Source organism: Muscardinus avellanarius (assembly GCF_963383645.1).
Source record: "Muscardinus avellanarius genome assembly, chromosome: 10".
NCBI classification, from domain to species: Eukaryota; Metazoa; Chordata; class Mammalia; order Rodentia; family Gliridae; genus Muscardinus; species Muscardinus avellanarius.
This window is the reverse complement of record NC_137796.1, coordinates 112717628-112785950: the sequence shown is the minus strand read 5'-3', so window position 1 is coordinate 112785950 and position 68323 is coordinate 112717628. Positions and strand designations below refer to the sequence as shown.

Below are 68323 nucleotides of genomic sequence, written 5' to 3'. Positions count from 1 at the left end.
AGAAATTGGCTAGGCAGAGCCTCCCCTTTCTGGTGTTTTTTATTAAAGATCATAAGAATTTAAGAAAATAAATTGTACATTTAATATTTTAAAATGTAAAATATAAAAGTAAAATGTTTTGTGCCCCTTAAAGATCTTTTAAAATCTTTGTGTTTCTTTTAAGGGAAAAGCCCCTTGTTTTCTGTGCTTTCGGTTTGGCTTTAGGTTTGAATGTGCTTTGCAGAGCTCCATTGTTAGTTAGGTTAATAATTAGAATAAAATTGATGTTTGTGGCTAGGTAACCAGAATGATTTGTATGACGTTAATCTGGATAATTTTGGGTATTGGGATATGAGCTCATTGAGGCAGGTTGAATTGTTTCAAATAAAGCGCAAAATGTACTAAAAAAGTGTACTAAAAACATGTATTGCTAAAAGTTGTTTATATCCAGGTGTATTAAGGACATGTTTTGCCAAAAGTTGTTAATACCAAATATTTCTGTGTAAAAGCATACAAAAAACAAAAAACAGGAAAAACAAATGGCTTTGAGGTATGCCTGCTTACGTGGAATTCAGGTTAATGAAAAACTAAATGAAAAACAACGTATGTGTAATGTGGTTTTAAAAAACTAAATGAAAAGCAAAATACGTATGATGTGGCTTGCTGCAATTTGTCAGATTCATGTATAAAGTGTATTCTAGGGCACAGGCAGAGATGCCTTCCCCCTGCTACTAAGCAGGGCGCCCTCATCCTTCAATTTCACCGACCCTACGCCTCCTTCAAGACCCCTGGACTGGCCGAGGCTGGACCCCGGCACTTTCTGGCTTCAAAGATTATAGCCGCCCCATACCGCCCCCCCACCCCGTGGGATCTTATTTCTGCACTTAGTTTTTGGGGGTTCTTTTTTTTTTTTTGATGGTACTGGGGGTGGAACCCAGAGGCTTTCTACCTCCGGGCTATACTCCCAGCCCTATTTTCTATTTTATTTGGAAACAGGGTCTCACTAAGTTGCCGAGGGCCTCACCAGGTAGCTGAGGCTGGCTTTGAACCTGCGCGATCCTCCTGTCTCTGCCTCCCAAGCGCGGGGATTACAAGCGTGCGCCACCATGCCCGGCTTTTCTGCACTTAGTTTTGATTCCACTGTAACTGGTTTTCCTACGCTTCGACATGCTTATTTTTCCTTCCTTTCTTTTTGGTAGTACTGGGGATTGAACCCAGGGGCGTTCTACCTCTTAGCTACACTCCCAGCCCTATTTTATTTTTTACTTTGACACAGAGTCTCACTAAGTTTCTCCACACTGGCCTAAAACCTGTGAGCCTCCTGTCTCACCCTCCCAAGTACTGAGTCCTGTTTCTTTCATTTGACATGGTAGCCATTCAAATTCTGGGGCTTGCAGTCCAGCCGCTCTCTTTTATGGTGGATTACTTCCTGGTGAGTCTGGCTCCAGCAGGAGAATCCGGTGGCCTGGGTTAGAAGGCTGTCCCTCTGAGAAGCTGCGATGCTGTATCTGCCATGGCCCTGGGGTTTCTCTGGCCTGGGACCAATTCCTCTTTGGATTTCTCAGCTGGAGGGTTTCCAGCCCTGCTGGTATGAGTCCAAATTCATGGGTGGCCCGGCCAAGTTTCCCAGGAACCCCCTCTCTCCCACCTAGATGGTGGGGGCAGCTAGTGCCCAAGAGTGGACCTCTTCCAGGCTGCCCTTCCTCTGAGGACCCAGCTCATGGGGACCCCGTTCCAGTCCTTGACCCATGTCCCAGCCCAAGGCCGCCAGGGTGCAGAGGCTGCGTCAGCTGCCCAGAGTCATGCTCCTGCGTGTACACCAGGGAGGGTTTCCTTTCCACTGACAAATGCAGCTAAGCACCTGCAGTGATTTTTGCCACGATTCCATGGGCATTTCTGGCATTTCTTGGTGGCACTGGGGGTGCATTTCTAGGTTAAATTTTCTGTGGCTGCTGCAGCTGTGAGCACTCCTGGGTGCACCCTAGTACATCTCTGCAAAGCCCTGGTTCCTACTGAAGACCTGCGAGAGCGGGAGCCCTCGTCTGCAGACACGGCCCTTGCGGCCAAGCGCGTCCCCGGGGACTCGGCGAGCTCTGTGCCTGGCCGGAGGAGGTGTTAAACGCGGCGAGGCCACTGTCCAGGGCAGAGTGAGAAAGGAGACACCAGTCCTGGCGGCACGAGGAGGTCATCTGCCAGGTGGCTGCCGTGGCTGCTGGACAGGAAGGAAGTGGCGACAGAGGAGATCCATATATCGCGCGAAGGCCTTCCCCAGGGATGCCTGTGCAGCGCCAGGCCCGGGGCGGCGGCCACAGACGAGGCTCTGTGGAATTAGAGCTGCTTCCCGGTCGTGGGAAGGTTGAACGGCCCCCGTCCTGGAGCCAAGTGGGTGACATACCCACATCCTCACCCCAACCTGTGAGTGTCACCTCGTTGGCTACCAGGTCTTCGTGGATGTCATTAAGATCTTCAGCTGGGTCATCCTGGGTCATCTGGGTGGGTCCACGTCCAGTGGCCGTGCCTTTCCAGGGGAGAAGTGGAGTAGGAAGGTTGTGTGAAGGCCGGGACAGAAACCAGGTGTCGTGACGCACGCCTAGAATCCCAGTACCTTGGAGGCTGAGACAAGAGGACCGCAGGTTCGAGGGCAGTCTCAGCAAGTAGCAAGACTCAGCAACCTGGGGAGACCTGATTACAAAATTTAAAAAATAAAATGGGGGGAACAGAGGATGGAGATCTTCGAACACAAGCCAAAGAACAAGCAAGGACTGCAGGCCACACCAGAAGCCGAGAGCAGGAGGGGCCCTTCTCCAGAACCGCTGTGTGATTGTAAGTCCCCCAGCTGCTGGCACCTCAGGGACTGCAGGACACTCACGCCAGGAGCCTCTAAGGGCTGGGGCTAATGAGTTTGCATCCTCACCATGGGTCCTGGTTCACACATGACATTCTTTTTATTTTTATTTTTTTGCAGGTCTGGGAATGGAACCCAGGGGCATTCGACCTCCGAACTACACCTCCTGGCCTATTTTTTATTCTTTATCTGGAAACAGGGTCTCACTGAGTTGCGGAGGGTCTCACTAAGTAGCTGAAATCCAATGATTAGTGTCTTATAAGAAGGCCAGATGTGTGTGTGTGTATGTGTGTGTGTGTGTGTGTATCCTTCTGTCTCAGCTTCCCGAATGCTGGGATGACAAGTGTGCGCCACCACGCCCGGCTGCACATGAGATTCTTGCAAGGTTCAGGCAACCGGGAGGAGTGGCAGCCACTGTTGTCCTGTTCTGTGGAAGAGAAAGCTGAGGCTCAGGGCTCAGCACCTTGTTCCAGGTCGCTGGGACCACATCGGGTCTTGAACTTGGGCCTCTGGACTCAGTCATCTAATTCTGAAGTGGAGGCCCACCCAGCTGCCCAAGGCAAGGTCAGCCTGCAGATACGGATCATGGGTCTGCCGGCCAGGAAGGGGGTCAGTGGGAGCCTCCCTGCCTGCCCCAGGCCCTCCCTGGCAGGGGAGGTGGAGCCCCACTGGCCTCAGCACAGGGGCCAGCGCCAGGGTGCTCCCCTCGCTAAACCTCCCTGTCCTCCACTGCTGCAGCTGCAAGCTACACCGGAGTTCTGGTTTCCGGATGAGCTCCGACCTCTGCTGGGCCTCGGTGCCCCCATGGAGTAGGGGCGAGCTTAGCAGCCAGGGGCTGAGCAGGCTGGGGTGCGGGAGGGAGGGGGAGGCTTGCAGACCAGTGGGCTCAGCCGGGCTCCACAGCCCCCGCCATGATGCAGAGGTCTGGGATTGTATATGACTCTTGCCCAGGCCCTCCTGCCTCACTGCCTCGCTGAGCTTCCCCTCCCCGCCCGCAGAAGCCAGCCGGCAACCCGCACAGGCAGGGTGGCCGTGCCCCACACGCCTCTCTCTCTGGTGTCTGTCACATGCAAGCTTTTCTCTTTAAGACTCTCTTCAGTACTTAGGACAATTTCACACGCAGTGATATACGATTCATTGGATAGGGGATTTTTTTTTTTTTTTTTTTTTTTTTTTTGGTGGTACTGGGGGTGGAACCCAGAGGCTTTCTACCTCCGGGCTACACTCCCAGACCTTTTTTAAAAATATTTCATTTGGAAATAAGGTCTCACTAAGTTGCTGAGAGCCTCACTATGTAGCTGAGGCTGGCTTCGAACCTGCGCGATCCTCCTGTCTCAGCCTCCCAAGCGTGGGGATTACAAGCATGCCCACCACGCCCGGCGAGGGGATATTATTTGTGTGTGGTATTGGAGCATGTCACCTCTGAACTATACCCCTATTTTATATTTATTTTATTTATTTATCTTTTGGCACTGGGGATGGAACCCAGGGGCATTCTATCTCTGGCCTATACACCTAGCCCTAATTTTTTTTCTTTATTTTGAAAAAGGGTCTCACTAAGTTGCTGAGAACCTGTGATCCTCCTATCTCAGCCTCCCAAGTACTGGGATTACAAGCATGTGCCACCATGCCCAGCCTATCTTTCTCTTTCTTTCTTTCTTTCTTTCTTTCTTTCTTTCTTTCTTTCTTTCTTTCTTTCTCTTTTACTGCGGGTGGAAGCCAGGGTCCTTCTACCTCTGGACTACACTTCTAGACCTATTTTATATTTTAATTAGGAAACAGTCTCACTGAGGTGCTAAGAGCCTCACTAAGTAGCTGAGGCTGGCTTCGAACCTACATGATCCTCCTGTCTCAGCCTCCCAAGTGCTTGTTTTTTGACACAGCGTCTCTCACTAAGTTGTAGAGAGATCCTCCTGTCTCAGCCTCCCAGGTACTGGGAATAGAGGCGTGTGGCGCCCTGCCCGGCCCTCACCAGCCTCTGAAATGTGTACCGCTCAAACAGTAGCGAAGCCGGGCCTCACTGGTTGGCTGTTTTTGTCTGTGTCTTTTGGTTTGCTTGTGGTCCCCAGCATTGAACCCAGAAGCATCCTTTCTCTCAGCTACAACCCCAATCTTATTTTACTTTGAAACAGGAATTTGCTAAGCTACAGAGGATTTCTCTAGTTGCTTGATTCTGTAATCCTTCTAAGCCTCTCCCAAGCTGGGGTTACAGGCGTGCACCACCATGCCTGCCTGAAATTTCATGGGTTTGTTTGTTTGTTTAGTATGGTCAATGAACCCTGGGGCATTCTAACTCTGAACTACACCTCTATTACCATTTTATTTCTTATTTGGAAACAGTGCTTAACTAAATTGCAGAGGGCCTGGCTAAGTTGCTGAGGCTGGCTGCAACCTTGCGGTCCTCCTGTCTCAGCCTCCCAAGTACAGGGATTACAACCGCGCACCGCCATGCCTGGCTCCTTACTTTATTTATTTATTTTTTCCGGTACTGGAGATTAAACCCAGGGTCATTCTACCTCTGAGCAACACCCCCAACCTTCTTTTTTTTTTTTTTTTTTTTTTTTTTGCGGGTTTGGGGATGGAACCCAGGGGCATTTGACCTCCGAGCTATACCCCCTGCCCTATGTTTTATTCTTTATTTTGAAACTAGGTCTCACTGAGTTGCAGAGGGCCTCACTAAGTAGCTGAGGCTGTCCGTGAACCGCGATCCTCCTGTCTCAGCCTCCCAAATGCTGGGATGACAAGCATGTGCCACCACGCCCGGCTCCCAACCTTATTTTTTATTCTTTATTTTGAAACAGGGTCTCACTCAGTTGCAAAGGGCCTCGCTAAGTAGCTGAGGCTGGCCACGCACCACAATCCTCCTGTCTCGGCCTCCCGAACGCTAGGATGCCAAGCGTGCGCCCCACGCGCGGCTCCTCTTCGGGTTTGATGTGACTTCCCTAATGACCAGGACGGTGACGGTTCTCATTTGCTTGCTCACCGTCTGTGGCGTCTGTGGTGACACCTCGGCTCCAATCTCCTGACCGTTTCTAAAGGTCTGTTTGTCCCTTTGATGCTGCTCAAGGTCTTCACCCATCCCTGGGTGTCCTCGGAGCCAGACCGCTCTCCGGGCTGCGGAGGCGAGCCCTCCAGCGGGCAGTTCCAGGCTCAGGGTTGGAGCGGCTGCAGTTTCAAGCTCCTGCTATGCTGAGCTCCCTCTCCAGGGAGGAAGGGGCCCCTGGCAGAGAGGCCACCACTGAAGCCGAGACAGCCAGCACGTCGGTCCGGGGCATCGGGCCGGCCACGGCGCTCTGGGCTGGCCGTCTCTGCCCCTTGGGCGTGGCCCCCCCTCCTGAAGGCCAGCCACCGTCCGCAGAGCGGCTCGCGGCCGTGGAGCAGGCCAGTATTAAGTGGAAGTAACAGAGCATTAAACAAGCACAAATGATTTACAGTAAATTATGTCAGTGCTGCGGAGCCTCAAGCGAGGCCAAGGAGCGGCCTCGGTGGTGGCCCCACGGCACCCACATCTGCCACTGCGCTCTGCTGACGCTGCAGCTGGGGCCTCTGCGGCTGGGAGGGGGCGTCCCCCGGAGGCACTGTTCAAATATTTGGCAGTTGACGACTTAACCCAGTTCACCGTAAAGATAAAGCCATCCCCAGGGGTGGAATCGTGGAAGGGACGTGAGTCAGAAAGGCCTCAGCTCCCAGGGGCAGCCCTAGGCTCCCTGACCATGCCTATGACCTGGGCCCCAGCCCTGCGCCTACCACCAGGAGCTCTGGTCCCACCTTCTGCTCAGGCTCCGCGGCGAAAAGCATAGTGCAGGGGCCACCCCAGCCCCCGACGCTGCCCCACACCTGCCCGAACAGGTCCCCGGGTGACACCAGGCAGCCACGACCCCTCCCAGGTGCCACCTGGTGGTCTGAGGGTCTCTGCCCGGCTGGGTACCTGGTGCGGAGGAGATGCAGGAGCGGAGGCTGCACATGGACCCGATTTCAGGGGTGCCCCGGGAGAGTGGGCGCCTCTGAGCCCTGTGGGCTGGCAGGGTCTGGGAGACAGAGATGTGTTGTCTCGGGGTGGCCAGTGGAGGAGACCGTGGTCTGGCCTTGACCAGGGGACCTCTCCCTGAGAAAGGGGCCCCGAGGCCTGCAGGGCTCTGGCCTGGGTCCGCCGGGCCTTCCTGTCCACAGAGGGGCCGCCAGGGCTGTGGGGCGGGAGAGGAGGGCCTGCCGTCTGCTGAGCCTCCCACAGCCCTGAGCCGGAGTCCCATGTGCCCACCCCACGCCTGGCTGGCCAGCTGCTGCTGCAGGGGTACCCCTCCCCCCGGGCCTCAGAGACCCCGAGGACCCCAGGAGACAGGCTGAGGCTCTGCTCCTTCTGGAGCCCGAGGAAGCAGCCCCCAGGCTGACAGGCTCCTGCCCAGGCTTGGCCCGCTGGCTGAACCCCAGAGGGCCTGGGGGCCTGCTACCCACTCACCCATGAGAACTCGAGCCCCAGCCCCAGGCCTCGCCACTGCCTTCGGGGCCTCGTCAAGGCAGGCTCATCTGGAGGCTGTCTGTGGTGTATTCAGATATGGCCATCCCCCACAGTCAGCTCTCACCGCCCCAGAGAGCCCCCCGCGTCCATCGGCAGCCCCTCCCCTCCCTCGCAGCCACCTCTGCGCTCTGTCTCCTGAGATTGACCTCCTCTGGAACTTTCACATAAACAGTCACACAGTATTTGTCCTTCTGCGTCTGGCTTCTTTCACATGGTAGAACGTCTTCAAAGTCCATCCACACACGCAGGTTCTGCGTTCCTTTTTATGCCTCAATAATATTCCACTGGATGGACAGACCACAGTTTATCTGTTTGTCTGTTGGGTATTTAAGCTGTTCCACTTTCTGGCTACTGCAGATACTGTGCTATGGATGTCTGCAGGCAGGTTTCTGTGTGGACACACACTGTGAATTACCTTAGGCTGGGTCCTATGGTAATTCCATGTTTAATTGAACTAAACATGGGACTGTCCAGTCATCATTTTTCATTTAAGGGAAGCAGGGTGTTCCTGATGCACAGTGGGGCGGCCTGGGGACCCCGTCAGTACGGGCACAGGCTTGTTTTTGTACTGGGGGTTGAATCCAGGGGCGTTCCCCCTCTGAGCCACACCTCAGCTCACAGCCGCAGATCGGGGTGCCCCTGGGCACAGTGTTCTGCTTGCAGGTGGCAGCAAGGACCCCAGAGCCAGCTGGGAGAGACCCAGCCTGGGGCCACCAGAGCCGCCAAGTCCTGGGTCTGCCACGATGAGGGTCGTGTGACCCTTGTGCCCCTCACAGCAGGTCAGCCACTGGGCCAGTGCGCTCAGACAGCAGGGACATGGGGCCAGCTCGGGGTCATGGGATAAGCTGCCCCCTCGATGGCATGCTGGACCACAGTCCTGGGCACCCTCCTTCCTGAGAGGCGTGGGGCAGCCGCGATCCCCAGGCCACCCAGGAAGAGCCCACCTGGAGCCTGTGCTCCCAGCGGGGGGCACCGCCTGCAGCTGCGTGTCTGCTGGGGGCCCCTTCACCTGGCTGAGCCCGGGCCACTCCTCCGATGAGAATGTCCTGCCCACCCACCTGGGGCTGGCGCCTACCTGGGCTCATGAACACCACACGGCTTGTGACGAGGTGGCCGCTCCCAGGAAGTCCCCTGGGGCCTGCAGACAGGGCCGGCTGGACAGCAAGGCCAGAAGCAGGGGTGGAAGACTGGTAGGAGGCAGCCTGGGAGTGGGTTCCCACCAGCCCTGGAGGCTGAGTCCACCCACAGGGCTTCAAGGACCACCGGGTGAGCCTGCTGGCATGTGGTGTCTGGAGGCGACGGCCGCGGGAGAGGGCAGGAGGCCACGGAAGCCAGAGGTGGGGGCCGCGCCCAGGAGGCCAAGCGATGTGGGTGGGTGGGTGGGTGGGTGGCGGTGGTGCTGAAAGTGCCCCTCTGGGGTGGAGGGGCCCCGAGGACCTGCGTGCCTCGGCTGACCGCTGCCCACCAGGTGGAGGGCTGCTGACGGCGGCCCATGGCCTCGTGCCCGAGCACCTGGGTTCCCCTTCCTGCTGGCCACGGTCCAGGGCCGCGGTCCCTTTCCCCCCTTGGCTCTCGTCAAGGGAAAGCTCTGCCCTGCACAGAGCAAAAGGAAGAAAACAGCAAAAAGCAGAACCAAATTTTCCAGAGGCCTGGAGGATTTAAAACACACATCTGAACACTCTGTACAGTTTAATTAAACAATCTGAATGCCAATTTCCAAGCTGTCCTGCGCTCATCACTGACACGGTGCCGGCGTGCGACGGCGTGCGAGCCCGCGCTCTGAAGCTCTCATCTCATACCCGCTTCCTTCCCAGTGGCCAGTCCATGCCACGTGGAGGTGGCTGCCCTGCTGCCACGGCGGCAGGAACTCGGGTCTGGGGGGGGGGTGTCTCGGGGCATCGCCCTGGGGCTCAGGTGGGGCTCGGGTGCGCCTGGCAGCCATGTGTGTGGCCTGCGCTGCGGCTGGCTGCCGAGGGGTCGCTAGCACAGAGTGAGCACCTCCCTAGGGGCGCGGGGGGGGGGGCACTCCGAAGGTCCTCAGAGGCCCGTGGTGCGAGGGGAGGGGAGGGAGGAGGTCTCCCACCAAGACCCCAGGTGGAAAACGTCCTTCCTCCAGCCTGTACGAGAGCCGAGGGATGCCTGCCAGCTCTAGGCTACAGAGGCCTTAAAAACGTGTCCAAAGTCTGGGGCCCATTCTCTGCAGATATGTGGAGGGCAAAGCATGGCCGAGCAGGACGGGGTGGTCACACTAAGAACACCAGGCAGCTGCCCCCAGGAGCCACGGGCCCTGTAGGCACCTGGCCGTGCTCCTCCCCGCCCGTGTCCCACCCCCAGCACCCTCCTGGGAGCCATAGAGCCTGTGTAGAGCCTCACTGCTAGGGGGAGCCCTGCTCCTCTCCAGCCGCCCTCCTGTCCTCAAGCAGGCCCAGCAGGGCCTGTGAGGCACCCAGCCAGGTCGGGAAAGACTTCTCCCTCCACACCTGTGCTTGTCTGCGGCCGCTTGCTGCCTGGAGCCAGGCTCCTGGGGACAAGGACAGGCTCGCAGTTCAGCACAGCTGCACCTCCAGCTCTACCTGGAGCCTGGCTGCTGCCAGCTCCCGACCGGCAGCAAAGTGCCAACAGCGCCAGCAAGGAGCTGGGCTTCACCTTTTTTTTTTGTACTGGGGATGGAACCAGGGGCGTTCGACCTCCAAGCTACACCCCCAGCCCTATTTTTTAGTCTTTTTTATTTTTGAAACAGGATCTCACACTGAGTTGCGAAGGGCCTCACTAAGTAGCTGAGGCTGTCCATGAACCGCCATCCTCCAGTCTCTGCCTCCTGAATGCTGGGAGTCAGTGTGCGCCACCACACCCGGCTTCAACTTAACTTTTAATGAGGTGTTGGGGCAAGAGTTGGGGCTTGCAAGTGGCCCCAGCCCGGGTCCTCCTCAGCTTTCCTGCAGGCCACCTGGAGCTTCCCTCTGTGTGTCCCAACGCCCTGGGCCCGCCCGGGTCCTCCTCAGTAGCCGGGGCCTTGATTGCTCTTTGAGGACCTTTAATTACCATCTACTGCTAAGTAGTGGCATTAAAATAGAGTAAATGTTTTCTTTTTCTTGAAAAGTTCACATATACAAGAGCGGGTGCTGCTAAGCTGCAGGCAGCCACACGCCTGGACCTATACCCTGGTAGCCATGGCTCCTGCTCCAGGACCTTCTCCACCAGCAAAGCTGTGTGCTTCCTGGTGACCACACCATCCTCCCTGTGCCACAGCCGCCAGGGCCTCTCCAGGCCTGGGCACCCCAGGTGGGCCCTGGGGTGCACCCTCCCAGCCTCTGGGCCAGCATGGAAGCCAGCTCGTGTGTGTGTGTGTGTGTGTGTGTGTGTGTGTGTGTGTGTGTGTGTGGCGGTTCTGTCAGGGTCTGGGGAAGGGCTGTGGGAAGGGGAAGGAAGCCCTGTTGGCTGGGATGCCGGCACACACCTCAGGCAGGGCTGGGGTCCGGGAGGCGGGCAGGAGTTAGGAGCTCTGGCAACAGCCCCCTCCGCTGCCACCCCTCAAGCCCCCCACGGGCCCACTACCCCTGGAGTCTGAAAGAACCACCCTTCCCGACTGAGAGTCGTGCTCCCAGGGATGGGGTGGGCTGGGTGGGCCTCGCCAGCCTGGCCCGGAATGAGGTGTCCTGGGAGACTCTGCTCTGCCAGCACTTCTCCTGCGAGACCCTTTGCGGGTCTCGGTCCCCACGCGGGAGGGGGATGGACGCGGAGCAAGTTTGCGGGAACTGTCGGTCCGTGGGGGGGGGCTGCGGACAGAGCGCCCGAGGCGCCGCCGTAGACACCGGCGGGTGCGTCGCGCCCCCAGCCGCCTCCGTGCGCCCGCACACACGCGATCGGGCACACCCAGGACACACGCGGGGGAGGGGCGCGCCGCGCACTCCCGGCCCGCCGCCGTGCCCCGCCCCTCGGCCGACCCTCGGGGCAGGGGAAGGGCGGCGCGCGGGGCGTGGGGGCCGGCCTGGAGCCCCTGCCGTGGGGGCGGGGAGGGACGTTGGCGCCGCTCCCCGCGAGCGCCCTCTGGTGCTTCCCGAGCCCGAGCTGGAGGCGGAGGAGCGCCGGGGGCGCGGGCGGGGTCCACCAGCTCCCGGACCCCGGAGGCGGGCGCCGCCGCGGGGCTGGGGTCCGTCAGGGCGCCAGCGTCCGGGATGGAGCAGCGCCGGCGTCGGGCGCCCGGGCCGGCTCCCCGCGGGGCGCCCCGGCCGGCCCAGCTCCGCGCCGCCCGGCCCCGCCCCGGCCCCGCCCCCGGCCCCGCCCCCGGCCCCGCCCCGCGGCCGGACACGCCCCTCCCGGCCCCGCCCCCGCCGCCGCTCACTCCGAAGTTTCCTGCGCTGCGCGCGGACGGGCTCGGGGCTCGTCGTGCCTCCCGCCGGCCGCGCCCCCGGCCCGCGCCCACCCGCGTGCGCCCAGCGGCCCCGCGCCCGGCCGGAGCCGCTGCCGGGCCGGGCGGGCGGGAGCCGGAGCCGCGGCGGAGCCGGCGCGGGGGGCGGGGGGCGCGGGCGGCGGCGGGGCCGGGGCGGCGGTGACCGGGCCGCCCGGGCGATGCCCCCGGGGACGCCGCCGGCCGCCGGAGCGAGGTGAGCCCGCGGGACGCGCCCCCCGCGCCGCCGGGACCCGCTCAACTTGCGCCGCCCGGTGGGGGTGGGGCCGCCGGCTCGCGGCGGGCGGGGGGCGGGCGGGGGGCGCGCTCGCCTCGGAGACGGAAAGACAAAGGCTCCCCGGCGGCGGCGGCGGTTCCCGCAGCTCCGCGCCCCCAGGCGGGCGGGGGCGTCCTCGGCCCGGCCACCGCCTGCCCTTCCTCCTCAGGTGCGGCGCCCCGCCACCATGACCGAGGGCGCGCTGGCCGCCGCCGCCGTCCGGCTGCCCCTGGGCGCGCCGCCCCCCGGCCCCGCCGCGGCGGCAGGGGCGTCCCCGGCGAGCCCCGGGGCCCCGGGGTGCGAGGCGGGGCGAGCGGCGGCCGACGCGTCGCCCCCCGGTAGCCCGGCAGCCGAGCGCGGCGCGGACCTGGGCGCCGACGAGGAGCAGCCCGTCCCGTACCCGGCGCTGGCGGCCACCGTCTTCTTCTGCCTCGGGCAGACCACGCGGCCGCGCAGCTGGTGCCTGCGCCTGGTCTGTAACCCATATCCTTTCCGGGCGCGGGGCGCGGGGCGCGGGGCCGGGCCGGGACCCCTCGCCGACGTCCTGGTGCTCGACCGGGGTCGCAGGGCAGGGACGCGAGGGCAGCGCCCTTCCCCAGAGAGGCAGCTGGGGGTGGGGGTGGGGGTAGTGGGCACCTCTTTGGACGCGCAGGGAGTGTCCCGTCCAGAGCCGGCTCGGGGCAGGAGCTGTGGCTTGCCGCCAGGTTGGAGGGGAGCTGGTAACTCCTGGGCCCTCCTCCCCCCTCTGGTGGAAGCCGGGATGGGGAGTCTCCCGCTTTCTGAACCTCTGTTCCGAGGTGGGACCCTCGCCCCTAGGGGGAGGTTGGGAGGGACTGGAGTGGCGGCAAAGTTTTCCACCTGAGCCTTCCTGCTTCTGGGGGCCCCGGAGACCCGTGGGGGCTGTGCGCCAGTGCAGGCTGGCGGTGGTGACGTTGGTTGAGAACTCGATTTTCCAGGCTGAACTCTGTGGCGGGGCTGATTTAAGTCATGCGCAGCTGGGGTGGGGGCTGGGAGGCAGCTGGAGACGCGCTGGGGAGGGGAGCCCCTGCTATGGACCCTTGTTCTCCAAGAGGAGGGTCTGTTTCTGGCCACAAGGGCACAGTTTCAGAGAAGGTTCCAGAACAGAGTTGGGTCCGGCCAGGGGCATTTCTGGGGTGCCATTGGAGGTGTGGTGCCCCAGCAGGTAGCCTTTGGGGACTGGCTCAGGCTCTGAGGGGGCCTGGCCCCTGCCTGACGTAGCTTGGTCGCAGGAGCTGGACTGTGGGTGCACCCTCCTCCCTGGCCCGCTGGGGTGCCTGCCTCAGGAGAGGGCCTGTGGGGTACTGGAAACTTAGCTTGTTATAGTTGAGACAAGTAAAATGAGAGTGTATGTATGTGTTTCCCTACCCTGTGTGTCTAACTGTATAAACATGAAATACAAAAGAGGAGTCTGTACCAAAGAAAGTAATAAAGCCAGTGTTTCTCTTCCTGAATCCAAACACTGGGCGAGTCGGATCGTCTCTGCGTGCATAGCAGGCCGCGGTGGTCCTGGTCCACAGCGGAGGCCTACAGCTCCAGAGAGGTGGGTGTCCTCGTGTCGGGAATCGTCCTCTGCGCAGGAGCAGGGCTGAGCTTGCGGGGCGGCTGTGGTTCTGTCTGCTCTAGAGTGAGGCTGAAGGTGATGGGGCTTGGTGGGGACGTGGCGTAGCGGTGGGCGCCCAGGCCTTGCTGGCAGGCCTGGGGTGGACTGGCGACGGCGCTGTGCCAGCGTGTCTTCCACCATTTCCAGGCATGTGAGACCAGATAGGGAAGCGCCTCTGTCCCTGGCAGCTGAGGAGTCTTTGGGCCCCGCGCTGGTGTTCGAGTGGTGGTGTCCCCAGGGCTTCCTCCCAGGTTGTTTGTTACCGTGTGCAGGTCGGGTGCGCACGCAGGTGGGTGGGCCCTCGGGGCCTGAGGGCGCCGGGGCTGGCGGTGCCACGGTGCCACGGGGCTGGAGCCCATCCCTGAGCTCCTGGAAAGAAAGATGCCCTCGGCCCCATGAGGGACTCGGGTGCTAAGGTCTCGTAGAGACGTGGAAAGGTGCCGGCCGCTCTCAGCCGGGAAGACAGTCAGCCTTGCCTGCTGGTGGGGTGCTGTTGGGATCTTCTGTGCTCTGGCCCCCACCCTCCCTGCTATGGGTGCCTTGGGGCCCAGTTTGACTCTCTTGCCCTAGAAAGCTGTGATTTGAAGGTGTCATAAAGGGAGCTCAGCTCCCAGGACTACTTAACCGGTCGGTCCCATTGGAAGCCTTGCATCTGTCTGGCGCATCAGGGGCCCCCGCCACATGGGGGCAGGCCTGACCCCAGCAGGTGCCAGGCCCCTGCGTAGAAGCATGTATCCAGGCCTGGGGAGATCCTAAAATAAGCTGGCAGGCCTGGACAGGTGGGGGTATTAGCTTACTTGGGGAAGCCCATGTGGGCCGGCAGTCAGAGGCTCTTCAGATTCCTGGGCGTCAGGAGGGGGTGGCTTTGTATAAGGCAGGGGAGCCGTGGGCAGATGGTATAGTCAGAGTTTCGCCAGGAATTGTGGAACGTCCTGCAGCAAAAAGGTGCTTCCCAAGGCCGTGGACCCCCTGCAGGTGGACCTGGTCTTGGCAGAACCTTTCTTACAGAGAGTAAACTTCGAGAAGGTGACCTGCTTTGCTGAGTGAACCTGCACTCCAGGAAGCAGCCTGCGGCCCCTGGGCCAGGGCACCCAGCAGATGCTGGCCAGCCCAAGCTGGGCTTCCGTTGGCTCTTGACATACAGGGTGGGACATTTTGCAGTCCCAGGCCATTCCAGAAGTCCCAGATAGATGGACCCGGTACAGACACACACGCACGTTTTCATTCTCGCCTTGAGGGGGCTCCCATCCGTGGCAGAGAGGAGCCTCCAAGGACGGCCCTTGTGCTTATTGATTTATTTTGCTCTTTAAAAATACAATCGTGCTGGAACTTTTGGGCTGAGCGCTGTCTCTCCTACACAGGCTTTTTATAGAGGGAGGTGGGTGGGACCCGGGTGTTGTAGCTCAGCTGGGTTACGTTCTGCCCCGGCTCCCCGGCTCCTGACTTCCAGCCTGCCTCTCTGTCACTGCAGCTGCCAGGGGGCCCAGCGCCTGGGCTTGCAAGGAGGCTGGGGAGGGTCCCGTCCCTAGCCTGTGGGCCCTGGAATGGGCTGCAGGCACCGTAGGGCTGAAGGTGGCCGAGGGGGTCTGCGCGTTGGCTGGATCCTGTGGGAGGGTCCCCTTTAGGAGGGACCAAGTGCCCCACATCACTGGGCTCTGAGAGGGTGAAGGACACGCCAAGGTCACCAGCCGCTGAAGGGCAGAGCTGGACCAAGCCCAGCCTGGAAGTCCCCACATTTGGCACACGCCGGGCTGGACAAGCCCGGGTAGATCCTCATGTTGTCTTTGTAAAATCAATGCCTGGAGCCGCTGGGCTGTCCCGCGCTGGCTGCCAGCAGCCAGGCTCATGGGGGGACTCGAGGGCGCTGGTCGGGAGAAGGCTGCTCATGGCCCCGGCCTGCTGCCCATGCTCTGAGACCGGCCCCGCTTGGCAGTGTCGGGACATCTAGGGCAGCTCTCGGGGCTGCCTCGGTTGCTGAAGGTCACAGGACCTGGAGCTGTCTGAGACTCCCGGCCCTAGGCAGGAGCAGCACAGGAAGGTGCGCCAGTGGTGGCCCGTGTCTGGAGCCTTGCCAGTCCCTCCCCGGTCTCCTTCGTGGGTTCTGGGACTCCGCAATGCCTCCTCACCCCAGGCATCTCGCCGGGGTGTCGTGTCTGTTTCTCTCTGGACTCGGGAGCTGGCCCTGCAGGGCAACCTCATAGCAGGCCAGGAGGCTGCTCTCATCTGACAGCAGAGGGGTCTGGTTTCCAGGCACCTGGATCACCTGGCTGCACTGGGACCCTGGGCCTCCACACGGGCCAGGTCTCTGCATCCCCACATCTTTGAAGCCACTGAGCCACATCTTGGCATTCAGAGGGCTGCTTGCTGGGTGGGCCCTGGGTTCACACTGGGCATGACTGTGTGCCCGGAGCAGTGTGCTCCTGCCTCTGGGACTCAGCTTGGGGTGGGGGGTAGAGACCCCAGCCACCATAGGAGACAGGAGAGAGAAGGACGGACACATGATTGGGCTGGGACAGGAGCGTGGGGACCTAGAGGAGGAGGTGTTCCCACTGAGAGCTGTCAGGGCAGCTCACCCCTCCTGGAACTGCTGGGAAGAGGCCCAGGGGGTGTCCCTGGGGCAGGGGCCCCCTGGACTTCTGTGGAAGTCCATATGCCCTCTTCAGGGAGGCTGCGGGGCCACATGCCGGTGTGGTGTCTCCTCAAAGTGGGCAGAGTGCCACCCAGGACAGGCATGCCTGCAGAGGGGCCTTAGGGTCCTGAGGGTGAGGAGGGAGAGCTAGAGGCAGCTGCCTCAGACCTGCCCTGGGCTCCTGAGTGCGGCCTTATTGTGCCAGGGAAGGCTTATCGAGCTGCTGTGCCTTGGGGGGCCGGCCGGCCACTTAGCCCCTGGCCTTGGCCCGTGCCACGGAGCACTGTGTGTGTGCAGAGTGGTCCAGGTTTGGTCCTGAGGCCTGTGGCCGCTAACACAGTCTGTTCCTGATTACCCCCGGCGCCGATGAGTGTCTGGGTGGGTAGAGCTCCTGAGCTTGCCGTCAGCCATGTTGGGCTCTGGTAGGCGCCCCTCCCAGCACCCTTAGCCTCCCCTGTACCTCCACACCAGACCCCGGGAAGTCTGTGGCAGAGATTCAGGCAGTGGTGTGAGAGGAGGGGACTCTTCCAACACTTGATCTTGGCTTCAGCAAAGTTCCCTGCCCGATCCCTTCGGGGTCCCCCTGATGTCACCATTCATAACTTGGCAGGCCTTGTACTTGTGTCCAGCAGAGCCCCTTGGGGAGAGAGAGGTGAGTGCACAGGAGCCTGCTGGGCCAGCAAGACCCTGCTCACTGGCCAAGCACTAGGGCTTGTGTGGGAAGAGCCTGGCAGGGCAGCAATATGCAGGCTGCAGGAAGGGCCATGCCAAGGTCCTGAGGCAGGCAGGTAGCTGGTTCTTGGTGAAGCAGGGCAGGTGGCTGTGGGCAGTAGAGGTCCGTGTCTGCGGGAGGTGGGGCCTGGCCAGCCAGACAGCCCTGGACCTACCGCCTGCTCCAGGAGCATGTGGGGCTGGCCAGTAGGAGATTTTCAGAGTGTTTTAGGGGGTTGTGGGCCAGCCTTGAGGGCTGTTCCTTAGGGACAGGGTGATTAGACCCAGGCACGGTGGGTTGAGACGGAAGGGCAGGAGGTGGCCCCCCACCATCTTGAAGGCCCAGCAGACACGTTCATTGCTGTCCTCAGCCTCTCAGACCTGGTGGGCACCATGTTTAGAACACCCAAACCCCGCTTTGGCCGCAGGAGCATCCGTGCAGGCCAGGGGCCCCTCCCTGGCCCGGCGGGGGTCCGGGCACTCCCCTGGCTCCCCGTGCACCCTGGGCCAGGCTCTCTGGAGCTGTTGGCACCAGCCCCGTTCCAGGGTCAGTCTGTGAAGGAATGCGGGGATGGACCAGCCTGTCAGACACTTGGATGAATCCAAAGCAGCTCAGCCGGCCGCCAAGTCTGAAGCTCGGTCCTGGGCAGTCAAGGTCAGGCGAGCAAACCCGCCACCTTGGTTTACGCAGTCGAGGCTCAGCTCGGGGTGCTGAGCCTGCCCCCCGGGCGTGGCAGCTCTTCCGGGTCTGGAGGTTAGTCCTCCTCCCGCTGTGTGGGTATTATAAGGTATTCCGATCCCCCAGTGGATAATCTTGGCAGAACCTGGAGCAGCCTCACGTCACATGGGCCCAGGTTGAGTTTTCAGGCCTGGCTGCCCGTCCTGGGCAGAAACAGGACGCAGTAAGCCCACACACCGCGTGGTGGACCCCCGGTGGACGGGGAGGACGAGCGTGCAGATGAGGTACAGGCCAGGCACTGGGACACGGAGGGAAGGCGCCTGCTGCCCCCCCCCCGTGTTCTGGGGAGTTGGCAGCAGGTCTGGGCACCGTCCCCAGAGCACTGTGCCCATCCCGGTGACAGATGGGTCTGGGAGTCACTCATTGTGCTCGGAGCAATCCGCGTAGAGCCGACTTGAGGGGCGTGCCGCCGTGCCACGTGGCTGCCCTGGGACTGGCGCCCCCGGCCTCCTGGGCCAGCTGGGCGGGGAGACAGAGGTGTGGGTGGCGCTGTCAGCCTGGAGGGCTAATTAGCGGGGACAGGATGAATGTGCTAAGTTAGAGTGAGCCGTGGGGGGCGCCCAGCTCCTTGTGATCCCCTGCTGCCTCCGTGCCCGCTAGGACCAGCAGCAGAGGGAGCCTCGGTGTGGGGCAGGTCCCCACTGCCGCCTGGCTGGGCCCTTGTGGAGCTGGGCTCAGGAGGACTTCAGGACCCCACAGGGCCTCTTTTTGTATGTGCAAAGCTGATGGGCACCAAAGCTGGTCCCCAAGCAGCACTGAGGTTGGGAGCTGGGCCCCCTAAGTCAGAGGTAGCCCTGGGGTGAAATGGCCCCTCTGGGCACTACAGGGGGTGTGCTCGGAGACCCCAGGCCAGGCCTCAGCCCCGGCCAGTCCAGCTGAGTGCCCTGGGTGTGAGCGGTAGCTGCCGGGGCGCTGGGAGTCCGCACCAGCTAGTGTGAGCCGGCCCACCACACTGACTGGCAGCGGCGAGTTCGTGCGGGCTCTTCCCCTCCCTCGCCTCTTGGTTCCAGTCCTTCCTCCCCACCTGCACCTGGGTTGGACCCCTAGCGGGGAGGGCTCGTTGCTGCGCCTCCCCCTGTGTGAGGACGGGGGTAGTGCCCTGATGCCTCATCGGGGGGCTGGGCCCCAGGGTCTGGGTCCCTGGCTGTAGGAGGGGAGCTCATGGGCACGCCCAGCCCTGCCGTCTGGGCAATGCTTTCAGTGCCTCAGTTTCCCCACCATATGGCTTCCCACTGGTGGTTGATAGAGTGGGCTTCTAGGGTGTGGCCAGAGCCAGAGGGCACAGGGCTATGCAGCCCAGGAAGGAAGCCATCAGCCTGGTCCTGCCAGGTGTGGCCAGCACAGTGAACTGGCGGCAGGGGCCATGGCTAGCTGGTAGGACACAGATTTGAGTCCCGTTCCAGCTCTGAGCAGTCCTCGGCCTCCTGAGGCCCCTCCCCCTGGCCTGGGTGAGGGCTAACTCCACCAGGCAGTGTGGTGGAGGGTCAGGTGGTCCTCCAAAAGGAGGCAGGACCTTTAGGACCAGCACACCTAGTATCCTGAGGTCGAGGCTCAGGATGTCTGGTGAGCCTGCCGCCGGGCACATGCCCCACTTGGCCGGGCCCGCCAGGTCACCATGCAGAAGCTGCAGCGGGTAAGCAGGTCATCTCTTGGCCTCGGGTTGTGGTTTCTGTACCTATGAAATGGGCCGTGGCCTCTCGTCATTCACACACAAGAACACACGTAGGTCGCTGTTCCAGGCTGAATGCTAACCCGGGGATTTGTGAACGTGGGACCTCAGGACGTGTCCATATTTGGAAATGGGGTCTCTGCAGATGTGGTCAAGTTAAGCTGAGAATGAGCTGGGTTGGGGTGGCCCTAAGTCCCATGACGATCGTCCTCACAAGAGAAAATGCACGGTGGACGGTCACGTGACAACATGCAGAGACATAACCACAGGCCGTGACCGGAACGGGACGGGCCGCAGCCCCCAGGGCCCGGGAAGCATCCAGTCCTGGGTGCCAGGTGGCGGACTCACCCGCACGCAGGCCTAAACGAGAGGAAGCTTTGCTGAGCCCCAGCGTGTGGTACCAAGGCTCGGCTGCCCGGGACACTGATCCGCTCTGCCCTCACACACTCATGCTCGGGGTGCAGCTCATGGTGTCCCCCGCCCCGCGTCTGCCCAAGCTTCCACCTTGCCCCAGGGAGACGACTGGCCCAGGGCGCACTAGCTGAGGCCTGCCCTCGGGATGAATCACGCTAGATGTGCTACCACTCCAGGCTTGCGACAAGGCCTGGGCCACCTGGGGAGAGGGGAAAATCAACCGTGAAACTGGTCATTCTGAGTGCCTGCGGGGAGCAGGGGAGGCCCTTGTCGGCCTGTGTTTCTCTGCCCTGGACGGTCTGTTCCTGCTGCGCCTGCGGTGGAGTCACAAGAAGTGGGCGCCACTCCCAGCAAGGGGGCTTCCTGGGGAGGCATCCACTGGTCGGTCCATGATGGCCGCCTTGAGGCGCATCTCCATGGGGCCTGCCCCGGAGGAGACCACTTGAGTCTGAAGTGCAGCCCTAGCCCGTCCTCAGGCCCACAGGCTCCTCCTGGGAGGTCTGGGAGCTGCGCCGGATGGGCAAGACACACTAGGGCCCTACCGCCACAGAGGCCGACATCGCCACTCCGGAGGGCTGCATTCAGGCTGGGGGGTGGTTTGCCAGGCCGTGGTGTAAAGGTGGACATTAGCGGGGTGGCTGGGCACAGCTGTGGCCCGGGACCCCGGGGCACTTGTTCCTGTGGCCATCTCGTGCATACCTTAGCGTTGTCCTCGCTCCACCCAGGCCGCAGCCGGGTGTTCAGGGGCATCCGACCTCAGCTCCTGTGTGTCCATGGGCTTTTTGGCTGACCTTCCTGTTGGTGCTCTGGGCAGGTGAGGCAGCCTTTGAGTTGGGACCAGCCTCCCTGGGGTTCCTGTCCTGCATCCTGAGAAGCCACGGCCCCCTCTGCCTCATGGCAGGGCTCTGGGGTACCCAGCCGATTGCTGGGGCCAGGTGGGGAAGGAATCCTGTGTGGGCCGAGGGAAGAGGCGTGAGCCAGACTTCCCCAGGGCTCTGCCGCTGTCCACCCGGGAGCTCTGGTCCCGGCCCCCAAGACTAGACAGGAAACCTGTGCTAGTGCCGGGCAGTGGCCAGTGCCTGTTGGGAGGTGCAGAGTGGCGAGGGCTGCTGGGGCCACGCGGCACTGCTCCTGCCGCGTCCCTTTGTCTTTGGGAGCAGACGCGGTCCAGCCCTGGCCGCCGTCCGATGAGTCAGCCTGCGTTAGCAGCTCATTGAAATGGACGGACCTCTCCTTGGCTGTGGCTGTGGAGAGCTGGATGGCCTCCCGCTACGGCCATGCCCCAGGCTGTCCCTGAGGGTGGCCGATGCTGTGTTCTGGCTGGTGGCAGCCGGTCGGTGTGCCCTGTGGGCTCCGTGGTGCTGGACACCGGCACCATGCTGCTCCCAGCAGGTGCAGGCGCACACCCTCCACCCCACATCACTTTTGTGACTTGGTGGCACCTCTGAGTGTCCCCAGCAGCTGCCAGGTCTGGGATCCTCCACCCCATGACTCAGATCTGCTCACTGTCTGGTTCCCACCCCCGCCAGGGAGCAGCCACGGGGCGCAGGTGCCTGGCTCCTCCGCCCCCAGAAGCTGACGAGACACCGCCAATGCTGTCGGTGGGTCGGGCTGCCGCTGCCAAAGGAGCCAGGATGCCCCCGAGTTTGTTTCCCACAAAGAGAACAGCTAGGGGTAGGGCGGCACTCTTTCATCCCGCACGCTGGGTGGTCCTACCCTGGGCATCGTGGCCACTGTGGCAGCTCACCTGGGCTCTTTCCTGGGGTGGACGCCATTCCCAGCAGTCTTTCCTGAGGTGGGGACCCCTGTTGTTGACACCAGTGGACAGTGACGTCTTTATGGGTTGTCTCAGGCCAGCACGGGGGCCCTGGAGCCCGGTGGCCCTTGGTGCAGTGCCTCAGGGGGCCCGGGGTCATTTGGTTCTGTGGAGGTTCAGGGTGTGAAGGGTGGTTGGTGTCCCATGTAAGGCAGGGCGGTGAGGAGGGGCCCATGGAGGCCTTCCCGTATATGGGGGGGGCGCTCAGAGGTGGGCTGCTGCCTAGAGAACGCCCCCCACACTTGTTAGCTGGACAGTACCGTGGAAGAACCTTTGAGAAGGCAGCCAGTGTGGCGGGAATCGGTTCCCAAAGGGCAGACCCCCGACCGGGGAGTGGCGGGCACTTGCTCTTCGGGTGCTGGGCCTCCGGCACTTGGGCCACGCTCCCCCGTGGCATCCCAGAGCCTCGTGTTGTGTACTGTGCCATTGAATCTGGGTCACTGAGCTTGGGCAGAAGCTGGACCAGCTCTGGAGCCTCAAGTGGAGGCTGGGTGGGGGCCAGAATGGGTAGAGGCCATGCCCAGAGACACTGACCCAGGCCCGGGTCAATGTCGGTCTAGGCTCAGTGGCGCTTTTAGGCAGAGGGGTGGCCAGGCACCCTACCCTGAGCGTGGACTTGGGGGGTCTAGGGAGTGGAAGGAAGGGCCAAGCGGGCCCGCACCCAGGGAGGCTGCATGGCCCTGGCCAGCCTCCTCCTGCCTCCCCAGGCCTACATCAGGCAACAGCCTGAGCTGGCCTCCTCGGCTGCCTCCGCCGGCCCCAGCCTGGCTGGGCCCCCTCCCCACTCACTGTCTCCCTGCAGGATCCACCCCGGCAGCCTTTTCCTTCTTGAAGTTTCCGGGCTGGGAGCTGGTCCCTCCCCTTGGCTGTGGAAGAGGGGCCCGTCTGCTGTTGTGCCTGTACAGGGGCGGGTTTGAGGCTCCTAATTGGGAAATTGGCTGTGTCTGGTGCCCGGACCAGCAGGGCTGTCATTACCACATGGGGCCTGAATGGCGGCACACGGGCTGCGAAGGAGCCCGTTTTGTCTTTTAATTATGAATTGCCACGTTGCTGTGGCCCGCTCCCCAGCCTCGTGTTGCTGGAGTGCTGAGTGTGAGCCTTGAGGTAGGGCTTCCTGGCTCTTGCAAGCGGGGACAGCAAGGACTGGAGGAGGGGTGGGAAGCCCCCTGGGGCCAGTGCAGCTTTGGGTTTGGGGGTGTGGAGATCTCCCGGCCCTATGAGGTGAAGCAGTGGGCCGGGGGCCTGGCCAAGCGTTCTGAGAGTCGCTGAATCCACTCTGCACCCCTGCAAGGGTCTGTGGCTCACTGGCAGGCCCCCTGGTCGCGTTCCTGCCTGGAGGTACCTGTCCCATGGGGCTGCGTGACAGTGCCAGGAACCTGGGTCCTCTCGTCTTGCAGAGCCCTCGTCCTCGGAGGTGGCCTCCAGCGCGTGGGACCTGGCGCGGGCACGCGACACTGCCTGGGGGGTGGTTCTTTTCCGAACATCTTCATCAGGACGCAGGCCCACGCTCCGTAAGCTTGCTCACAAAAGCAGTGATTGGGTAGTTTTACTCTGTTCAGTCATGCGGCCATCGCTGCAGTAAGCTTGAGAACACCTGTCGCCCCCAGGAACCGCCACGCCTGCGGGGAGCCCCACCCCTCCTGCCTCTGGCCGCTGTCTCTCGGGCTCGCCTGCCCTGGGGCCTTGCACAGACATGGCCGCACACAGCAGTGCCCACTTGCAACAGCGTCCACCCGGCCTCGTGTCACAGGCTTTCTCCGTGTAGCAGGTGTTGGTGTTCTGCTCCTCTTCGGGGGCGCGTAACACCCCATGAAATGGACAGAGCACGCCTCCTCCATCTGCCGAGGGGCATCGGGCTGCCTGCGCTCTGACTGCTGCCGACGGTCCTGCTGGGAACAGGCACGTACCAGGTCTTGTTTGGAACCCGGTTTCAGTTTTCTTGGGCACGTGCCCAGGAGCGGAATTGCTGGGTCGTGTGGGAACAGTGTTTGATTGTTTGAGGAACTGCCAGACTGCTCTCCACATCAGCACCTACTTGGACCTTGGGTGCCTGGGGCCCCTGGTTCTGTGGCCTCGGTGCCCCACCCGCCAAGTGAGTGGTATGGGCCCCCGTCGGACACATCATGGTGTCCCCCAGGGTGGGCAGTCCCTGCCTGGTGGGTCTAGAAGGGATGTGGCTGGGTCCGAGCTGTCCTTGGGCTGAGTATCATGTCAGTAGACCATCCTGGTGGGCCAGGCTTACCTGCTGCTCCCACCATGGGGGACCTAGCCCTGGCCCAGAGGTGTGGTGGGGACAGGTGGCGCCCAGCCACTGGCAGACGGGAGGCCCGGGCCACGGGTGGGCGTTGCTGGCGTGTGTGCTCACTCGGCATCCGTCCTGTCAGTTCTCGGGAGAATTTCAACACCCACACTTGGAATAAAAAAAAATTATTAATGAGCTTGGTGCGGTTGCCATGGGAACCTGTTGCTAATGAATCTCTGGGGTTTCCTCTTACCTTTGCTGAGAGGAGAGTGGAGAAGGCCAAGCCTGCTCCAGACTCCCCGACCACAGCATGTTTCCCACTAATCAGGTTGCCCTGGCAACAACTGTCGCTAATCCGAGCGGGTTCCTGGTTTACCAGCCTGGCCCCAGGAGCCCACAGCCCGCCCAGTTACATAAAGCCATTTAGCATGTTGGAGGCCACTCCCAGCCCACTGCCAGGCTTCCCGGGACATTCCTCCTCCCCCAGGGCCACGTGTGGGGTCTCCTAGATTCACATAGTGGCAGCAGCTGGGGGCTTTGCCACAGAGAACTGTGAGGGCCAGGCTGTAGCTCTGCCTCAGAGCCCTGGCACATAGGTGGTCACCAAGTACTCACTGGGTGAGGACGTGGGGCCCTGGCCTGAGGGTGCACTCTGACAAGCACTGGCCAGCAAGGTCTAAGGTGGGGCACCACAGAGGCTCGGTCCTGCAGCCCCCTCCCCAAATGCACAGCCTGTGGAGGGGGCCCACTGGTGTCTCCGGCCATGCTGCCTGACTGGGGATGCCTGCTCACAGTAGGGCATGGGGTGATACTGGGGCGCCCGTGTTGCAGGGGCTTGTGCTCAGCAGCCACCTGATACCTGAAGGGCAGCTGGGGTGGAAGGCAGGGCCTAGGTCCTGCAGGCCCCAGAGAGGAACACTGGGTGTAACCCAAGCACACAGCTGGCTCATCTGCCATGAGCTGGGCTGGCCCTTGGCTGGAGCCTTGGGTTGTAGGGGTTCTCAGTGGCTTTTCAGAGAGGCATGCTGCTGTAGGGGTTCTCAGTGGCTTTTCAGAGAGGCATGCCGGGGGCGTGAGAGGCACCCGGAGGAGCTGAGCTGGCTGCCGGGCACCAGTTTGCTCTCCTGAGACATGGGTGGTTATTGGAGGATTGAGGAGGGCGGGGGATGTGTTCATAAACGATGCTGGCCCCATGCTTACCTCCCTGTGCTCACAGAGGCCCAGCAGCCTCACCCGCTCACTCCAGGAATCAACACGATTCCTTTGCCTGAAGATCATCTGTAACGCCCATTTGCCCAAAAGACACACGCGCCTGTCCTGTAGCTGGACCCTGAGCCCGTGCAGACCTGCTCCAGCTGCTCCCACCAGGGCCTCTGTGCCCCGCCACGCCCTCTCAGTCTGCCAGGCTCTCCTGGAGATGAGGTGCCCTCCTGGCCCGTCCTTCCCCAAACCTCAGGTGCTGAGCTTGGTGGGCTAATGGGGCTGGTGGGTGGACATGGGCCTGGGCCAGCCTCAAGCCACAGGGTGGCCGGGCACCTTGAGATGTCAGGGTACACTGGCCCCAGGCTCCCACGCCCCGTCCTCTCTGGTGCCGCGTTCTGGTCTGGGCCTAGCCACGTCTGCTTTCTCTCAGGAGCATTGTCCGTTCCAACTCGGCAAAGACAGAGGAATCAGGCAGCAGTGCGCCCTGTGGCCATGCTAGTGGGCCTCCAGCCTCCCTGTGTTGCTGGGACCAAAGCCAAAGGTTGTGGGGCCAGCTGGTGGCGTTTGGGGCAGGATCCCACGTATCCACGGCCGTTGGGTCCTGCGGGTCAGTGCCCCAGCCCTGTCCTGCCCCGCCTGGCGTGGTGAGAGTCCCTGAGGCCAGGCCATGTGGCCAAGCTCCGTCTCCTAACGTTCTGCTAGGCGTGGCTTGGGTTTGTGGCTGGGGTGTCTGTGGGGCAGGGGCCCAAAGTGCCCAGGCCTAGGCAGTGGCTTCTGTTCCCCCACCCCTGCTGCACGTGGCAGGGCTCCAGGTCAGGGCCAGGGACCCACGTGGGCATCAGCTAAGGGACTGGAGCAGAGACCTGCATACCCCTTCCTCAAGGCGGCCCCAGGTGGGCAGATACCGTGGGCTTGGCCAGCACCTCCTCTGTCCTCCTGGTGTGGGTGGACCCGGAGGGCAGCCAGGCTTGGACCTAAAGGGGTGGGGTGACCAGGCAGCCTCCTCCAGACTGCCCGATGTCCCTGCTTGGCCCGTTGACCCACCTTTGGTGGAGCCCTGCCTTGGGGTTCCAGTGCAGGCTCCTTCCCTGCAGAGGCCGCCTCTGTTCCAGGCGGTGCCCTCCCCCCAGGGCCCTGCTGGGGACAGGTGTGCAAGTCTGGGGAGACTGGCACAGAGGGGACAGGGCCTGGGGGTATCAGGGCCCTGTCACCACCTTGTAAGAATTGGGCCAGCTGCCACTGACTTGGGCCTTGGCCTCTTTTGGGTTGTGGACAGAAGGGCCCCTCCTGGCCTCACTGTCCACCACGCGGGGCTTGAGGAGAGGTTCCCTGGCCCAGTGTGCACTGTAGCTGCCCAGCGGTGGGTCACTACCCCAGGGGTAGCTTGCCCCCATGCCTGCTCCTCCCCTTCATCCCCCCATCCCCAGGGAGCACAGCTTGGGCTGCTGCCCCCATGTCCAGTTCCCAGGCTCTTAGGGTTTCCCTCCCCTGCAGAGCAAGGGCCGAGCCCACTGCTGGGAGTCAGTGGAGTCCCAGGAGCTTCCTGACTCTGCTGTGGGCCGGGCTGGGGCCCAAGACAGCCCTGCCCAGCCTGTCCTCCCAGACCTGCTCCAGTGTGGAGGACTCACGCGTCCTCTGCCCCCATGCAGCAGAGCATGTTTGGAAGTTGGGGGCTCACGGAGGTCTGCGTGTTTTCCGGCACACTTGAAATACCATGTTTGAAATGCGGCCTGCCCGGCGGTTGGGATCTCGGGATGTTTTAATTCCTAATTTAGACTGTTTATGTGCAGGACCAAAGTCCTGGGGGTGGGGGAGACTGTGCGGGCCGAGCCCCCGCCCCCTCTCGGTGCCTCCTCCCCCGGCCTGTGCTTCCAGCCGCCCAGTGGTGGTGGGCGCAGGTCTGCAGAACCGTGCCAGGCCAGGAGGCCCCGGCTCCACGCTCCCTGGGCAGCCCATCTCCAGGCTTCCAGAGGGCCTGAGGTCACGCAGCGGCCAGGCGTCCTCACCAGCCGGCCAGCCAGCCAGCCAGGCTCCCTGGGGCGGGGCTCGGGGACCTGCACAGTACTGGGGAGGCTCAGCTGTCAGGCCAGTGTTGGGGTTTCTGAAAGAGACAGAGAAACAGGGCCACAAGGGGGAGGGGTCTCCGCTCGGCAGCCGCCCCCGCCCTCCATGAGCACTAATGACTGCCTGAGGATCGATGCTGACTTCTCGACTTTAATTAGAAAATATATTTCTCTCTCCTACAAGTAATGATCTGCTTGAGGCCCGGGCTGGCTTCCCAGTCACCATGCCAACCAAGTTGGTGTGCCCCCAGCCCCTCCCTCTGGAGAGGGCTTTGCTGGGAGGGGATGGGCCTTGGGCTTTCCTCTGGCCCCTAGAGGCCGACAGCAGGTCCTGGTCCCGCTGCCCACGTTTGGGGCTGGCGTTCCTGTGGATTATGGTCATCGCTCCTTGGCTCTGTGTTCAGGGATGTGGGGGAGAGTCCGGGACAACTTTGCCTGGTGACCTGGCTGCTGCCTGGTGAGCCAGGCACCCTTTAACCCTTTAACCCAAGGTGTTAGCCTGGCTCCATGGGGGCGGGGTACCTGGTACCAGCTGCCAGGCCTTGGAGGGGGCAAGGCAGGGCGCGGTGCTGGTGGTCGGCCAGGAGCCCCCCAGTCCATCACGGCCCCTGCCCATGCAGAGAGCAGTGTGGAAACCAGACAGCAAACCTTTCCCACCCCTGGGTGGAGGCAGCCGGGAAGCCGGAAGTGAAGGCTGAATCTTGGTGAGATGGGATTGGGGCATGTGGCGTTTATTTGGCTGTGGCCGAGGTGACCGTCCTGGCCCTCTGGAGAACAAGCCTGTCTCTTCTGCATCCTCTCCACCTGCCTTCACCATCTCCTGGCCGGAGACCCTCCCTCACCTCCTCATGTGTGCCTATCCAAGTCCCTGTGACCTCTGCCTGCAGCCCTGGCTTTCGCCGTGGCCGCCGAGACCCTGGCCAGTGAGGTGGGTCCCCAGCGCTACCTGGCCCCAGTTCTCCAGCATACACCAACCCGGTTCCCCCTCCGTCCATGCGGGGCAACAGCTAGCACCAGAGGAAACCATCGCTGACCTCCAGGTCCCCGTCTCCAGCCTGCGGACACTGGGACGGCAGGAGGACCCTGCTGGGGCTCTCAGGCCCTACTTAAGGGGCATGTAGCAGAGGCAGAGAAGAGGGTTCACAGCTCAGCTTGACGTGGGAGGGGCCAGGGGTTCCGCCAGGTGGCCCTGGGATTTCCCCATGCATAAACTGCCTAAGCATGGTGGTTCACACTTATACTCCCAATACTGGACAGGCTGACACGGGAGGATTGCAGGTTCGCAGCCAGCCTTCCACAACTGAAACATTTTATTTATTTATTTATTATTTTTTTTGGTGGTACTGGGGTTCCTGGAAGCCCTTCTACCTCCGGGTTACACTCCCAGACCTATTTTTATATTTTTTATTTGGAAACAGGGTCTCTTAAGCCAGAGCAGGCGGCTGGCTTCGAACCTGCGTGATCCCCCTGTCTCCGCCTCCCAAGCGTGGGGATTACAAGCGTGTGCCACCACGCCCGGCTAACTGAAACGTTTTAAAATAATAAAACAAAAAATAGGACTGGGAGTGTCACCCAGAGCTGGGGATGATTCCTGAGAACACACTGACCGCAGGTCTCCAGCAGGCAGAGGCCGGCCTGCCCTCCCACCAGGGCTGCTGCCCCGAGGCCTGGAGTCCCAGCAAGAGGAGCCTGCAGGTGGGTTGAGCGTGGGTGACACCAGGACCAGGCAGGGCAGTCTCTAGACGTGGGCACAGCAGGTAGCCTCAGCCTGCGCTGCGCACTGACTTGGTTCCTAGCACGAGCCTGGGGATTCCCTAATTAGACTATTATTAACGTGGCTGCTTCCTTGGCATGGGCTTCCTGCAGCCTCAGGCTCAGAGTGGACGCCCCTTGGCCCGGCGGCCCTGCCTGGGCGTTGTCTGTGGGCTGGCACCCAGTCTAGACTATCAGTGCCGTGGTGGTCAAGTCCCGAGGGGCCTTGCTGCCCAGGTGTCTGCCTTGGGGCCCCGTGGACATTGTGGACTTGGTGGCTCAGTCTCTGGGGCTGGGCATGGCCTGGGCTGACTTGCTCTGTCTGAACCTGTGCTAGGACAGGGATAGGGGTGTGTCCTGAGGGGGCCTAGACACGCTCCTGCCCCTGGGCCTGGGGTGTGGAGGTAGGAGAGCGATGGGTGGGACTCTGCAGGTGTGAGTGGGGAGTCGCTGTGGGAGCCCCAGGCCCGAGTGCCCTCTGCACAGTGGCTCCAGCCCAGTCTCAGCACCAGTCCTCACATAAGGGTCCAGGAGTTGTAGCGATGGGCCCCAGCTCATCTCCAGTATTTCAAACTGGGAAACTTAAAGACCCTCATTTGCTCATTCCTACACCAGCAGTAAGCACTTTATGTTGATGTAACACATCCTAGTTTGATAAGAATGGCTAAATGTTCTGAACTACCACGATCCGGAGCCGGAGGGCATTGCTTTGGGCCTCCATGTCTCTGGGCCACCTGGCAGGGCGGGGGACCGGCGGCCGGCAGGGTTGTCCACAGCAGCTGGCCGGGAGGCTCTTCCCAAAGGTCTCTAGGGACACGTGGCCTTGAGGATGTGGCGACATTTGTGCACCACCCCCGTAGTGGGGAGCAGAGCATCGGGTCCAACTGAGTCCTCCCACAGAGAGAGATGGAGGCCGGGCCCCTGCCCCTCCCAGACTCCAAGGGGCTCACACCTCCCTGGGAAGCAGAGTAACCTGGTGGAGGATGGGGGCTCTCTTTTCCCACGCTCTCCCTGAGGGGGTGCCAGCACCAGGATTACCCGGCTGTGGGCAGCCAGGGCCCACGGGGATGGCTGGGCTCACGGTGGGGCTTGGCCAGGCGAGAAGCCAGAGGAGGAGGGAGGACTTGAGTCCCCTCAGCTCTTGGAAGGAAGATCCCGCTCTGCACGGGAGTGTTGGGGGGCCCTCCCCCAGCATGGTAATGGCACCTTCCAGAACCTGCGGCAGCAACACTTGGACGGCCCACCGTGCTGGAGAGGGGAGGGGAGGGCAGGGGAGGGCGGCCCTGTGTTGGTTTATAAACGCGACTCAGCTCACAGAGCCTGCCTTTCCTGCCGGTTTCCAAGAATTCTGCTCCGACAATGGATCGAGTTATCAGGGGATCGATTCCGACAGCCACTGGAGGGGAGCCAGGGCGGTGCTGGCCAGGAGACTCCCCAGGGCCCAGGTCTGCGGTCAGTGGGCCAGCGGGCAGGCAGGAGGCTCCTGCCCCACCCCACCGGCCTGGCCCAGCCTCACCACTGCTCCATGGTGGCCACAGGGGACCTTGAGGCAGACTTGAGGGGGCAGACCCTGCATCTGGGGCCTGTCGCACACAGCCAGTGTGTACCCTACTGTGTGCACGGCCCATTGGGACTAAGGGCATACTACATGCACAGGTTTGTGTCTGTGGCCTTACAACGTGAGGTACCACTCAGTGTGTGGCCTGTAGGGATTGAGGATCTAGTGTGGGGGTCTCCCGTCTTCAAGAGGGAGCAGGTGTGTTCTGAGAGGCCCATGCAGACCCCTCGTCCCCTGTGGGTCCACTTGGCGGGTCTGCGCATGAAGCCTGGTTATGGGGTAGGGTTCTTGACGCAGGGTCTGGCCCATTGTGTGCCCTTTTCCCATGGGGCCCGAGCCTCACGGCGCCCGCCACCCTTTGCTTCTGGCAGGCACCGCAGCCCACATCTGTGGCAGGGCACGTGTTTGTCTTGTACCCGCTCCGTGAAGGCCTGTCCCTGCTGCCAGCGGGTGCTGGGAGGGCCCAGGCTCCTTCCTGCAGCATCCTTCAGTGTGGTCTCTGAGTGGGAGTCCGAGAGCAGGAAGGGAGGGGTGTTGGGCAGCAGATGGGATGTGTGAGCTGGCGACCCCAGGTCAGGCAGAGCGCGGCCCCAGCGTCACCACCCAGCAGCATCTGTGCCCCTGACTGGCCCGGATTGCGGGGCTTCTGGACCTGAGCCCCATGGCCGGGAGGTGGCCCCACCTGCCCTTTCAGTCCCCAAGATTGTGCTATGGACCAGCTCCACGCAGCACTCTCGGTCTCTGCAGACCGCCTGCTGTAATGGCTCAGCTGGGTTCTGGGCCGACAAAATCTCAACCCATTAAACCCAAGTGCCATGTGGTTTGAAGTGTTTGTGCGGAGCCACCCTGGCCGCGCGTGCCCAGTGAGCCGCTGCTCAGAGCTCTAACTGGCGCCTGCCTGAGAGCCAACCTGGGCGTGGGGCGCTGGGTGATGGGGTGCAGCTCCGACATGCGCCCCCTGCACGCCGGTCCAGGCGCCAGCTGGGTCTGGAGAGCCTGCGAGTGGGCGGGTCTCCACATGAGTCGTTCCCTAGCAAGGTGGGGAAGGGTGCTTGATGGAGCCTAGGGCCAGCCAGTCCTCAGTTTACCCACCAAGGAAAGGGAGGGGCATGGGGCCACCCTCACTGGGGAGTAGCCGCTGTCAGTTGCCCCTGTCTTGGCGGCCAGGTCCTGCTCTGTAGGTCACTCCCCAGGGCTGGGCATCCTGGCCATGCATCCTGGGGCTCCTAGCTGGAGTGACCGAGCAGGAAGGTGTGGCCTCCCTTTTGCCGGGCCACCCACAGGTATGGTCTGAATGGAAGGAACTTCTTGCCTCGTGGAGGCGGAGGCACGGCCAGGCTGCGCCGCCCGCCTGGGCTGTGGTGGTGCCTCCGTGTCTTTATGTGGTCACCCATGGGTGGTGCCTCCGTGTCTTTATGCGGTCACCCATGTCTGCGCCCTGATCTCTTTGTGCAAGGACACCGGTCAGTTGGAGACCTTGTCCCACCATGGTCAGCTCGATGCAGACCCTCTGTGCGCATGCGGCCGTGTCCTGAGGTCTTGGGCTGGAGCTCTGTTTGTGCATTTGGGGCACAACTCATCTGTACAGACAGATTACACACCCACAGGGTGACTGAGCCCGCCATGGCCTGAGTGCTGTGCTTGAATCCAGATGCCGAGCCCCCAGTGAGTTGGTGCTGGGAGGCAGGGCCTGCAGAGGCAACTTGGATTAGCTGAGGTCGAGAGGGGACCCCACGGATGGCATGAGTGCCCTGACAGACCCCTGGCCTTCCTGGCACAAGGAGCCAGTCCCCAGCTGTCCCTGCCAGTGCCCCCAGCCCGGCCTTCTGGCCTCCAGACGGGAAAGGTGCAGCAGGCTGGCCCCCACCCTGCCTGTCAGGGGTTGGGATTCCTCCAGCTGCCGTGGCCTTTGGTCCGCCACGTGCCAGCACGGCTCTCACCTGAGGCAGGTGCGGGGCCGCAGTTGCCTGGCGGCTTGAGCAGGGCCCCTGACCCTGACTTTGGATGGACTGCCAGGCCGGCTTATAAATGTCAGGCAGAGGCCGAGGCTGGCACGGGACCTGGCCTTGGAGCAGCGGCCTTCAGAACCAAAGTCCAGCTAGTTTTACTTTGAAATCGCACTTTCTGAGGGGTGGGCCACACTTGTAAAAATGTCACTGCTATTTATAACACATTGATGGGGAGGGCAGGGCCAAGGCTGGAGCCCGCCTGCTTCAGTCTCCATAGCCAGTGACCTTTGGGGGGCACGGGAGCCCGCCTGCTTCAGTCTCCATAGCCAGTGACCTTTGGGGGGCACGGGAGCCCACCTGCTTCAGTCTCCATAGCCAGTGGCCTTTGGGGCGCACGGGAGCCCACCTGCTTCAGTCTCCATAGCCAGTGGCCTTTGGGGGACACGGGGGGGCAGAAGAACGAGGGGTTCCCAGGGCCTGGGAGCACCAGGCTGGTCAGCACGGCAAAGGAAGCAGCGGGGAGAGGCACCTGGGCAGGTGGGGACCCCGCCAGCCTTTGGCTCCCGGTGCTTCCTTCTTTGGGCCCATCTGCCCACCCATGAGTGGGTCGTCCAGCAGCCCCGCAGGCAGGCCCAGCCAGTCATAGCTCAGGCGAATCTGGAGGGGTTCTGGGGCTTTTGGGAGGAGGTTGGGGAGAGGAGGGGGACCTGGGCAGGAACCTGCCTCGATGAGGTTAGGGGTCTCCCAACAGCCACCCAAGCCTACGGCTGTGCTGGAGGGCAAGCACTGGCCTCACCCTTGGGACCCAGCAATTGTTCTAGAAGGTTCTGGATGCTGGGCACTGGGTGAGGGCTCCAGTGGGCCTTGGGCCTCCACACACTGTGCTGGCCTGGGCCCTAATAGATGGCTTCTGGGGAAACAGCAGCCCGGGATACCAGCCCCATCCAGCAGGGTCATCACATGGCCTGGGGCAGGCAGGGCAAGGGTTTCTGCTAAGATGGCCAGTGAGTGGTCAGTGGAGGCCCTCAGAGACCCAGCGCCTGCCTGGGAGCGAAGTTGCTGAAACGCTAGTCCTGTCCCCAGCACCCCATAGCCAGGGAAGTGCTTGCTGGCTTTGTGCTTGGAGCTCGGTAGAGCTGGACTAGGGCCCTGGACAGGACACCTCGGTGGTCCCTGATGGCGTGGAGGCCATGGGAGGGCAGGAGTAAACAACCCTGTTGCCAGGCAACACTGATGGGAAGTGGGGCTCTGCAGGACGGGCAGTGGGGTCTAGCACCAGGACCCCACCTGCTGCAGGCTTCCATGCACGCTGCCTGTTGATGAACCTGGGTATCAGTGCTAGCTAGGTCCCCGTGTGCATGTCGCAGGGTGCTGGGGTGCTCACACGGGCTGAGACCACAGGTCAGCAGAGGCAGGAGGTGCCCGGCCAGCAGGGCGAGGCAGCACTGGGCAGCCAGGCCTGGCAGGGCCCACTTGCTCTCTGCTGCCCAGCCCTTCCGCCTCCCAAAGGAGAGCACACGGTCAGAGTCCCTGTGCCCAGTGGCCCACAGGGATGCAGAGGGCCTGGTCAGGAGCAGGGTGGCCAGCAGCAGTCCTCCAGGGCCTTGCCTTCCCCGGGGTGTGGAGTGGGCGGAGGGAAGCAGGGCCCAGGACAGCGCACCCTGGACCAGGGTGGGATGAAGCTGCAGGCTGGAGAGACCGCGGGGTGGGGGCTCACCACTTGGGGCTCTGCCTGCAGACACCTCCAGGGCCCTGGTCACAGCCAGCCCCGAGTCCTGGGAGCCAGGATGGACGCCGAGGCCAGCACACCCGGCCCCGTGCCAGCCTGCTGAGCTTACCTGGTATGGAGCAGGGAGCTCTGCATGACCCTGGCAAGCTCCCTGGCTGGGCCTGAGGGCGGGGCAAACACAGGGACCGGCAGGCCACGTTCCCATGCGAGGAGCATCCCGTCCCCTGGGGTCGCTAATTTAGGCCACGGGCAGCTGTGCAGTGCTGCTCAGCCAGTTATTTCTGGCCCAGAGAATTCCAGCAGAGCGGGCCCCAAAGGCCAGTCCCTGTGGGCAGGCGGTCCTCTTCCCCAGGGCCCCCACTCCGTTCTCTCTGGCTCAGCCTTTCCCTTCCAGGGCCTGGGGGTCGGCAGAGCACCCTAAGACGGGGCCCTGTGAGCAGGGTGCGGCCAGAAAGCCCTCACCTGGTGAGGCCAGCACCTCCACCTTCCACTCCCTGTACAAAGCCAGCCAGATGGGGAGGTCTGAGGCCTGGAGCAGCCTCTGGGCCCTTGCCACCCGGTAGGCACTGGGCCAGAGCCAGGACGTGGAGATCAATGGGGAAAGGCAGGGAGCATGGGGCTGAAACAGGCTGGGCAGGCTCCTCATCCAGCCAAGAACATTCCTGGGGGCTGCCGGCTCCGTGCTTGCTGGCATTGCCACACACTGCCACCAGGCGGCTGGCAAGGGCTCTGTGGCCTTCCCTCTGCACAGGCTGCCTTCCTGCCGCCGGTGGCTAGAGGGGTGGGATCAGGCACTTTCCACTCAATTATGCCTTGAAAAGATCCTGAATCAAGCTCTTTATTAAGAGCTAAGCAGAGACATTAGCACTTTTCCTAATTAGCATGGCTTTTAAAATTGTGCACAATTACAAGGAGCTATAGGCATGTGGGCATGTGCTTTGGCTCCGTGGTGTCTGAGCAAACCTTCCCTTCCCCTTGGTCCCTGAGCGAGGGCCTTCGAGTGTGTGTGTGTGTGTGTGTGTGTGTGTGTGTGTGTGTGTGTGTGCATGCCAGCGCACAGGTACCTCTGACACGTGTGGGTGTGCACTTAGCACACACCGCCAGGTGCCGGGGCCTGCCTCTACTCCCCTGGCCCTTGGCTGGAGGGGCTGTGGCCCTCCCTAACCGCCATGACAGATGGGCCCAGGCCCCAGCGGGGGCGGGAGCACCACACAGCCCTGAGTAGCTCAGCACTTGGGCAGGGCAGTAGCCCACCTGCTGCAGGCCCCAGCCTGGGTGGTGAGGGAGACAGAGCCCTCCCAGGGGCTGCAGACACAGGGAGAAGCTGAGGATGAGACCACGTTCTGGACCTGGAGCTTACTCAAAAAGTGGTCCCTGAGCCCTGGGCCGGGGGCTGAAGTGGGGAGCAAGCCCACACCCTGGCTTCTCCTAGGGGCTGCCCAGCCCCCATTTCCCCGAGTGACCCCGAGCCGGCTGGAGAACAAACAGCTCCATGTTTGGCCAGTTTTGGCCAGCTCCCCTGCTCCCCACCCCCAGCCCCGGCTGAGCAGAGCGCAGGGCGTGAGTCACCAGGCCGCATTCCCTGGGCCTGGCCACCGGGGAGGAGGGCACAGGGGTCGCCCAGAGCGGGAGCTTGGAGTAAGCTGGGCCTGGGGCAGAGGGGAAGGCCGGACACCCCCAAGTCCCTGGGCAGAGGTGGCGGGTTGCTGGAGACACCCACCCAGCGCTCCTCCAGCTTTGCCCCATGGGCACAGCCTGAGCCTCGTGGGCTGGGTGCAGGTGACAGTGGGCATTGCCAAGCCCAGCCCGCCTGAGCAGACCCCATGGCAGGACATTGTCCTGGGATCTCTGGGCAGCGGAGCCTGCCCCTTGGTCCCATGGAGGTGGGTTTGAGCCCTGCCCCCCACACGGGGCGACCTTGGGCAGTTGCCAGGTTGGAGGAGGGAGGGGCCTGGTTGAGGGTCTTTCTGTGCCTCCACACTGAGCCCTCCACTTTCTGGAAGCCCAGGGCAGGGCCAGTCATGGGACAGCATGGCCAGGGCTATCCCCAAGGTGGAGATGCCTGGGGCCTCGTGCCTGCCGCCAAGTGAGTATCCTGTGCTAGTTACCATTTGGTCAAATGCCAACAGGGCCCTGCCATTTCAAGCTGCCTTGTCCCCCATCCCAAACAAACGGGGCCCTCTGTCCACACCCCTTCTCCTAGGTAAAACCCTACGGTGCCCAGGGTGAGCCTGGGGATCCCGCCGCCCTTGCAGTTGAGCCTGCGGTGCTGGGGATCCCCTCCGCCTTCTGCCCTAATTGGGCCTGCAGGTTCCTCTTCACCTTGTCAGCTGCTTGTTACCATGGCAACAGCCTGGGGGCGGGGAAGAGGAACTTCCTTCCATCAGTGAGTGTTAGCGGCATCCAGCCTAGGACAGGCAGCGGAGGGCTGGCTGGGGAGCCTGGGCAGTCCTGTCCCGCAGGTCTGGGGGTCCACTGCTCACCTCCTGAGACTGTTGCAGGGCATGGAGGTCCCGTGGTGGGGCGCTGGCTCTGCACAGCTCTGGAGGCTTGTTCCCTGAGGTGGGGTGGCGAGCCTGAGCCAGGCCCCTGCCTTTGTAGTGCAGGAGCCGCGGCTTCTGGTTTCCGCAGGCCCCCTGTCCAGCCTGAGGTGCCTTCCACGGGCAGGGCACCTGCCCCCTGGTGTCATTATGCCACAGGGCCTTCTGGCCGGCCCGGAACACCCCACCTCCCATGGGACCTTCCTGTTTCTCACCTGGAATCACTAAGCGGCTATGTCCTGGCCATCCCTAGTGGGGGGCCTGTGCAGGTGGCCCAGCCTGCTCAGTCCTCGGGAGGACGGCCACTTCCAGCAGGCCAGTGCCTGACTGTCCCCTCAGCTCCTCTCGAGCTGAGAATGGCCCTGCAGGCCCGGACTCTTCCCTGAATCCCCTTGCCAGGGCGGCTGCACTGATGGAGGGCCCCTGTGGGTACTTGCTCAGGCCCAGCATGAGACCCCAGGCCACCTAGGCAGGGTCACCCTGTGTGCTCGAAGCTGGGCCCTGGAACAGCCTGGGTGGGGAGGGGACACAGAGGGCTGTGGCGCGCACTCTGTCTAAGGTAGCGGGGGCTACAGCGGGGTTTGGTTTTGTTTCTGGTGTGTGTGTGTGTGTGTGTGTGTGTGTGTGTGTGTGTGTGTGTATTACTGGAGATTGAACCCAGGGGCATGCTATCTCTGATCTACACCCCAGCCCTATTTTATTTTTTAGTTTGAAACAGGATCTCACTAAGTTGCTGAGGCTGGCCCCAAACCTGTGCCCCTCCTGTCTGAGCCTCCTGAATACTGGCATACACCACTGCACCAGCAGGGTTTTGACCAGCCCTTTGCCTTAGAGGCAGGTCCGAGGCAGCTAGCGCAGGGAGCAGGATGAGCAGGGACCTCCTGGAGGGCTCTCCCTGGACACTGAGCAGAGGACATGCTGTGTGAGGCCACCTCTGCCCCAGCAAGCGGAGCTGGGGCACCTGGCATCTTCAGGGGTAGCCTGTGCTGGAGGCCCCAGGCACAGCGAGGGTGGGTGGCTAGCACCCGGGCTGGGGACTTGGCCCCAGGAGGATGCAGCATGAGCGGCTGGGCACCTGAGCCCTCCGCATCACTGCCATGCGCAGGTTCCCAGGGCCCAGGTGGGGTCATGGTGGACACTGGTTGGGAGGGATGGACCAGGTCCACACTGACCTCTCCCCATAGGGGCTTCCAGTGCTCAGGGACCCCGTTCCCATCTTCTTCTTGGGTGGGACCCCACCAGAGCTCTGAGACCGAGAACAGACTCTGCCCAAGAGAGTGGGGAGCCTGGAGGCTGCCCATGGGGCAGGAGCTGGGACCCCACCCCCAGAGGGCACAGGAGAGCCAGCCTTATGGCGCTGTTATCCTTGGAAGGCAGCGTGGCTTTGCCTTACCTAGGCTCAGCCTCAGCCCAGGCTGCACCTTGCACCCGAGACCCAAGACTCAAACCCTCCACCACTGTGGCTTCCAGGAATCATTTGGCAGGCAGGGCAGGGTGGGGCATGTCAGCTCGGCAAGCGGCTTAGGTGAGAGTGGAGGGGCCTCTGCACCCCCTGGCAGGTGGAGGGGGCTGGCAGGCAGGACTCAGCCCGGCAGAGGTGCCATTCACAAGTGGCCACGGTGGCCGTTGGGGTGTGGTTTCTACACAGGATCTCGGCCATTCTGAGCCGAGCCCCTGAGTGGGAGCTTCCAGCTCTGTCCAGCTTCAGCACAAACCATCTCTCCAAAGGAAACCCTGTCATCCCCACAAGCGCCCGCTTGCCCGGGCCCTGGCCTACTAGTCTGCCGTCCATCTCTCAACTGCCTTCGTGCCTGCTTCACGTAGGCGGGACCACGCGTGTGGCCCCCACTTCCGGCCGCTCTCACACAGCACCACTTTCTCGGATCTTCCGCGTTGGAGCCGGTGCCAGGACTTTACTCCGTTTTATGGCTGAATAATATTCCCCTGGTGGTTGGACCATGTGTTGTCTGTCTCTTCATCTGCTGACGGGCGTCTGCACTCTCCCCACCCTTGGCTGCTGGGATCTGCGGTGCTGGGAGGTCTGTGTACCGTATCTGTGAAGTAAACCCGGTTTAGTTTTCATGTGGACCCGGTGGTGGGAACTCTGCCTCTGAGGAACCGTGGAGCTGTGGCTGTTCACCATCTCCCCCCTCGTGGTCTCTCCCCCGCCATCCAGAGCCAGCACCCGCCGCTCCTTCTGTAGCCACACAAGTCCCATCCGCACTGGGCCCTGCTGGCCGGCTCAGCCCCTCCTGGCTCTGCAGGACAGTGGGCGTGTGGCTGTCTTGCAGGGTCCCTGCGGCGTGGGGCTGGTCCTGAGAGCCCCTCCTGTCCCTGGCATCTCAGGGCCCCAGCATGCTGTCCACAGCCAGGCCCAAGGAAGCAGCCGTTGCATTGCCACAGTAGCTTTGGAGCTGGGGCCACCAGGGGTTGTAAAGAGGAGGCCCAAGGACTCCCAGGCTGGGCTGGGTGGTCAGAGGCTTCTGGGCCTGGCGGGGGCTCTTTGGACACCCGGGGCCAACCAGAAACCTTGAACATCCTATGGTCACTGAGCTGGGGAGGCCGGAGGCCTGCAGCCCACCCTAGCTACCCAGGCCTGGCTTCCTGGAGCCCCACTTTCGTGACCAAGAGGTATGCTGGTGGCAGGGTGGGGATGAAGGTCCAGAGGTCATCTTGGGCTCGGCCTCCTGCCACGTGCCTTCTGCACACACGGGCATGTTTCCAGGGACGGGCAGCTCCCCATCGTGTCCCACCCAGGCACCGTGTGACAGGAGGCGCAGCTTTTCTGCACACCAAAGCGTTTATCACAGTGGGGGCTGCACGCCTCCAAGGACGGCAGTGCCGCCTGGACCTGATGTCCTGTCCGACTCGGGTGGCTCCGTGTCCCCTAAGCAGGACCCTGCCGGCTCCGGCTGCACACACCTCCCTCACGGCGTTCTGCCATTTCACTTTTCTCAGCACAAGCGCCATACCTGGCGCCAAGGCCGTCCACGCCGGGTCCCCTGGCTGCGTTGTGTCCACTCAGCCCTGTCTTGCTGCCTCTTGGAACCACTCTGGTCCTGGCAGATGACAGAGGGACCAGGAGGCTCATTGGAGATGAGACTGCTTCTTGGGGGGCTCCCTGGCTGCACAGAGCACCTGGGCCGCCGCAGGCCCAAATGGGCTATTTGATGCAGGATGCAGCTGCCCTGTCCCTCCATCAGAGGCCACTGGGACTCCCTCGGGTACCCCTGGGCTTTCTCCCAGGAATAAACATGCCCTGCTCCTTGAGGAAATTGGAAAAGTGGGGTTGAGTGCCCTGAGGAGAGGCGGAAGGGCGCCCAGGCTGCGGTAGGCCCTGTCCCAGCTGGGTTGGGGGCTCTTCCCCACTAAGGGTCCACAGGGAGGGCAGAGCACAAGGCCTGACTGCGGGTGCTGTGTGGGACGTGTGGGGCTGGCCAGTCCCTCTCCCTCCTTCCTGCTGGCCCCCACCTGCCTCCCGCCCACTCAGGACTCGGCTCCCACGCCAAGCTGCTCTGGATTTGGCCTAATGGAGCTTAGCGGGCTGAGCAGATTGCTCTGGCGGGCGGGCGGGGCAGTCATGCCTTCTGATCCTCAGCAGCCAAGCCTGATGGTGCCCCGCTGGATTTCTTGCCAGAGCCCAGGAGGAGGCCTGCCTGGGATGCCGGCTGCGTGGCCAGGGTTCCTGCTTCTCTGAGGACGAGTGTGGCCAGCTGGGGCCTTGACCATCCCTCCTGGTGAGGGACGCTCGTGTCCTTGGCTTTGTCCTTTTGTGGAGACATCCCTCCTGCCCAGCCTGACATCCCCACAAATGCGCAGGCCTCAGCTGAGGAAGGTGTGACGTCCGGGGCCCTTTGGAGGCCAAGGGTTGTGCAGATGGGGAAGCTGAGGTCCATTGAGGATGAGGAAAGGTGGTAGCAGGACCAGTCAAGGACCTGACCCCCCAGGCATAATCATGGGGGGGTCTGAGCAGCTGACCTGGGCCCCTCCTTCCCATGCTGTAAAGGAGGGTGGAGGTCCAGTGATCCAGGACCACCCCGGGACCCCGCAAGCCTCCAGGGTCCCTTGTTCCTCCACGGAGCAGCATGGCAGCTACAGTGTGCCCACCATCAGAGGGGCTGCAGCCCCACCACCCCCCACACAGGGCCCTCAGCTTCTGCGCTGGACCCGGTCAGGAAAGCTGCCACCACCCTTCTCGGTGGCAGGCTGGGAATGACCCCTCCACATGAGGAAGGCCAGAGGGACTGAGTGGCCCTCAAGGAAGCCTGCTCCTCTCCGACCCTGGGGTGGGGGGAGCCCTCAACCCCACGTCCTGGCAGGCCCAGGTAGGCCAGCCACTTCAGCACCATGGACAGCAGGCTCCTCCAGGTTGGGAGGAGCCCAGCTCCTTGGAAAGCCCCACCCAGCTGGGGCTGGGGCTGGGGTGCCGTGGAGAGGAAGGTGAGGGTTTAGGGGCTCGCCTTTGTTCCAGGGCCCCGGGAAGCTGTGTCTGCAGTAGGCTCCCCGGGGTCTGAGGTAAGGTCTCTTCCCCTAGAAAGACAGACTGAGGATCCGTGTCCCAGAGCTCTGGGATAAGGCTTTATTTTTGCTGGGGAGCCCATGGTGGGGCAGGAAGGTGGCAGAACCCCTCTGAGATGCTTTGTTCCCTGGTGAGGACCGGGAAGCGGGTGCCCTGGGGGACTGTGGGCTTGGTCGTGTGACCCCCTGACCACAGGGCCTGTGCCCAGGGGTTCTTCAGCCCTGGCCGTTGTCCACACTTTCACCTGGGCTCAGTTCTGTGCTGCCCTGGGCCCCAGGGTTGGGCAGAGTCCGTCTGAGGGGCCTCCTGGAGAGACTGCCTTAGTCTGCCAGGCTGGACCTAGGCCACATCCCCACCCTGATGTGTCACACATCTGCCCTTCCAGCCCTGGCCCCGGGCAGCACCAGTGCCACACATCCACTCAGCTTCCTCTGGCCCACAGCGAGGCTCTACTCCAATTTGTAGACGTTTTAAACTACAGGAATTTTAACTAAAACCCAGAAAGTCCATCTGTGGGTTGACCAAGCCCCTGGTCGTTGACTGTGTGTGCCATGGCCGCTTGGTACTGTCTCCCCTGCTGCTCTTGGGATGTGACGGCGTGCCGTGGTCTCCATCACGGTGCCTCCTTGGCCTCACCTAGACCCAGGTGCCTGGTGGGGCCTGAGCCACTGCCAGCTGTTCTCTGAGCAGCCACCTAGGGCAGTGGGTCTGACTGAGGGGTCCTTGGAGAGCAGGGCAGAGCCGACCTCAGAGCAGTTCCTGGGGTGGGAGCCAGCACAGAGCCAGGAACTCCAGGAGCCCAGGACCCGCGGGCATAGCTCTCCCCCAACCTCGTCTGTGGGCCAAGGGCTACCCACAGGGAGCCATGGCAAAGGAGCCTGGTGTAGGCTAAGCGGTTTGCTGGGGCAGGTTCACCCCTGGCCATGGTCGAGAGTGTGAGCCCAGGCGGGACTCGGGGGGAGCACGGCCTTAGCGGGAGGCTGATGTCTCCTCTGCTGCCCATTACACAGAGCACTTGTTACCGCTGAACCCATTAAGTGTAATTACGACGCTCCCAGCCGGAACGTGTAATTACATTCGCGGCTCGGAGCCACTGTGCACGGCGCCACCGTGGGCTGGGGGCCTGGCTCGGTGGGACAGGGAGGGGCAGGAAGGGGGGAGGGCTCCAAGGCCCCTCAGAGGTCCAGGATGTCCCTTCATCATATCCATGGCTTATCCTCCCTTGCTGGGCAGGGGCTCATTGTGGCTGACTGTCACCTCCTCGACAGGGTGACCCTCTATGAGGGATGGGGAGGGGGCGATAAGACCCGTTATGGGGCACGGGGGCCCTGAGACCCGCCATGGGGACAGCAGGAGCACTGAGACCCGCCATGGGGTATGGGGGCCCTGAGACCCGCCACGGGGCATGGGGGCCCTGAGACCCGCCACGGGGGTTGGGGACAGTGAGGTACAGAGGTGAGTGACTTGCTCAGGGTCACCTGGAGGAGGTTCAAACCCAGGCCTCAGTGCAGAGCCCGGCCCGGCTGTGAGGGTAGACACCCATCCCCGTCCCCGGTCCTTGCAGTGTTGGGCCGCAGGCTGCACCTGACCATCACGTGGCTGTCTTGTTTACGAAAGGTCGCTGCTGTCCACCTCCCACATAGGCTTGGGGTTTTCTCCCCTCCTACCATGGCTCGCAGACTCTTGTATTTGGTGGGTAATCCTGGGAGTGGGATAGAGTCTGAAAGTGGGGATACACGTAGGATAGATGTGCCCCCCACGATCCCTGGCTTGAACATGGGTCTGGGCATCTCCGAGCTGCCCTGCCAGGGCCACACATGGGACTCGGCCGGTCTACTGCTGGCATTCCTGAGGAGCCATCAGGGCCGTGGACTCAGGGCAGAGAGCTGCCAGCCTTCCTGGGAGAGTGGTGGACTCTGGCGAGCCACCCATGGCACCGCGGCGCCACCTGGTGGCCTTTGAGAGCCGACAAGTGTCTCAGCCCCAGAGACCAAGGTGGCCTCCTGTGCTGGGGCTTGGGCACCCCACCGGTCAGGTGGGCGTGCAAGGGCGGGAGCCTGTCCATGCCCTGGTCCTTAACCGCTGTGCAGATGGTTCGAGCACGTCAGCATGCTGGTCATCATGCTCAACTGCGTCACCCTGGGCATGTTCCGGCCCTGCGAGGATGTGGAATGCCAGTCAGAGCGCTGCAGCATCCTGGAGGTGGGCGGGGCGGGGCGGGGCCGGGCGGGCAGCCGGCCGGGGCCAGCAGCCAGCCTGACCCCTCCTCCTGCCAGGCCTTCGACGACTTCATCTTTGCCTTCTTCGCGGTGGAGATGGTCATCAAGATGGTGGCCCTGGGGCTGTTTGGGCAGAAGTGTTACCTGGGCGACACCTGGAACCGGCTGGACTTCTTCATCGTCATGGCTGGGTATGGCGCCTGCACCGGCCAGGCTCCAGAAGCCCGCAGGCGGCACGCTCTGAGGCCCAGGAGGTCCCTGCCCTGGACTTGGGGTGGGTGGGGCATGGCTTGGGTCCCTGTGCAGGCTGTGTCAGGCCGACAGGGTCGCTTCCCCTGAGGGCCCCCCCCCCCAGCCACGCTGTCTCCCCAGAATGATGGAGTACTCTCTGGACGGACACAACGTGAGCCTCTCGGCCATCCGCACCGTGCGCGTGCTGCGGCCCCTGCGTGCCATCAACCGTGTGCCCAGTGAGTGGCTGACCCCACCAGGAGCCGGACATGGCCTGCAGGGCCCTGTGAGGGTCTGCTGGGGCACAGGAGGGGTTAAGCCCTGGTGCTGGGGGGCTGGGGCGACAGTGGGGATGACCCTGCTGATCGCCTGGAACCTGGAAGACTTGCCTCCTCTTGGGGAGCTGCTCTGAGGAGTGAAGGCCGTCAGGGCCGGCAGGGTCTGAGGAGTGAAGGCCGGCAGGGCCAGCAGGGTCTGCGGAGTGAAGGCCGGCAGGGTCTGAGGAGTGAGGGCCGGCAGGGTCTGAGGAGTGAAGGCCGTCAGGGCTGGCAGGGCCGCTCTGCGGAGTGAAGGCTGTCAGGGCTGGCAGGGTCTGCGGAGTGAAGGCCGTCAGGGCTGGCAGGGTCTGAGGAGTGAAGGCCGGCAGGGCCGCTCTGCGGAGTGAAGGCCGGCAGGGCCGGCAGGGTCTGCGGAGTGAAGGCCGGCAGGGTCTGCGGAGTGAAGGCCGGCAGGGTCTGCGGAGTGAAGGCTGGCAGGGTCTGAGGAGTGAAGGCCGTCAAGGTTGGCAGCGCCACTCTGAGGAGTGAAGGCCGTCAGGGCTGGCAGGGTCTGAGAAGTGAAGGCTGGCAGGGCCGCTCTGAACTTCAGGTTCCCTGGCACAGCATCTGGGACAGGCAGGGGCTGCGCAGAGCGCCATCCCAGCTGGCGGCACGGTGGGGGAGGGACTCGGCTCTCTGCGCAGCCTGCTGCCCACCCCTCCCAGACGAGGCAGCTGAGCTCCACTGAGGAGCCAGGAGTTTGGTCCCCGGCCCGGGGGAGAGCAGGGGCCTGGCCTGGCCCCGACAGGCTCACCCCGTCCCGACTCCCGCAGGCATGCGCATCCTGGTCACCCTGCTGCTGGACACGCTGCCCATGCTCGGGAATGTCCTCCTGCTCTGTTTCTTCGTCTTCTTCATCTTTGGCATCGTTGGTGTCCAGCTCTGGGCCGGCTTGCTGCGGAACCGCTGCTTCCTGGATAGCACCTTCGTCAGGTGTGCAGGCCCCACCTCTGACCCAGCCAGCCAGGCCCCAAGGCTGCTCCTGGCCCCTCCCACCCATCAGGCCACGCCCCCAGGCTACTCCCCTCAAGATGCTGGTACTTTGAGCCCCAGTCTGGCTTCTGGGTCTCTCGCTCTGTTTTCCTGCGTCTCTGTCTTGTCCCTGTGTTTTTCAGTCTCTGGACTTCTGACATCAAGGGTAATGCGGGCCAGCATGGGGAGCTAGTACATGGCTCATGGGCCCCAAGCCCTGCCCTCTGGGCCCCTGCAAGGGTTCAGGTGGCCCAGGGACTGAGGGGATTGGCCATGAGGGGCTCCAGGTGTTCCAAGGTCTTAGGGAGCCCTGCCTGCTCAGGACAGAGTGCAACAGCTTCCCTGTACCCCAGGACAGCTCACAGGGGTGGAGGTGGGGGTGCCAGGAGTCTGCAAGCCGGGAGGCCTGCCTGGAGGGACAGTGAGGCTCACCCCGCAGGATGGCCCCTTGCCTGTCCTTACTCTACCTGGACACAGCTTAGGGCAGGCACCCATCACACTCCCTCTTCCTTTGGCACAAAGGGGTGCCACCCACCTGATTCTGGCATGTCTCCTCCCACCGTGGCCTAGGGCAGTGACCTGCAGAGCCACCCCTTCCTCCCCAGACCCTGCCGGTGACCTGAGCTGCTGGTGACCCCAGCACACACATCAGCCCCGCAGTAGGCCTCTGGCTGGCTGCCAGTGGGGGCCTGGGCATCGTCTGCTTTCTGAATCCCCGGGTCCTGGAGCTTTGGGGACACTCATGGGGAGGTGGGCCTGTGAGGACTGGAGGAAAAGAGGGACCCACAGGGAGGTTCCGCTGGCCCAGAGTGGTTGAGGTCCCCTGCTATGTCAGGCCTGGCTGGCTCAGGAGGGCGGGTGGCTGTCAGGGAGAACAGGAACAGCTGGGCGGTAGGGGGATTTGTTGGGCCCCATCGGGGCTTGCCGATAACCGTGGCAGTGGGGTGCCGTGGGTGGGATCTGCGCATGTACTTCGTGCCCCTCGATGCCAGTGCCCAGAGGAGGGAGCGCGGTGGCTCCGGGCGGTCACTTCCTGGGGGGCAGTGAGGCCCCAGGACCTGGGTGAGTATGGCGTGCGCCACTAGCCGACCTGCCCCGGCCTGGCGCCTTTCAGGAACAACAACCTGACCTTCCTGCGGCCCTACTACCAGACGGAGGAAGGCGAGGAGAACCCATTCATCTGCTCCTCACGCCGCGACAACGGCATGCAGAAGTGCTCGCACATCCCCAGCCGCCGTGAGCTGCGTGTGCCCTGCACGCTGGGCTGGGAGGCGTACGCACAGCCGCAGGCCGTGGGCGCTGGCCGCAATGCCTGCATCAACTGGAACCAGTACTACAACGTGTGCCGCTCGGGGGACTCCAACCCCCACAACGGCGCCATCAACTTCGACAACATCGGCTACGCCTGGATCGCCATCTTCCAGGTGGGCTCCGGAGCCAGGGCTGCGGCTGTCCCGGAGGCGCGGCGGTGCGGCTGACTCCCGCGCTTCCGCCCTAGGTGATCACGCTGGAGGGCTGGGTGGACATCATGTACTACGTCATGGATGCCCACTCCTTCTACAACTTCATCTATTTCATCCTGCTCATCATTGTGAGTGCGGCGCGTGCGTGGGGTGGAGCGTGCGCTCCCCCGCTTCCCTCCTACCTGCGCCGCTCCTCCCCAGCCCGTGGCCCACAGGCCATCCCGCCGGCCCCGCTGCCCCCAGCCTGCTGCGCCCCGGGAGGACAGAGTGGTCACAGGAGGGGGCAGCTGGGGCGGCCTGAGGGAGGTCCTGGGTCTTGCACCGTCCCTCGGACGGGCACGAAACCCTCGGCGTCGCAGCGGGTTCTGGGGGGGCTGGAGCTGAGCCGGCCGGTCACCCAGCTCTGCCGCAGGTGGGCGGCGGCTCCGGGGCTGGAGCCAGCCTGGTCACCCCGCTCTGCTCTGTGGCAGGTGGGCGGCGGGCTCCGGGGCTGTAGCCAGCCTGGTCACCCCGCTCTGCTCTGCGGCAGGTGGGCTCCTTCTTCATGATCAACCTGTGCCTGGTGGTGATCGCCACGCAGTTCTCAGAGACCAAGCAGCGGGAGAACCAGCTGATGCGCGAGCAGCGCGCCCGCTACCTGTCCAACGACAGCACGCTGGCCAGCTTCTCGGAGCCGGGCAGCTGTTACGAGGAGCTGCTCAAGTATGTGGGCCACATCTGCCGCAAGGCCAAGCGCCGCGGCCTGCGCCTGTGTGCCCGCTGGCAGAGCCGCTGGCGCAAGAAGGCGGACCCTAGCGGCACCGGGCATGGCCCGGGCGCCGGGCGCCGGCGGCGCGGGGCAGGAGGACATGCAGCCTCCGTTCACCACCTCGTCTATCACCACCATCACCACCACCACCACCACTATCACCTCAGCCACAGCAGCCCGCACAGGCCAGGCCCGGAGCCAGGCCCTGGTGACACCAGGCTGGTCCCAGCCGGGGCGCCGTCCCTGCCACCCTCCCCGGGCCACGGGCCACCCGATTCCGAGTCTGTGCATAGCATCTACCACGCCGATTGCCACGTGGAGGGACCACAGGAGCGAGCACGGGCGGCCGCAGCCGCTGCTGGCCTCAAGCTGGCCTCAGGCCTGGGTGCCATGAACTACCCCACCATTCTGCCCTCGGGGATGGGTGGCAGCAGCCCTGGATCCAAGGGGAAGCGGGCCACCGGGCCCCCCAGGGCTGCGGGGCATAGCCCCTTGAGCCTGAGCAGCCCCAACCCCTATGAGAAGATCCAGCATGTGGTTGGGGAACATGGTAAGGAGCCCAGCCTTGTCCCATGAGGGTGGGCAGGGCAGGGCCTGGGATGTTGCCCCATATCCCATGTCATGACGGTCAGGATGGAAAAGAGGCCGCCTCCATCCAGAGGTAGAGTTCACCTGGCAAGGAGACCTGCATGGCTCCCGGGCCCGTGTCCATGGCCCCTGCCAGGGCACAAGAGGACCTGTGTGCCGATCAAAGCCGCCCCAGCCTCAAAGGACTTGGCAGCCACAGTGCTGGCCTCTGGAAGGAAGGAAACTGAGGCTGGGGTGACAGGCAAAAGGCCGAGGTCACAGGTCCTTGGGGGTGGGGGCCTGCGGAGATACCCACCCACCCACTCACCCAGAGGCCATGATCTGGGCTCAGCCGGGTCCTCTTGGTCCAGAGGGTTGGGTTCCCTGCAGATGTGAAGGCCCTGCGGGTCGTAGAGGGACACAGAGTGTGTGAGCCAGGGTGTCACAGCCACAGGGCGTGCTGGTGTAACGGGCGCCAGGTCCCAAAGCCTGGCAGTGCAGGTGGCCCTTTAGGAGCCCTGCTGCTAGCTCTGAGGCGGAGCAGCAGGAACTCGGGGTGGCTCCCCCATGTGCCGTGGCTGCCAGCATGGCCCTCACATGACCGTGCAGCCGGACTTCTGTGTCCCTCAGATGTTCCCTGAGTGTAACAGGAGTGCTGTGAGGGGTGTGTGTGCCCAGGTGTGCAAGAGTGTGTCCAGGTATGTGTGAGGATGTGCCCAGGTATGTGTGTGTGCCTAGATGTGCCCATGTGCCCACAGCAGTGTTAAGGCATACACAGTGCCCAGGTGTGTGTGTGTGTACGTGTGAGTACCCAGGTGTGCGAGGGTGTGCCCATGTGTGTGCGTGTGAACGTGCCCAGGTTTGCATGCAGGTGCTCTCAGGTGTGCAACACATGCCCGCAGGGGTGTCTTCCTAGTGTCCCTGGCTGCTGTACAAGATGCCCCAGGCTGCAGTTTATAGTAGCACCTTGCCCGGGCTCTTGGGCAGCCTGAGCCACAGCCCAGGCCGCAGGTTGGTCTCGCCCGGGCCCTGTGCTTTGGTCACGGCAGCTGTGGCAGGGCCCCTCCCTGCTACTCCTGGGGCCGTGGGGCACCTCTGCCTGCGCCTGCCTTCGCAGGACTGCCCGTGTTGTGGGGTGGTCCCTCTGGTGGCCCTGGGAAGGGCTCTTCCTCCCAGTCCTGGTGGGCCTGGCCCTCCCGCCGTGCTGTGCGTCCCTCTGCCCACGCCTTCAGAGGCCCTCCCATGGGTCCTTGTTTAATCCTCTCCCGAGGACACCAGCGGCATCAGCACCTCCCCACTGCCAAGGGGCTGCGTCTCAATAACAGCATCTAGGAAGGCCCCGTTCCCTGCGGCCCCACCACGGTCCTGGTTAGGATGCAGTGGCTCTGCGGGGACTCACCGCCCTGCACCCATGTAGGCGTGGGTCCTGGGGACCCTGGGTTGGCACCTCTGCTCAAGCCCAGCCCCATCTGTGTCCCCGCAGGACTGGGCCAGGCCCCCAGCCGCTTGTCGGGCCTGAGCGTGCCCTGCCCCCTGCCCAGCCCACAGGCGGGCACGCTCACCTGTGAGCTGAAGAACTGCCCTTACTGCGCCAGCGCCCTGGAGGACCCCGAGTTTGAGTTCAGCGGCTCAGAGAGCGGAGACTCGGATGCCCACGGGGTCTACGAGTTCACTCAGGACGTGCAGCGTGGCGACTGCCGAGACCCCATGCAGCCGCCCCCCGCGACGGATGCGCCAGGCCCGGGCCCTGCACGGTGCCGGCCACAGCGGCGGGCGGCGGCGGGCGGGCCCAGCTGTCTGGGCCACCTGGGGGCCTCTTTCAGCAGCAAGCTGCGCCGCATCGTGGACAGCAAGTACTTCAGCCGGGGCATCATGGTGGCCATCCTCATTAACACCCTGAGCATGGGCGTGGAGCACCACGAGCAGGTGTGCACGGGCCCTCCCCAGCGAGGCGGCCGGGACTGGCAGGTGCAGGTGCGGGCATGCCCACTAGCCAGCAGCTCCAGCCCCTCCTGGCCCCCAAGGGCCTGGGGCTGGTGTAAGGCCAGGGAGCTCCTGCTGGGGGCCTGGCCTCACCCAGCAGACGTTCTTGGCCCACGAGCTGCCTGCCCCTCTACTGAGTGCTGAGCAGAGGTGCTGGCTCCCGCCCAGGGATGCAGTGTGAGGGTGGGGGCGGAGACCGCCCCCAAGGACGAGGGCGCCTGAGGCACCTGGATGAGGGCCCGGGGCGTCTGCCCCGCTGTCTCGGCCCATGGAACAGGTTTCTCATGGCCAGAAAGTGACATCTCTCTTAGGTGGCCTAGACCCTGGTCATGCCTTCTGTGTGCATACATGCAGGGGTGCACAAATACACGCACAGGCAGGTCACACTGGAATACAAGAGTGCTCACATGTACACATGAGCATGCACAGGCAGGTCACACTGGAATATACAGGAGTGTGTGCCTACGAATACACTTAGGCAGGTCATGCTGAAACACGTGGAAGAGTACACAGGACATACTGGGGCATGCGGGAGTACACAGACACGTGAACAAAAGGTCACATTGAAGCATGCAGGAGCACACGTGGACACGTGAGCAAACATCACACTAGATCGTTACAGGAGCACACGGGCCGGCTGTGCTGGAAGTGCAGGCGTGCTCACAGGTTAGACTGAACACACAGATATGCATGTGTTCAGGTCATACTGGAACACACAGGTGTGCACACATGCGCACACTCATGCAGGCATGCCCGCTGTGCTCACCCCTCGGTCCCCCCGGGGCGCCAGCAAGGCAAGGTGCCCATCCTTGGGGCTCCTCCCTGCTCCTCGCGCAGCCTGCACTCACAGGCCCGGCACGGGGTCCCTGGCGGCGTGCAGCGCCCTACTGTGTTGTTAGCAGGAGGTCCAGGTGGGGAGGTGGGCAGGGGAGTGGGGCCAGGCAGGCCTGCTCCTCCGGGAGGGCGTCCCTGGAGTCTGTTTCCTCTAGCTGCAAATGATTAAGTTCACCTAAGGTGCTGCACAGCCCCTGGGCCTTCGATACAGTCGGCCTGGCTCATAGATCCACGCGGCGGAGCCGGGCCCTGACTGCTCCCTGCCTGCAGCCCGACGAGCTGACCAACGCGCTGGAGATCAGCAACATCGTCTTCACCAGCATGTTCGCCCTGGAGATGCTGCTGAAGCTGCTGGCCTGTGGCCCGCTGGGCTACGTCCGCAACCCGTACAACATCTTCGATGGCGTCATCGTGGTCATCAGGTGGGCCCCACGGCCGCCCGGAACCCAGCGCAGCCCCTGGGGCTGGGCTGGTGCTGAAGCTCCCTCCCTGGGAGCGCCCTCCCACCTGCAGGCACAGCTGAGCCAGCATCTCAGATCCATGGCTCCATGTAGACCTGTTCCCTGCAGACACGGGGTGGGGGGCCTGCGCAGAGGCTGAGTCACGCAGGCCTCTGGGGTGCATGCAGCGCATTCCGTGTGGAATGGTGGGTACTTGAGGTTAACCCCAACTTCCCCAGAGGAGGCAGAGCTCAGGAGTGAAGTGCGCCATGCCCCAGCAGGGAGAGTTGGGTGGGAGCAGATAAGCCAGGTGTGGCTGAGGTCTGGAAGAGAAGCCTGGCTAAGAAACTTCTTGGCAGGCGTGGTGGCACACGCTTGTAATCCCAGCATTTGGGAGGCTGAGACAGGAGGATGGCGGTTTGTGGACAGCCTCAGCTACTTAGTGAGGCCCTTTGTAATTACACTCAGTGAGGCCCTGGGTGTGTAGCTCAGGGGTAGAATGCCCCTGGTTTCCATCCCTCATACATAAATAAAAACCCGGAGAGCCAGGGTCTGGGGGGGGTTAGGATGCTGCTGCCGCTGCACACACACGCCCGATGTCTTGATATAGCCCCACCTGCTCTGATACAAGAGCGAGCAGAGCCTCTGAGGCCGCAGTGCCTCCTCCAGGAGGAGGGCTGGGCTGGGGCCTGTGCCTGACGCCCTGGCTCCCGCCCGCCCGCAGCGTCTGGGAGATTGTGGGGCAGGCGGACGGCGGGCTCTCCGTGCTGCGCACCTTCCGGCTGCTGCGCGTGCTGAAGCTGGTGCGCTTCCTGCCGGCGCTGCGGCGCCAGCTGGTGGTGCTCATGAAGACCATGGACAACGTGGCCACCTTCTGCATGCTGCTCATGCTCTTCATCTTCATCTTCAGGTGAGCGCAGAGGGCATCTCCGCCGGAGAGAAGGCCCCGCTGCAGTGCCTGCTGTGCGCTGGCCCGGCTGGGGCGGGGCCGGCCTAGACTGAGGCAGAAGCCCCGGGTGCCGCCACCACCCAGCCAGAGTGGCCTCGGCCCTCTGACCCACAGCACGGGGGCTCAGCCCTGGCATCTGTCCTTCTAAGACTGCAGTGTGGTGTCAGGGAGGGCCAGGTGGAGCCGAGGTAGCCGGGGCATCCGTCCCGTCCTGCTGCCCCCACCCAGCGCCCTGCCTCCGTCCCCAGCATCCTGGGCATGCACCTCTTCGGCTGCAAGTTTAGCCTGAAGACAGACACGGGCGACACTGTCCCTGACAGGAAGAACTTCGACTCCCTGCTCTGGGCCATCGTCACTGTGTTCCAGGTAGGGTGCGGGGAGGGGAGCCCCGAGGCTGCGGGGCCACGCAGGCCGTCCTGCGGCCGGAGCCACCTGCAGCTGTGAGGATGTGCGCCCGCAGATCCTGACGCAGGAGGACTGGAATGTGGTGCTGTACAATGGCATGGCCTCCACCTCCTCCTGGGCTGCGCTCTACTTCGTGGCCCTGATGACCTTTGGCAACTACGTGCTCTTCAACCTGCTGGTGGCCATCCTGGTGGAAGGCTTCCAGGCAGAGGTGAGCCAGGACCCGAGGGCAGGCCTGTGGGCGCCACCCCTCACCGGGCGTCACCCCAGCCCCCTGTCCGCGCCCCGTCCGAGCTGGTGGCCCTCTGTGGGTAGACAGTGCCTGTCGTGGCCGCCTCACGCCTGCCCCGTGTCTTGGTGTGTAGGGTGACGCCAACAGGTCCGACACAGACGAGGACAAGACATCCATCCACTTTGAGGAGGAGTTTGACAAGCTGAGAGACCTGAGAGCCACAGGTGGGGGGGGGGGCACGTGGGGGCTGGGTGGTCCCGTACGTGGGCCTGGGGAAGGGTCCCCCTGGCAGCTCAAGGATCCACTCTGCCCCAGAGATGAAGATGTGCTCACTGGCAGTGACCCCCAACGGGCACCTAGAAGGCCGAGGCAGCCTGCCTCCGCCCCTCATCCTGCACACCGCAGCCACACCCACACCCACGCCCAAGGGCTCCCCGCACCTGGACACAGCCCACGGCCTCCTGGACTCACGGCGCGGGAGCAGCAGCTCCGGGGACCCCCAGCTGGCAGACCAGAAGTCTCTGGTAGGAACTGCCCCTGCTCATGGCCCTCGGACACTGCCTCCCCTAAGCCGAGCGAGTCCCGCACACCCGCCCGGGGGGACCCCAGCCCTGCATGAGGTGGAGATGGAGGTTGAGGTGCAAGCTGGGGCAGCGGCTGGAGAGGAGCCGGCGCACGGTCCCTTATGGTGCCCGCGGAGTGTGAGCTGGCAGTGCGCCTTCCAAGTGAGGTGAAGCAGAAAGCCAGCATCTCACGGGCAGAACAGAAACAGCCAGGCGAGTGTTCAGAACCACCTGTGAGACAGGGTGGCTGAGAGCAGAGCGCGTGGTCACCACAGAGCTCCTGCAGACACTGCCCCAGCAGACATGGCCAAGCCGGCCTCTGAGAACCCAAGGGGGCTCAGTGGGCAGGGCAGGGTACAGCCAGCTGGGCAGATAGGGAGAGAGGGGGCCGATGTGGTGGGAGCAGTGGACGGGATTAAACGGGCACGTCCACACGATAGCCGGGGCCTGAGCCACTGGAACGGCGATCGCAGCCATGCGCCACAGTCCCCGAGAGCTGGACGGGGATAAGCTGGCAGGGGTGGAGAGTAAGACCCCTGTGAGCCCGGAACCCACAGAGGACTGAGCCTGCCGGAGGCCTGGGCCAGGGCCAGTCTTATGCCCTAGAATAGTGGTCATACTTTCTCTCTGCAAGTCCATAAACAGCTCACAAGTAAGCACAGCGGCCTGGGCTGGCCCTCACACGCCCTTCTGGGCAAGCCCCCGCACCATCAGTGGCCCCGGGCCCATCTCAGGCACCACAGGGCCTGCACGGGGTGTCTCCTGTGGGCGTCTCCAGGCCAGACGACCCACAGCTCACAGCAAGTGCTCTGTAAATGTCCTGGTCCCCCGGGGAAAGGCCCCGCGGCAGGGAGCCCCAGGCCTGGCCGCCTGCTCACACCCCGCGCCCGGCCCCAGGCCAGCCTCCGCAGCTCGCCCTGCGCCCACTGGGGTCCCGGCAGTGCCTGGAGCAGCAGGCGCTCAAGCTGGAACAGCCTGGGCCGCGCACCCAGCCTCAAGCACCGTGGCCAGCGCGGGGAGCGGGAGTCGCTCCTGTCCAGCGAGGGCAAGGGCGGTGCGGACGACGAGGCCGAGGACGGCAGGCCGAGCACGGGCACACGGGACAGGGCCGCCTCGCCTGGGCCCCGCGCCACCCCGCTGCGGCGTGCCGAGTCCCTGGACCACCGAGGCACACGGGACCTCCGGCCCCTGCGGCCAGCCACCCTCCTGCCTGCCAAGTTCCATGACTGCAACGGGCAGACGGTAGCCCTGCCCGGGGAGTTCTTCCTGCGCATCGACAGCCACAAGGAGGGCGCGGCCGAGTTTGACGACGACGTGGAGGACGTGAGTAGGGCAGGGACCCGGCCCGGCCCACAGCCGCCCACAGCCCTGTTCTGGAATGACTCCAGGACTGAGGTGAGGCCCAGGTGCCTCTCTCATGGGGGATGCGGGGGCAGCGGGTCGCGGGCTCCAGGTGCCACGCTCTGTGGAGCCCGCCTACTCACTCTCCTGTTGCGGCGATGGGTGAAGCCCTGAGCCAGACCCAGGCTGGGTGGTGGACTCCCAGTGCCAGAGGCTCTGAGGAAACCTGTCTCTCCTCAGAGCTGCTGCTTCCGCCTGCGCAAGGTGCTGGAGCCCTACACGCCCCAGTGGTGCCGCAGCCGCGAGGCCTGGGCCCTGTACCTCTTCTCCCCGCAGAACAGGTGAGGCGCTCCCCGCCAGGGCCTGCCCCACCCAGCCACGCGGGGCGCCCCCCCCCCCGCCTCACGCCCCGCCGGCTCCCCAGGCTGCGGCTCTCCTGCCAGAAGGTGATCGCGCACAAGATGTTCGACCACGTGGTCCTCGCCTTCATCTTCCTCAACTGTGTCACCATCGCCCTGGAGAGGCCGGACATCGACCCAGGCAGCACCGTGAGCCGAGGAGGCCATGGGGGTGGGGGGGCAGGGGCGGGGCAGCCCTCCCACAGGCCTCTCCCCACAGGAGCGGGCCTTCCTCAGCGTCTCCAACTACATCTTCACCGCCATTTTCGTGGCCGAGATGATGGTGAAGGTACTGCCCCCCTCACCCCCTCGCCTGGCCCGCCCGGCGCCCCCCCCCCCATGCCCAACCCTGCGCCTGCCCCCCAGGTGGTGGCCCTGGGCCTGCTATGGGGTGAGCGCCCCTACCTGCAGAGCAGCTGGAATGTGCTGGACGGGCTGCTGGTGCTGGTGTCTCTGGTGGACATCATAGTGGCCATGGCCTCAGCTGGCGGCGCCAAGATCCTGGGTATCCTGCGAGTCCTGCGCCTGCTGCGGACCCTGCGGCCTCTGAGGTGGGGCAGCCAGGGGGAGGGGAGCCAAGTGCATCCCGTCCCACTAGGGTCTCTGCACCCGCTGTGCCCTGTGCCGGCACTGCTCTCTTGGGTGGGCCAACGGTGCATCCCTCTGCCCGGGTCCAGGGTCATCAGCCGGGCTCCGGGCCTCAAGCTGGTGGTGGAGACCCTGATATCGTCGCTCAGGCCCATCGGCAACATTGTCCTCATCTGCTGTGCCTTCTTTATCATCTTCGGCATCCTTGGGGTGCAGGTGGGTGGCCTCCCGGGCATGAGCTGAGCCAGGAGTGGGGGTGTGCGTGGGGGCCGGCCGGCCGGGGCGTGGCGCCCCAGGGTGACAGCCCTGCCTGCAGCTCTTCAAGGGGAAGTTCTACTACTGTGAAGGCACAGACACCAGGAACATTTCCACCAAGGCCGAGTGCCGGGCTGCCCACTACCGCTGGGTGCGGCGCAAGTACAACTTTGACAACCTGGGCCAGGTGGGTGTGCGGACCCTTTAAGATATTCCTTCAAAATGTCTGCTTTCCTTCAAGTTTTTTCTCTTTTTTTCCCCTAAATATGTTGATTTTCTAGAGCAATCTTAAGCTGTCTTAGGAAGATGTTTTTTCTCTATTTTATTTTATTTTTTATTTCTGCTCTAGAAACAGCAGGAAAATATATTCACTTATTTTCCACTTCAATCAATAACCGCACTTACAATCCTTTTAAGCTTCCATGTTTTTAAAACAGCGCTATTATTCATCTCCCTGCATAGGCGGTACAAAACAAACCAGGAGGAAAATAAACTGATAGTAGCCACACCAGGTTTTCAGTGTCTCCAAGTGATCTAACAAGGGTCTAGCAAAATGTTCTGTGTGTGTGGTAACTCTTCTCATCTCGTAGACTTGCTAGGGACAGACAGGATTACTTGCTTTACAAGAGAGGTTCCATTATATCCCCAACCCTTCCCGGATTGCTCCCGCTCCCGTGCAGGGGCTGGCTGGGGCGGGCGGGGCCGCGGCCCCCTGTTGGTGACGTCCTGCCCCGCAGGCGCTGATGTCCCTGTTCGTGCTGTCCTCCAAGGATGGCTGGGTGAACATCATGTATGACGGGCTGGACGCTGTGGGCATCGACCAGCAGGTGCGTGGGGCTGGGCAGCATCCCGGCCATCTGTGCCTGGGGCCGGTGCGACTTGGGAACCTTCAGCCCAGAGGCGGCAGTGGCCGAGCCCCTCCCTTAGGCGCTTCCCGGCCCTGGGGAGGGTCCCGGTGTCACCAGCGGAGGGGCAGTCGGACCCTGCTCTGTGCCGCAGCCCGTGACCAACCACAACCCCTGGATGCTGCTGTACTTCATCTCCTTCCTGCTCATCGTCAGCTTCTTTGTGCTCAACATGTTCGTGGGCGTGGTGGTGGAGAACTTCCACAAGTGCCGGCAGCACCAGGAGGCGGAGGAGGCACGGCGGCGCGAGGAGAAGCGGCTGCGGCGCCTGGAGCGCAGGCGCAGGAGTAAGGCGCTCCCCGTGGCGGCGGCGGGTCGGTACCACGCTGGACTGCAGCCCCACCGAATGGCTGTGCACGCGGCCCACCTTGCATGGAGCCCGCAGGAGCGGGCAACTGGGGCGCCCGCCTTGGCAGGAGGTGGGGTCCCCACTTGAGGGGCCCAGGAAGTAGGTGGGACCCCCAGGCCTCTCCTGCTGTCCGAGGGACATGCTCAGCCGTGAGTTCTTTCTCCACGGGGCCAGCGAGGCAGAGCGGACGTGGCTGGGCAGGGAGGGCCCCGCAGCAGGTCCAAGTGGCCTCCCTGCCGCTCAGATGTGTCCTTGTCTTTCCAGGCACCTTCCCCAGCCCAGGTACCTGCCCTGCCCTGCATGCCCAGCCCGCCTTGGCCAGTCGCGCTGCACGGGGAAGGGCCCTGGCCTAGGCTCGGCGGGGTGGACACAGGCTGGGGACACAGCCAGCGGGTGGAGAGGGCTGTGGCTGGGGGTCGGTGTCGGTCTGCTGCCCCTCTTTGCAGCTCGCATGTGTGCGTGGCTTTGCCGTGCCCAGGGGCAGGAGCCCCCGCAGGCTGTGGCTGCTCTGTCTTCTGCACGGCCACCGTGGCTGCTGAGCTGAGCCAGGCTCTCTAGTGGCGCAGGCATGCCGGACCGAGGAGCATGAGGGTCCGGGGTGGGGGTTGCTCAGTCGCACCTGCTCCCCCTGGCCCCGGGCCTTCAGCCCCAGCATGTGGTTCTGCAGCCGAGGTGGTCCCCAGGTGCGGGGCCGCCCGCCCGCACCTCACCAGTGGGAGCCCTAGGGGCACTGAGGGGGCTGCAGACAGCTTAGTGCAGACGGACCTGCTAGGCACACACGGGGAGGACACCCAGGGAAGGGCTTGTCTTCTATCATGACAGCAGTCAACCACAGCAGTCACGAAGGACCTCGCAGGATTGCTGGGGGAGCTCAGCCTGGTGGCCGGGGGCACCTCTGCCTGCATGTGGGCTCAGGCAGGGAGATGGGAGAGGGGCTGCCCTGGGGTCCCTCCCTTACCATCCAGGTGCCTGAGCCCTCATGCCGGCTCAGAGCGAACACAGGCTAGATAACTGCTGGCCAGCCTAGAGCCAGGAGGGGCCTGGCAGGACCTAGGCACGCCCACCCCTCTGACGCACAGGAGCCTCCTCTCGCCTAGAACAGGCCTCTTTCCAGGACATTCCCCCTCCAGCCTCGTGCAAACCCCATGGGCCTCCCTGGAAAGCCCGGGCCCTCCCGGGCCCCCTTCCATGCATGGCCTCCTGGAAGAGAAGGGGACGTTGGGGCACAGGGAGACCCGGGCACTCACCGGCCCCTCTCCCGCAGAGGCCCAGCGCCGGCCCTACTACGCTGACTACTCGCACACGCGCCGCTCTGTGCACTCGCTGTGCACCAGCCACTATCTGGACCTCTTCGTCACCTTCATCATTGGACTCAACGTCATCACCATGTCCATGGAGCACTACAACCAGCCCAAGGTGCGCTGCGCTGGCCGGGGCGGGCCCGTGGGCCAGACACGCTTCCCTGGGTGGGGCCTGGCCCAACCAAGGGTGCCCCTCATTTACGTAAGGAGTGAGAGCCGGGCGTAGGGGAGCATGATTGTAATCCCGGCATTCGGGAGGCTGAGACAAGAGGATCGCGGTTTGCAAGACAGCCTCAGCTACTTAGGCCCTTCGCAACTCAGTGAGACCCTGTTTCAAAATAAAGAATAAAAATAGGGCCGGGGGTGTAGCTCGGAAATCGAATGACCCTGGGCCCCATCCCCAGTGCTGCAAAATAAGGAATGAAGCCCCCGCAGCCCCTGGCCTGGAGGCAGCTCCCTGGCCTGGAGCTGCGGTGCTAGAATGCTGGCCGCTACCAACTGCTCTGTAAGGCAGCGGCTTTTTTTTTTTTTTTTTTTTTTTTTTTTTTTTGTGGGTCTGGCGATGGAACCCAGGGGCATTTGACCTCCGAGCTATACCCCCTGCCCTGTTTTTTATTCTTTATTTTGGAACCGGGTCTCACTGAGTTCCAGAGGGCCTAAGTAGCTGAGGCTGCCTGCGAACCGCGATCCTCTGGTCTCAGCCTCCCGAATGCTGGGATTACAAGCGAGCGCCCGGCAGGGCAGGGGGCTTAAATGGCGCAGGGACATGTGTCTGTCCGTCCCGAGTTGCCCCCCCACACACTGTTGGAGCCCCCAGGGGAAGCCCCAAGCCTGGCACAGGCCCAGAGTCGGTGCCGGGTGGCGGGCGTGGACCCCAGGGTGGCACTGCTGTCCACGGGCCAGGCTGGCAGTGGGCTGCGGGGTGAGGAGGAGGGTTGCGCAGGGACCGGGGCACCTCGGCCAGCCCTCCCTCTCTCTCCAGTCTCTGGACGAGGCCCTCAAGTACTGCAACTACGTGTTCACCATCGTCTTCGTCTTTGAGGCTGCGCTGAAGCTTGTGGCCTTCGGGTTCCGGCGCTTCTTCAAGGACAGGTGTGCGGGGCGGGGTCCCTGGGCGGCCCCGGGCAGGCCCTGGCAGGTGGCATGCTGAGCCTGGGCCCCGCCAACAGGTGGAACCAGCTGGACCTGGCCATTGTGCTGCTGTCCATCGTGGGCATCGCGCTGGAGGAGATCGAGATGAACGCGGCGCTGCCCATCAACCCCACCATCATCCGCATCATGCGCGTGCTGCGCATTGCCCGTGGTAGGCCTCCGCCGCGCCTGCCTCAAGCCCCAGGCCGGCCCCGGCTCCTGCCTGTGCCCGGCACCTGCTCTTGGCTTGTGTCTGAGACATCCAGCACGGCGGGGATGGGGCCGGCTTCCAGGCAGCCGCCGGGGTCGGGGTGCCCAGGACCCCCGGACAGTCTGGGGCCGGCATGACCACTAACACTTGGCTCCCAACTCCAGTACTGAAGCTGCTCAAGATGGCCACGGGCATGCGGGCCCTGCTGGACACCGTGGTTCAAGCCTTGCCCCAGGTAGGCTAGGGTCTGGGTACCGCCCGGGGTGGACTGTGTGCCCTCAGAGGGGCCACGGGAAAGCCAGGCCCACCCCTCCCTCACTGGTTCCCATTGTGGCTGAGGCCGGGCATGTGTGTGTGCTCAGCCGAGGCGGAGCAGGCCGCGTGTGTCGCCTGGGTCTCAGGGCAGCAGTTAGGATTGGTGTCTGTCCCAGCCAGAGCCAGGAACTGCTGGAAGCCAGGCTGAAGCAGAGCCTAGGGGGCCATGACCTGGACCCAGTGGGGCCGAGGTGGGGTGGCTGTGGGCTGCAGGCCATGGCTGGGACTCAGATGGCCAAGGTGGGCTTGCCCAAGGTCAGGGCCATGCCCTATACCAGCGGGGCTGAGATGGGCTTGCAACAGACAGGGCCGCAGCTGGGGCCCAGATGGCTGAGTGGGCTCGCCGAGGCAGGGCTGTGGACCCTGGTGGGGCCTTGGAGGGCTCAGAACTGCCGTCCCACGCTGGCCCTTGCACATCAAGCCAGCTCGTGGTCCTGTCCAGAGTCCATCTGATCACTGGCCACCACCCAGCCTGGCCGTTTGCCCCACCACCCATGTTCCTGTCCACCCAGACCCACCCTGACCCCCCACTCGCCCCTCACCCACCCACCTACTCCGCTCACTCCCTCCCCATCGGGTGCCTGCCCGCCCTCCGGCCCCACTCCCACACCTCCTCCTGCCAACAGGTGCCCACCCTGGGCATCACATTGAGCCCCATGTGGTGGTGGCTCCAGGTGCTGCTTGGCCCCCCACGCCCAGCCCTCATGGGGGAGGAGGGGTCCTGGGCGGTAGGGAGGGGAGCCTCAGGGCGCCTGAGTGCCAGGCAGGGCACGCTGGGGAGACAGGACCTCGCCTTGGTGGGGCTGCATCTGTTGAGCGCTGGCTTGCGGTCGTGCCATGGGACTGAGGCAGAGTGGCCCCTATGCAGGGGAGGGGGCAAGAGCCAGCAGGGACAGCCTCCAGGCCTCGAGCCACGGTGCCGAAGTGGAAGAGCTGGGGGAAGTAGAGGCTGGGGACAGGAAGGCAGGCTCAGGACAGGGAAGGGCCCTGGACGCTGGACGGGAGTTCTGAGGGCCCCGAGTCAGAAGAGACGCAGGACCCGGGAGGACCTGAGCCCGCCCGGGTGCCCTGCCTGGCACAGGAGCTGGGCCGCCCCGCGGCTGACCTGGCCTGCCTCTCTCTCGTAGGTAGGGAACCTTGGCCTCCTTTTCATGCTGCTGTTTTTTATCTACGCTGCCCTGGGAGTGGAGCTCTTTGGGAGGCTGGGTGAGTACCAGGCGGCCGTGCTGCACCCTCCGCCCAGGCACCACCGCCCACCCACTCACACACAGGCCTGCCGCCCGCCACAAGGGGACACGGCCAGATGCCGCCTGGCACACCCTTTCCCAGCCGCCTCATGGCTGCAGCAGGGGCACAGGCGCGTCTGTGCAGAGGTGTGCTCCGGACCCATGACACGCCTGTGCACACGCAGGGCCACACACACCTGCAACATGCACACACCAACACGTGCACACACGTGCTAGTATGTACCTGCAAAAGCAACGCTAACGTATGAATGCATATATGCTAACACAAACGCACGCGTGAGGTCTCACATGGCCTCCAGGAGGCAGGTGTTGGCAGCATGTCCTTTGGACTGTCACCTAAGACCCCTACCCAGTTCCAAGACAGTGCAGCCCAGTCCCTTCTGGGCCCCTGCTGGCTGTGAGCTCCCAGGGCTTGGCGGCCCTGCCTGGGAGATAGCTGGTGAGTTGTCACAGCCTGTGACTGCTGGGTCCGTGTGTGGTCCCACTCAGGCACCACACACACGCACTCAGGATAGACACTTCTGGCTCCTCCTGGGGCCCCAGGCCTCTCACCGCACCACGTCTCACAACACCGGGCTGGGTTCAATAGCCAGGGCCTCTTTGGGCCCCAAAAGGCCCCGTACCTATTGGCCGGTCCCATATGGCCCTGAACCCAAAGACCTGGCCTGGGAAGCGGGAAGGTGAAGTGCAGGCCGCACCTCCTGCTGAGGGTGAGGTGGAGCTGGGCAGCGTGGACGCCTAGGCCCCAAGCCAGGACGTGGCCTGTGCCGCCCCTGCGGTCCCCACCTGTGCTGCCCGGGGCAGCTGTGATAGAGGCCGGGCGGTGGCTGAGTGGACCCTCTCCCTGGCAGAATGCAGCGAGGACAACCCGTGCGAGGGCCTGAGCAGGCACGCCACCTTCACCAACTTCGGCATGGCTTTCCTCACGCTGTTCCGCGTGTCCACCGGGGACAACTGGAACGGGATCATGAAGGTACCGTGGCGGTGGGAGGCCCGCTGGGCGGCGGGAGGGCGGCAGGCGGGCGGCCTGACGTGCGCCCTGCAGGACACGCTGCGTGAGTGTGCCCGCGAGGACAAGCACTGCCTCAGCTACCTGCCCGCGCTCTCGCCCGTCTACTTCGTGACCTTCGTGCTGGTGGCTCAGTTCGTGCTGGTCAACGTGGTGGTGGCCGTGCTCATGAAGCACCTGGAAGAGAGCAACAAGGAAGCCCGGGAGGACGCAGAGATGGACGCCGAGGTGGAGCTGGAGCTGGCACAGGGCCCCTCGGCCCGCGCCCCGCCCACGACGCCCGAGAGCCCCCCAGGGCCAGATGCCCCCGCCCCGCTGGCTGTGCGCAAGGTGTCTGTGTCCAGGGCCTTCTCGCTGCCCAGCGACAGCTGCATGTTCCGGCCCGTGGCGCCCGCCACGAGCCCCCACCCTCCCCCGCTGCAGGAGGCCAGGCTGGAGGCCCACCTGGGCGGTGGCCCCTCAGGTGTGGCCCCTGGTGGGGCGGCGGGAGGGCGGCCGCTGGCGTGGGGCAGTGGGAGGCGGACGCCGGCCACGGGGTTCAGAGGTGTCCCTGCTCCAGGCCCGGCTGCCCACTCGCCACCCCCGGAGCCCGGCACCTCCCTTCAGGTGCCGTCAACGGCGTCCTCCCCAGCCCGGAGCAGCGACTCCCTGCGTGCCCCATCTCCTCGGATGGCTCCCCGCTCTCCCAGTCTCAGCCGGCCGCTCTACAGACAGGTAGGGGAAGGCCTCGCCACAGGCCAGGGTCCCCACCTGTTCTAGGTGGAGGGTAAGCGAATCGAGGCCCAGGGCAGGCAGGTGCTGGGTCCTTGGGGCTCAGAGTTTTCCTACTGTCCTAGGAAGATCTTGGGGTTATCAGGTCCAAGGGGGTTCTCCGAGTTTCCCTGGAAGGCCCCAGACTGTGACAGCTGGTCCCAGCGACCCAAGTCCCCATGGTGGCGGAATGCAGGCTCCTGGCTCCTCAACTGTACCCAGACCACCCAGGCTGGCCCATAGCCTCTGTCCTTCCTCCCCTGGCCCCTGCTCACATGGCCTGGCGCAAGACCCCAGTGTCCCCAGCCTGGATGGCAAGGGCCCACCTAGGGGAGCTGCCCACCCCGGCCTCCCAGGACCCAAATGGGGAAGGGTCCCTGGGTGTTGGCCAAGGTCTAGTCCACCATGAACCCATGCCCTTGCAGGAGGCCCTGCGGACCGAGTCCCTGGAAGGGCAGGCGAGCAGCCCTGGAGACTGTGCCCCGGACTCCATGGAGCCTGTCGAGAAGACCCCGGCAAGGCAGGCGTCCCTGCGATCCCCTCCCCGCTCCCCACGGCCCGCCAGCATCCGCACCCGCAAGCACACTTCAGGAGCACGCTGTGTCTCCGGCCGACCGCCAGCCCCCGAAGGGGATGAGGCAGAGCCCTCGGACCCCGCTGATGAGGAGGTCAGACACATCACCAGTTCTGCCTGCCCCTGGCCCGCGGCCGAGCCCCACAGCCCCACAGCCTCCCCCGTGGCCCAGGGTGCGGCGAGCAGCGGGCGGGACCTGCACAGGTTCTGCAGCGTGGACACCCAGGGCTTCCTGGATAAGCCAGGTCAGATGGACACACAGAGGTGGCCCTCCATGGAGCTGGGCAGTGGGGACAGCCACCCGGAGGCTGGGGAGGCAAAGGCCCGGGTCCTGGAGCTCGAGCCGGCCCTGGGGGCACGCAGGAAGAAGAAGATGAGCCCCCCCTGCATTTCAGTTGATCCCCCCGCAGAGGACGAGGCCTCGGCCCGGCCCCCTGCCGCAGAGGCAGGCAGCACCCTGCGGCGCAGAACCCCGTCCTGCGAGGCTGCCCTCCACAGGGACTGCCTGGAGCCCCCAGAGGGCCCCTGCTCCGGGGGGGACCCCACAGCCAAGGGGGAGCGGTGGGGCCAGGCCCCCTGCCGGGCAGAGCACCTAACCATCCCCAACTTTGCCTTCGAGCCACTGGACATGGGGGGCCCCATTGGAGACCCTTTCTTGGACGGTGGCCACAGTGTGATCCCAGAACCCAGAGCTTCCTCTTTGGGGGCCGCAGCACCCCTAGAGCCCCGGGAAGCAGAACTTCCTGTGCCCTCTGGGGACACCCCAGAGGTGGGGCGGGGACTGTTCCTTACAGTTCCCCAGACCCCTCTACAGACAGCAGGGTCACCCCCAGCCTCCCCGGCCCCAGGGCAGGGTGCAGAGGAGCCAGTGTAGCTGGGCTCGGCACGTACAGGACTTCACTCCTGGGGCCAGGGGTGCCCTGCACGGTGGCAGTCTCGGCAGGGCCATCGGTGGACCCCAGCTGGCGTCCCGCCGTGGTCAGAGGAGCCCAGGGCAGGCATCGGCATGGGGCCAGGCAAGTGGACGCCCGTCTGGGCACCGGGAAAGTGTGGGGAGCAGCTTCTGGCTCCCATACCCCTTCACCACATAGATTCAGTTTGGGGTTTTTCTGAATTTTGCTGCCACCACTGGGGCCAGGACCCAGGCCAGGAGGCTGTGTGCAGGGGGCCCGGGAAGCTCCTTGCAAGAGGCCCCGCAGCCTGTCCCTGCGGTCCCTGGAGCCCTGTAGCAGGCCCGGGAGTGGGCCTAGTGTGATGGGCTCGGTCCCGCTGCCACACCACAGCCGTTGCTCTGCCGGCATCGGCTCCATCTTCCTGTCCCTCAGCACCTTGCACCCACGTCACTCCCCGTTCCGTCCACATGGGTATTCCAGACACATCCCGGGGCCTCTGGGAACAGCCACGCCATGAGGGAGTCATGACCGCAATAAGCCGCCTGGCCCCGGCACGGCCTCCCCTCCGTCCAGGTCTGGCCTCGAGTTCAGTTGGCGTCCCTGTTTTGTTTCACTTGTTTTATAAACCCAGGTTAAATGTTGCAATAATCTGATGCAGAAAACTCGGTTTCTTGAGTCAAGGGACAGGAAGGGAGGGACGAGGAAAAGCAGAATAAACATTAACTTATTTAAGAAGCGTTCCTTTTACCGTGTCAGGGTCCGGGTAGAGGTGGGCATGCGCAGCTGGCTCTTGACCCCCAGGATGCAGGAGGCTGGCCAGCAGAGGGAGCCAGGGAGCCCTGGGTTTCCCAATCCCACACCTGCTTTTTCTGGGCTGTGGGACAAATCCTGTTCACCATATCCCAGATAGGCAGGGACACCGTATGGGCCCCGGCCAGACAGGGCAAGGTGCCCCCACCCCAGCTGTCCACTCCGGTTTGCAGCCAGGTAACATCCACCTGGCTGGCCAGAGGCCCTCCAGAGCCGTCCTATGAGCAGGGCAGGTGGGGGTAAGGCCAGCGGGGGGCTTGCTGGGCCTGGGGTCCCCCCAACTCCCCTGGCGCCCAGCCGTTCTCTGGGAGGGCTCCCCCAGCCAGTCACACAGCAAGTCTGGCAGGATGGGGATGACGTCAGGTGGGGCAAGCCTGGCTGCAGGGCTCAGCGCACCCTACAGACCTCCGGCTCTGTGGGGACCAGAGGTTCTGGGCAAGGGACAGGTCCAGGGGAGTCTAGGGCACCAGCCCTGCCCAGATACAGATCCCAGCCATGTGAGGACCGTGGTGTAGCTTGCTGTGCTGCGGGCTGAGTAGCTTCCGGGGCTCCCTGCACCCGCTCCCTGCAGGCAGCCTGCCTTCCTCCACCCTCACCAGGCTCTGGCCATGGTGGCCCCAGCCAGTCACCCAGCACTGTGTCCCCAGGAAAAGTCAGCAGGGGCCTCCAGGAAGCAGACAGGTAGGCCCTGACTGGAGAGGGTCACAGAGTGCCCGTCCGCACCAGGGCCACTCCTAGTGGTCCTGGGGGTCTGGAGTACAGAGCGCTCTGCCCTGCGGGAGAGAAGTGGGGGTGAGTGGCCTTCAGCTGTCCCTCGTCGCCTGGTGGGCGGGTGGATCGGAGGGCCTGGGAGGGCAGGGCAGGTGGGTATGGGCTGTCACCCCTCAGAGAGTGGCCAGCTGCAGGGCCAGGCAGTGCCAGCCCACCCAGCCCCTCCCCAGCCGAGCCCCGATGTCCAGCGTATCCTCCCGAGCTTCGGGTGCAGGCAGAAGCAGCCACCAACGTGCCGGGGCCTGAGCGAGGGGCAAGGACTGTGGGCAGCTTGGGCTTCTGCCCTCTGCGCTGGGAGGTGCCCAGCACACTGGAGACAGACACCCGCAAGGCCCCCAGGGGCTGGTCAAGAGGGCAGACTTCAGACCCCCACCGGGGGAAGCGAGGAAGCTGCGTGTCCACGGAGGTATGCACAGACACGCAGGCGCCTCGCCATGGCTGGGCTTAGGGAACCTCTGGGGCCAGTACCAGACAGTCTGGTGGCCAGGAACACCCTGAGCCCTGGCGCCGCACACGGCCACCTCTGCTGGGCAGATGGTGATGTAGCCCCTTTCACCCAAGGGGAGACTGAGGTCAGAGGGTTCCCTGGCACAGGAGCAGGTCAGAGGCTAAGCAGATCCCCGCCCACTGTGCAGCACCGCTGAAGCCTAGCCTGGACATTCAGGCTCCTCCAGACACTCGCCCTGAGCAGCAGGGCCTGCTGTGAGCACCCACAGGGGCTGTGCAGGGCCTCTGCACCCTCTGCATGTGGAGACTGACCGCCACAGCCCCCCGCAATACAGTCCCTTGCTTCCAAAACTAGGGGCTAGCCACACCCTGAACCAGAGGGGCGTTGGTGGGTCCCCAGAGGCTTCCTGCCTGCGGCCCCACCTCCTGGAAGCCTTCCCTGACCACCCCTCCCCATCTTCTAGGGGGCATCTCTCTTATATCTTCAGCACCCCACTTGCAGGACCCTCCTCAGAAACATTGTGGGTACAGAAAAATGACAGCCCAGAAGTGCCGGTGCCCAGGCCTTGGCCTTTGAGCACGAGGCTTCACGAGGCGCGGCGGGGCTCCTTGGAGATAGGGGTGCCAGGCAGAGGCTGACATCCCCGGGGAGCAGGGGCTGCAGGGGCTCAGGCAGCTGCCAAGACACAGTGGCCGGGGACAAGTGGCGGTGACTGCCTGGCAGAAAGGGCCACCAGCCCTTTCAGGTGATGGATGTTTGGAACTGGGCAGAGGCGGTGTCACCCAACACAAATGTGCCAAGCACCACCAGCTCACTCACTTTATCGTGGCTAATTGTATCTTATCATGATGTAAATTTCACCTCAATAACTTTTTTTTTTTTTTTGATGGTACTAGGAGTGGAACCCAGAGGCTTTCTACCTCCGGGCTATACTCCCAGACCTTTTTTATATTTTATTTGGAAACAGGGTCTCGCTAAGTTGCTGAGAGCCTCACTAAGTAGCTGAGGCTGGCTTCGAACCCGTGCGATCCTCCTGTTTCAGCTTCCCAAGCACGGGGATTATAAGCGTGCACCACCACGCCCGGCTCACCTCAATAACATTTTTAAAAAAGCTTTAGTCGCAGAGGTCAGGGCAAAGGGCCCCCACCGCGCGGATCCAGGTCAGTGAGCTCCCGTGCCGAGTACCTGATGCAAAGCTGCGCAGCCATCACCCAGCCAGCCAAGGCTTCCTGTCTGCCTGGGACCTCATGACAGCTGATGGGCCAAGCTCTCCCACCCCTTCCCCAGCCCTAAACCACGGGCCAGGCTGGAGGATCCACTGAGACCCTTGAGGTCAGCATTCCCCGTAGATGAAGGGAAACTGAGGCACGGGAAGCTGCCTGGTCACCCACAGGCAGGGATTGGCCTCCACCCCAGCTCCTGGCCCACAGCTGAGGCTCAGACGCACAGTAGACCGTGAGGGACCAGCAGACCTGCCCTCTGTGGTGGCCGGGCCCTCCTCCTCCAGAGCCCACACCCAGGTGCTGCTGGGGGGAGGCGGGACTTCCGGGCAGCCCCACAAGGAGAGCAGGGTGGGGGCCAGTGTCCCCAGCCCGGGCCACTCCCACATCACCCAGTGGAGGGCAGGATCTTCATAGTACCAGAGCCTCTGAGGTCCAACCCCCCAGGCCGTCAGTGGGTCCCCACAGGAGGGGGCCCATACCCCTCACCTGCCCTGGCTCCATTGACCCATCACTGGCTCCCAGCAGAGCCCTCGGCACCCCGGGATCTCAGGCCTGCTCTTGAGAAAAACACCCCAAAGCACCCCCTGGACGCCCCCTCATCTGGCAGCAGAGCCTAGGGCAGCCTGGCGCTCTCCTGTGGCGACACATGGAAACCGTGCGCCCCGAGCCTGCCGTGCCCCTCACCACACGGACCAGACACCGGGCACATGTGTGCATGGGGAC

The 68323-nt window shown here is 63.5% G+C and overlaps 1 protein-coding gene across 2 annotated transcripts; it reads left to right on the top strand.

The window, feature by feature from the left end:
• Positions 1 to 12191: 12191 nt before the first annotated feature.
• CACNA1H (calcium voltage-gated channel subunit alpha1 H) lies at positions 12192 to 64329 on the top strand (the record flags this gene model as incomplete). Of its 2 annotated transcripts, XM_080704107.1 has the most annotated exons (34): positions 12192 to 12487; positions 43249 to 43360; positions 43435 to 43568; positions 43750 to 43847; positions 44699 to 44858; positions 46012 to 46321; positions 46396 to 46488; positions 46890 to 47658; positions 49159 to 49601; positions 50763 to 50914; positions 51657 to 51842; positions 52130 to 52247; positions 52342 to 52497; positions 52652 to 52742; positions 52834 to 53042; positions 53979 to 54404; positions 54663 to 54763; positions 54847 to 54970; positions 55041 to 55109; positions 55187 to 55371; positions 55498 to 55624; positions 55725 to 55850; positions 56401 to 56490; positions 56663 to 56855; positions 57182 to 57199; positions 58182 to 58333; positions 59201 to 59310; positions 59388 to 59521; positions 59725 to 59795; positions 61003 to 61081; positions 61974 to 62095; positions 62168 to 62594; positions 62691 to 62845; positions 63307 to 64329. In XM_080704107.1, 34 exons carry the CDS (start codon positions 12192 to 12194, stop codon positions 64327 to 64329), a joined length of 7059 nt encoding a protein of 2352 aa, XP_080560233.1. The 2 variants fall into 2 exon arrangements, with proteins under 2 accessions (XP_080560233.1, XP_080560234.1); XM_080704108.1 differs by lacking the exon at positions 57182 to 57199.
• Between the last annotated feature and the right edge of the window lie 3994 nt (positions 64330 to 68323).